The sequence below is a fragment of the Podarcis erhardii genome, assembly GCF_964252035.2.
Source record: "Podarcis erhardii genome assembly, chromosome: 6".
NCBI lineage: Eukaryota > Metazoa > Chordata > Lepidosauria > Squamata > Lacertidae > Podarcis > Podarcis erhardii.
Window position 1 is genome coordinate 7,238,464 of NC_138510.1, and position 71,810 is coordinate 7,310,273.

General features: G+C 45.9%; 2 protein-coding genes across 3 annotated transcripts in view; one reads left to right on the top strand and one right to left on the bottom strand.

Moving 5' to 3' along the window:
- The first annotated feature begins 14,022 nt into the window (after window positions 1-14,022).
- OPRL1 (opioid related nociceptin receptor 1) lies at window positions 14,023-40,787 on the top strand. The gene is made up of 4 exons (XM_081868014.1): window positions 14,023-14,481; window positions 15,064-15,316; window positions 30,361-30,716; window positions 37,403-40,787. The coding sequence occupies exons 2-4, from the start codon at window positions 15,096-15,098 to the stop codon at window positions 37,924-37,926; spliced, it is 1,101 nt and encodes a 366-aa protein (XP_081724140.1). The 5' UTR covers window positions 14,023-14,481; window positions 15,064-15,095; the 3' UTR covers window positions 37,927-40,787.
- A 29,720-nt stretch (window positions 40,788-70,507) lies between these two features.
- The window catches only part of NPBWR2 (neuropeptides B and W receptor 2), a 3,262-nt gene continuing 1,959 nt past the window's right edge, over window positions 70,508-71,810 (bottom strand). For both annotated transcript variants that reach the window (XM_081866969.1, XM_081866968.1), the window contains one exon: window positions 70,508-71,810. This exon is cut by the window's right edge and continues 602 nt beyond it. In XM_081866969.1, the coding sequence (XP_081723095.1) occupies window positions 70,869-71,810 (942 nt within the window). In that variant the 3' untranslated portion in view covers window positions 70,508-70,868.

Sequence of the window (71,810 nt, forward strand, 5' to 3'; positions counted from 1 at the left end):
TGGGCACAAGATATAGGCCACAATATTATGTTGGAAGATTGGGAAAGGTTATGGAAAATTGACTTAAAATTTACAGCCTGTTCTTCACTGAAAGAAAACTACATGAAAATGATGTACAGATGGTACATAACACCAGTATAATTAGGGGAAATGTTCAAAACGGGTTCAAACTTATGTTGGAAATGCAAGGGAAAAGAAGGGACTTTTTATCACATGTGGTGGGATTGCAGTAAAATAAAAATGTTTTGGGAAATTATATATAATGAGTTAAAGAAAATGTTTTATTTAACATTTGTGAAAAACCCCAAAGCTTTCTTGTTAGGGACTATGGGGAAAGACCTGCCAAAGAAATTTAAAAACATTTTTATGTATGCGACAACGGCAGCAAGAGTCTTAATAGCACAAGGATGGAAGAACAAAGAAACCCTGACGAAAGAACTGTTGCAAGAAAAACTGATGGACTATGCGGAACTGGCAAAACTGACACACAAACTACATGACAAGGATAACTGTGACTTTAAATATGAATGGGAATCTTTTTTTAAATATTTGAAGAAACAAGAAAACATAACTGGACTCTTTGGCAGGTTTTGAAGAAACATTCACCAAATCTTTATTGGTAATATACAGACAGATAAATTGAGGATCTTTACAAATTCTCCCTTATAAAATAAATAAAAGTAAAGTCTGGTTTAGACAAAGGTGGGGTGATTTGCATGGGGCCATGATTGAGGGGGCAATCCTAACTCCTACCCCCTGCCAGTGTGTCCTTGCAGAGCAGTGCAGCCATTGCCGGGGGACAGGATGGTCAGGTCCGGATACAGCCTGACACAACCACACAATGACTGTGAGACGAGCTCGGGTTCAAGCAGATCTCAGGCCAGCTCAGCCTCACTCCCTCTCTGCCCTCTGAACACGCCATTTTGGGTCTTGTGTAAGGGGAGGTTTGTACTGCTTATATTTTATTTATTTATTGCCTTATTAGCTCACCTGTCCTCCAAGGGGCATGTGGAGTTCTCCCTTCTCACACTAACCCTGTGAGGTAGGTCAGGCTGAGAGCAAGTGGCTGGCCCAAGGTCACCCCATGAGCTTCACAGCTAAGCAGGAATTTGAACCTGGTCTCCCAGGTCCAAATCCAACTCTCTAACCATTGCACCACACTGCCTTAGCCTTGGTTCAGTGTGTGCTTTGCAAAATCAACACCCAGGATCCCTAGTTATAGGATTTCAGGCAGTAGGATGGTCTCAGCTGGGCTGCCATTGACAGCGGTAGATACCAAACTACCCACAAACTATGCACCAGATCATTTAGCAGGAGTAAGTATTGGAAGTTCTCATTCTATTCCTTGCGACTCTCACTCTGCTGGTCTAGACATGTTTTTTTTTTTTCTAAACTGCAGCTCCATATTTATTTATTTATTTCCTCAAAGGAGCAGAAAAAAAGTAAAGCCAAAATTGCAGGCAAGACATGTGCAAATGGCCAGGTTGATTTACTGCCCTGCAAAGGGGGCAGAACCAAGAATCAATTGAGGTTGAGCGTTGCTGTCAAGTCCTGCCTTGCTACCAGCTGGGGCTCTGTAATAAATTGTTTGATTGTCTAATAACTGTGGCTGCTTCTGCAAACCCGCAAGATGTTTGCACAAGGGGAGCAAGGAAGCAGGGCGGGTGGAGATGAGCACCCATCTGGCGGGGACATCTGAACATCCATCAGATTATTGCGTTTTCAACCTCTGGAGAGCAGGTGTGAGAAAAAGCTAATGAAGGTGTTGGAAAGGCAGTGGGTTGGAGGGGGAGTGTGGATAATTAATTTAGCCTCTCTCTTTTTTCCCCAGGCTCCTTTTCTTATCCTCTTCCCTGTTCCTTCTAGGCAGGTGGCAAGAGCCCCAGTTCCCATTTGCAGCCCCAGAAGGCTCCCTTTTGCCCATAGATTCATTCCCATTCAAGAGAATAATAATAATAATAAATAAATTTTATTTATACCCCGCCCTCCCCAGCCAAGACCGGGCTCAGGGGAGCTAACGCCAAATATAAAAACAATTGGTTGAAATACAGCTTAAAAAACAATATTAAAATACAACATTAAAACATTAAAATGCAGCTTCCTTTTAGTAGAAACTCAAATAAAAAACTTTTTTGGGGAGGAAAACGTCAAGTCTTCACCAAGGCCAACTATCCAGACTGGTCCTACGTGGGCCAGAAAAAAGCCAGGGAAGTCCCCAAATAGGAGTTCCAACACAGAAGGAGAAAGGAAAAAAAGAAAGAGGTGATGGGAATCAAATTGATTCCAAGCCAAAGGCCAGGTGGAACAACTCTGTCTTACGGGCCCTGCGGAAAGAAATCAGATCCTGCAGGGCCCTGGTCTCATGAGACAGAGCATTCCATCTCTATAGGGTTATTTTAGTCAGGGTAAGACTAATGAAATTAGTGGACCTAGCGTCATGACCATTAATGGGTCTACAGAAGTAATGTTTTGGGGGGACAAAGAGGGCAGGTGTGGAGGACTCCCTGGTCCTGAATGGGGTAACTGTGCCCCTGAAGGACCAGGCGAGCAGCCTGGGAGTCATTTTACACTCACAGCTGTCCATGGAGGCACAGGTCAATTCTGTGTCCAGGGCAGCTGTCTACCAGCTCCACCTGGAACACAGGATGAGACCCTACGAGCCCACTATCTTGCCAGAGTAAAAGAAAAAAAGCCCACATTGCTACTGCAAGCTCTTGCAGGAGGAAATGGAGTGTGTTGCTGCAAATATTTCTCACCTGCAAAAGCTCTGAATGGGTGATAATAATAATGATGATTAATAACACCCTTTATCAAGAGGCTATTACAGGAGTGCAGGATTCTTTAATTGCATGCCTCAAAAAGGATTGCGTCTGGCTGTCATCGTACCGGTGCTGCCTTTATGTCCTGACCTTTTCCTTGAAATGACTCTGGTGGCTGAGGAGCTGATTGGATTGCTCTTCTGCAAGACCAGCTTGGGGGGGGGGATGACCTATTGGAGATTAATTCTCCCCTCATGATCCCCTTGATTAAACATCTCAGCAAAGGATGCTAAATATGATGAGGAAGGCTGTGCTCTGGTGACATCTTTGCCTCTGTGGAAGAAAAACCAGACACAAGCCTGTAAAAAATGCTCGTCAGCTCAACACGCAAATGCGCAATGTGCCCAATTATTAGCCGCGTTCGTCCCACAGGGCAAGAAATGCCTTTCATCTGGAATGAAATATTTATTTCTTATAGGGCGCAAGCAATATACAGCTGCTAATATGGCTTATTACTTATACCATGCCATCAAAAGAGAAGAAACCCCACCAGCAAAAATTCAGCCCTGAAGCTTGATGGTGGAGGACAGAGAGGGATGCAAGGGGGGGGGGGGGCGTGAGAGTAAAAAGAGATAAATGTCAATATGAAGCCACATTGAGTTAGGCTGTCTATTTTTATTCTCCTTATTTATTTCTCATCATTTGTAGACCGCTTTCCATGCCAGCTGCCTCCAACGCGATAGATGAAATATGTAGCTCAGCAGTAGAGAATCTGCTTTCATAGAATTATAGAATCGTAGAGTTGGAAGGGACCACCAAAGGTCATCTACTCCAACCCTCTGCAATGCAGGAATCTCAGTGAAAGAATCTGTGACTGAGGGCCATCCAAGGAGGGAGAGTCTACCACCTCCCTAAGGAGACCGTTCCACTGTTGAACAGCTCTTACTGTCAGAAAGTTCTTGTTGCTCCATGCAAAAGGTAATGGGCTCTACCTTTCTTTCAAATCAGAACCAGTGAAGGTGGTGAAGGTCCTTTGTGAGTGTCTGGAGGCGGTTGGAGGTTGGATGGTGGCTAACAGATTGAGGTTGAATCCTGACAAGACAGAAGTACTGTTTTGGGGGGACAGGAGGCAGGCTGGTGTGGAGGACTCCCTGGTCCTGAATGGGGCAACTGTGCCCCTGAAGGACCAGGTGCGCAGCCTGAGAGTTGTTTTGGACTCACAGCTGTCCATGGAGGCACAGGTCAATTCTGTGTCCAGGGCAGCTGTTTACCAGCTCCATCTGGTACGCAGGCTGAGACCTTACCTGTGTCTCGCCATAGTGGTGCATGCTCTAGTTATCTCTCGCTTGGACTACTGCAATGCGCTCTACGTGGGGCTACCTTTGAAGGTGACCCAGAAACTACAACTAATCCTGAATGTGGCAGCCAGACTGGTGACTGGGAGCGGCAGCCGAGACCACATAGCACCAGTCTTGAAAGACCTACACTGGCTCCCAGTACGTTTCTGAGCACAATTCAAAGTGTTGGTGCTGACCTTTAAAGCCCTAAATGGCCTCGGTCCAGTATACCTGAAGGAGCGTCTCCACCCCCATTGTTCTGCCCGGACACTAAGGTCCAGCACTGAGGGCCTTCTGACGGTTCCCTCGCTGCGAGAAGCCAAGTTACAGGGAACCAGGCAGAGGGCCTTCTCGGTGGTGGCGCCTGCCCTGATGTTAAAGAGAAAAACAACTACCAAACTTTTAGAAGACATCTGAAGGAAGCTTTTAATGTTTAATAGACTATTGTATTTTAATATTCTGTTGGAAGCCGCCCAGAGTGGCTGAGGAAGCCCAGCCAGATGGGCGGGGTATAAGTAATAAATTATTATTATTATTATTATTATTATTATTATTATTATTATTATTATATCAGTCTCCAGTATCAGCAGGCAGGCCAGGAAGGATTTCTCTCCAGGACCCTGGAGCTCTGCTTCCAGTCAGTGTCTTCTTTGCTGGGCTTTGGGTCCTCAGCAGATCCCAGTGGTGCTGAGCCTTGGTGCTTGCTTTGGGTCCCCTACTTGATCATGGGCCTTGGCAGGTCACCATTGACTCTGGACCTGCTCTGAATTAACCTTGAGCTGCAGCAATTCTAGTTAAAAGCACATTTTATGTTGGCTTTCTCGGCATGAGAAAAAGAAATCACCTGCTGCAATCTAAGCTGGTTGGACTCCGCAGCAGGCAACGATTCCGCTTCTGCAATCATTGTCCTTGCAGGCATCTGTTCCTTATGCCTTCATTCTTTCCCAAAGCACCTTGGAAATAGGCAGATCGTTAGAAGTGCACTGTTGCGAACAATCCTGTTCTGTTACACAAGTGCTCTCTTTGAGGCTTTTGGTTGTTGGTTGCGGGCAGTGCTATTCATCTAGATTAAAAGAGGAGCCCGAACTCACCACGAATGCCTCCCTCGTTCTCTTAGCATGGCAATGGCGCCAACCTGAGAGCAGCTGGAACAGACTGCCGGCAGGTTCCCGCTGGAAAAAAAGCCCTGATTGCAGGGATGGCAGGAATTTGGGACTTTCTGCTGTTCTGAGCACCTGGAGTGTGAAACAAAGGTCCCAGAAATGTGCTACGCAGTAGCTCAGAGAAGGGCTTTTAGTGTGGCTGCGTCTGTTCTGTGGTATAGCCGTTGGGCCGAGATAGGACAGGTGCCCAGAAACAATTGAAGACATTTAAAAGTGAAAAAACAATGCACAGTATCTTTCAATATTGTCAGAATTAATCCACGTCCAACTAGCAATATTGTACAGTGGTACCTCGGGTTTAGAACTTAATTTGTTCTGGAGGTCCATTCTTAACCTGAAACTGTTCTTAACCTGAAGCACCACTTTAGCTAATGGGGCCACCATGCCGCCACTGCACGATTTCTGTTCTCATCCTGAAGCAAGGTTCTTAACCCGAGGTACTATTTGTGGGTTAACAGAGTCTGTAACCTGAAGTGTCTGTAATCTGAGGCATCTGTAACCCGATGTACCACTGTATAATGCATTCATCCATCCATCAATATATTTAATAACTACAAAGCATAATGCAATTTGCTCCAGCTGACCCAAGAGCTTTATTGCAGGAATGAAAAATATATCTAAACAATTCATATTGTTAGCTACTTTGATTTCTTTCCTACCTCTTCTGCATCCAGTAAATGAGTCTGACGGATTGACAGCACAATTCAGATCCAAGACCTGCTGAGAAAAGGGAGCTCACATACTCTGGTTTTCCCAGGACGTTCCCGGAATTGCAGAAGCCATCCCGGTTTCTGATTTAATCCTGGAATGTCCTGTTTCCTCGCTCCAGTGCTGCAAAGCTCAGGGAAGAAGATGAGCTAGCTCTTGCAGTGCTGCCATGCTCTCTTGTGAGTCACCTAACTCAAGCAACAACACAGCACTAAAATACATGTGTCCTGATTTTCATCAGAGGAATGTTGGAGGGTATGAGTATGGAACAGGTGGATCTTCAGCTGTTCCAAGCAGAATTTAAGCTGGCAGAATTTATGCTATCCTAATCCCCACCCTGGGATGCAGCTGGCGCTGTGGGTCAAACCACAGAGCCTAGGACTTGCCGATCCAAAGGTCGGCAGTTTGAATCCCCGCGATGGGGTGAGCTCCTGTTGCTCGGTCCCTGCTCCTGCCAACCTAGCAGTTTGAAAGTGCAAGTAGATAAATAAGTACCACTCCAGCAGGAAGGTAAACGGTGTTTCCGTGCGCTGCTCTGGTTCGCCAGAAGCGGCTTAGTCATGCTGGCCACATGACCCAGAAGCTGTATACCGGCTCCCTCGGCCAATAAAGCAGATGAGTGCTGCAACCCCAGAGTCGATCACAACTGGACCTAATGGTCAGGGGTCCTCTTTACCCTTTAATCCCACCCCCAAAATGGTTGTTTCAGGGGCGGGCCAGGGCAGGACAGGACAAGGAGTGCTGTGCACCTGTTCCAAACCAATTTCTGCTCAGTCATGTCACCTGGCGACCGGGCAGAATTTACGCTGACCAAAAGGGCTGTGCAAGTCAAACTCTGCTTTAAAGGTTTTGTTTGCTTCAAGTTACAGATAGGTAGCCGTGTTGGTCTGCCATAGTCAAAACAAAATAAAAAAATTCCTTCCAGTAGCACCTTAAAGACCAACTAAGTTAGTTCTTGGTATGAGCTTTCGTGTGCATGCACACTTCTTCAGATACCAGATACTTCTTCAGATGTTTGCTTCAAGTTTGTGTCTTCCTTTGGGAAAGGTGCATTAGGTAGTTTTGCATTAAAATGAAGCAATTTTTCATCCGTCGTCCCTCTCCTTTGGGCCTGGAAGCCCAAATTCGAATCTGGGGGAACCTCTTGCAGATCCCAGCTACAGTAGTTGCACCTTGCACCCAGCCCCTTCTTTTTGCACGACCCATTTGCAACCTTGTGTATCAGCGCAAGTCAGAACAGACAAGTGCCACAAAACAAATAGCCTCTGCAGCAGTGACTCTGCTGCATAAATTTGCATGCAATGAATATCCAAAAAGCTGGTGGTGTATGTCAGATCAGGAAGTGGCCAAGAAGTACAGAAATAACTATCAGTTAGCATTTTTCATCTTCTCCACTCAGCCTGTCACCATTATTGGTTCCCCCATCTTGCAATGCTCCTTTCTCTGCCCTGCCAATTCCTGTCCTCATCCTTCTTGGAGATGCAGCCTGCTGATAAAGAAAATCTTAGCCGACCTGCTTGTTACTTGACACATCGGCTTACGCAGAGCTTTGTGACACAACTCCAAGCTGAGTGCATTCAAAATAGGGCAGGTGGTGTGTGCTTTAGCATCATGAAACATTTCTTGGCTTTGATGGTCATTATTTGGTGGGGGGCAATCTCAAGACCGCTTGCTGCAAACTGCAGGTTGGCACTGGGTTGTGTGGACATACTAAAAGGGTCCCCTCTGCTGATCTTAACACCATCCAGACTTAATTTTGAGCTGTGTTTCTAGGCCCAGGAATGCACTTTAAAGCTCCATTTCCAAGAACTGTTTCCCTCGCCCCAGTGCTTTCCCCATGAAAACCTGCTCTTTAGTGCCAAATCGGAGCAGACAGCAATCCACAGAAAACCCAAAGTGCCATTTGTTCCGATTCAGCATGAAAGAGCGAGTTTTCCAAGCGGGAAAATGGAGCAAAAGGTAAGTGTGGATGAGCCCAGAATATCTCTCTCTCTCTCTCTCTGTGTATCCTTCAAGTGTTTGCTCCTTTTTTGCAGGGAGCTTCTCCTGTAGTATGATGTCATTCATGCATCATGGGTGATGGGGGAAATTCACCCCTGAAAGCACATTCTTCAATTGACTCCCAAAACCGAGGGATGCCAACCAGATAAGAAAGGAAAGGGAACTTGAGATAGTAGCAGTCTCTCCCCACCCTAAATATAGGATGTCTACCCCTTATGGGTGCATCTAAGGTCTAGGGAAAAAGCAGAGACATCACCTTGCCAACAAAGGTCCATATAGTTAGAGCCATGGTTTTCCCAGTAGTGGTGTATGGAAGTGAGAGGTGGACCATAAAGAAGGCTGATGGCCGAAGAATTGATGCTTTTGAATTATGGTGCTGGAGGAGACTCTTGAGAGTCCCATGGACTGCAAGAAGATCAAACCTATCCATTCTGAAGGAAATCAGCCCTGAGTGCTCACTGGAAGGACAGATCCTGAAGCTGAGGCTCCAATACTTTGGCCACCTGATGAGAAGAGAAGACTCCCTGGAAAAGACCCTGATGCTGGGAAAGATGGAGGGTACAAGGAGAAGGGAATGACAGAGGATGAGATGGTTGGACAGTGTTCTTGAAGCTACCAGCATGAGTTTGACCAAACTGTGGGAGTCAGTGGAAGACAGGAGGGCCTGGCGTGCTCTGGTCCATAGGGTCATGAAGAGTCGGACATGACTAAACGACTAAACAACAACAAGGTCTAGGGTCAAAGTGTGTGGGGTCTCCCCATACTTTGGACATCAAAGACAGTGTTTCATTTGTCTTGAAGGCCACAGAAGGTTTATCAGGCCTTGGAAGCTGCTGTACAGGTGCAGAGCACCTGCATGAGTTGAGAATCATGGGAAGCTGATTTCGCTTAACTCGATCCCGCTACTCCTGATTATTTCCATAGCAGATTTCTGTTATGTATGTAGGAAGCACACCTGGTCATCCCTGGTCAAAATAACATACACTTAGCCCAGTTAATGAGTTGTAGAGATGCCAACCGACCAGGAAAACTTATTTCATCTGCTCTTGTCCTTTAATGCCAGTTGATGTACAGCCAAAATCAAGTAGGCATTATCAGCTAATGTCTTTGTCTGAAGGCACTGGAGCAGGGACCAGTAAAAGGGAGAGGGGAGTTCTGGCATTATAAAAAGTTGGACCACTGCCACTGGATATCAGGGGCAGGCCAGGGCATTCTGATATTCCAGCTGGGGAAGGGGGGGAGTGAAGTGGAAACAAGCAGTCCAGCAGCAAACGTATCAGGTGGGATACAGAATAATAATAATAATAATTTATAATGCTAATTTATTATTTATACCCCACCCATCTGGCTGGGTTTCCCCAGCCACTCTGGGTGGCTCCCAACAGAATATTAAAAACATGATAAAACATCAAACATTAAAAACTTCGCTAAACAGGGCTGCCTTCAGATGTCTTCCAAAAAGTCAGATCATTGTTTATTTCCTTGACATCTGAAGGGAGGGCGTTCCACAGTGTGGGTGCCACTACTGAGAAGGCCCTCTGCCTGGTTCACTGTAACCTCGCTTCTTTCAGTGAGGGAACCGCCAGAAGGCCCTCGGAGCTGGACCTCAGTGTCCGGGCTGAATGATGGGGGTGGAGACCCTCCTTCAGGTATACTGAAGAGGCATGGAATCAAGAAGGCACCATTGGAAGTGGCTGGTGGGATGAGTTGAAGATGGAGTGCTAGCCCCTCAGCAGGTGGTAAAGGTAAAGGTACTCCTGACCATAGAATCATAGAGTTGGAAGAGACCACAAGGGCCATCGAGTCCAACCCCCTGCCAAGCAGGAAACACCATCAGAGCACTCCTGACATATGGTTGTCAAGCCTCTGCTTAAAGACCTCCAAAGAAGGAGACTCCACCACACTCCTTGGCAGCAAATTCCACTGTCGAATAGCTCTTACTGTCAGGAAGTTCTTCCTAATGTTTAGGTGGAATCTTCTTTCTTGTAGTTTGGAGCCATTGCTCCGTGTCCGCTTCTCTGGAGCAGCAGAAAACAACCTTTCTCCCTCCTCTATGTGACATCCTTTTATATATTTGAACATGGCTATCATATCACCCCTTAACCTCCTCTTCTCCAAGCTAAACATGCCCAGCTCCCTTAGCCGTTCCTCATAAGGCATCGTTTCCAGGCCTTTGACCATTTTGGTTGCCCTCCTCTGGACATGTTCCAGTTTGTCAGTGTCCTTCTTGAACTGTGGTGCCCAGAACTGGACACAGTACTCCAGGTGAGGTCTGACCAGAGCAGAATACAGTGGCACTATTACTTCCCTTGATCTAGATGCTATACTCCTATTGATGCAGCCCAGAATTGCATTGGCTTTTTTAGCTGCCGCGTCACACTGTTGGCTCATGTCAAGTTTGTGGTCAACCAAGACTCCTAGATCCTTTTCACATGTACTGCTCTCAAGCCAGGTGTCACCCATCTTGTATTTGTGCCTCTCATTTTTTTTGCCCAAGTGCAGTCGCGGACGACTCTGGGGTTGTGAGTTCATCTCACTCTATCGGCCAAGGGAGCTGGCTTTTGTCTGTGGACAGCTTCCGGGTCATGTGGCCAGCATGACTAAGCTGCTTCTGGCAAAACCAGAGCAGCACACGGGAATGCTGTTTACCTTCCCGCTGGAGCGGTACCTATTTACCTACTTGCACTTTGACATGCTTTTGAACTGCTAGGTGGGCAGGAGCTGGGACTGAACAACGGGAGCTCACCCCATCGTGGGGATTCGAACCACCGACCTTCTGATTGGCAAGTCCTAGGCTCTGTGGTTTAGACCACAGCACCACCAGGAAGGGGAGGAGCAAGATGGCAGGGAAGTTGGTACAGTACAAACACATGGGTGGAGCCAAGGTAGGGTTATCCAATAGGCAGACCACGGGTGCCAACTTGAATGAAATATGGTGGGGGCGCAGGTAAGCCCTGCCCCTATAAATCAATCACATGACACAGTGCACGCAAACCATTGCCTGTCAACTTTGCGGGGACATGGCCCCCTCTAATAGTTTATTGCAGGGGCTGGAGCTTCCATGGCCCCAAGGTAACTGTTAGGTGGATTTGTAGCTGTTTGACTAACCAAGCCTAAAGAGAGCTCACTAATGGTTTCTCATCATCCTGGAGAAATGTAGGGGTGCTGCAGAGTTCTGTCTTGGTTGCTCAATGCCTTTATAAACAACTTGGATGAAGGGACTGAGGGGATGCTCATCATAATTTGCAGATGGCACCAAGTTGAGAGAGGCAGCCAAGGCCATGTAAGACAGAATCAGGATCCGGGTTGACCTCAACAGATTGGAGAACTGGGCCCAAACTAACAGGGTGAATTTCAATGGGGACAAATGTAAGGTTCTTCACCCCCGGGGTCCCTTCTGTAAAATTCTATGGTTCTATAGAAAGAGCTTACTGAGCCAAGCAGGTAATGTCACTGAAGACAGTGGAGGTTGCCCTCTTGCATCATGGGTTTGAGCCCTGGGAAAAGCCATAGCTCACTGACAGAGCATCTCCAGGTATGGCTGGGAAAGATACCCCAGAGAGCCTGGCAGTGTACAGGCCACAGTGAAATTGCCAGATCCATGGCATGACTCAGTAGGAGGCAGCTACCTATGCGCATAGACAGCTCTCCTTCGTATGTGCATTTCCACCTGGTGGACTGAGGCATGCGCGTACACGCAGAAGACACCCACGCATAATGATCAGCGTGCGGCTGGTGCATAGCCTCCCGCACGCAGAGTTTTGTTATGCTTAGAGTGACCCTTGTGATAGGGGAGGGGAGAGAGCTCAGTGGGAAGGCACATGAAGAGCATTCCCAGGTTATCCAGGTAGACCTGAGAAAGATGGACAGACCCCCCCCCCAAAAAAAACCCCTGCTTCCAGTCATTCTGTGCTAAACTGGGTAGTGCGGCACCAGGCAGCTGCCTCTTTTATTTTGCCGGACTGTACTCAGAAGGCTCAAATTCTGCTGTAGTTCTTCCAAAGTGGTGATTTCACTCTGTTCTGCTTCGGCAGGGCTGCCTTTATGTGTCAAAAGAAAGAAAATACGTTTTTGTTTTTTATGTGGGAATGTTCTGGGGTGCAGGAGAGGATATATTGTGAGATTATATCCTAATCCAACTTGTCCTAACAAGTTCCCAAAATATCAGCAGAGTTTATGACATTCCCCTTTTTGTTCGCAACGGTAACGTCTGCACAGGTTCGCTAGAACCTCTATAATAATTACTCTGGTAATTTCCCCTTTTGTTCCCTCTTAAAATACAAGACACGACACAGTCTTTATAAAAGTATAAAAGAGTTTACTCACGTTCTGTTCACAATATGATCCCAGAAGGTAGGCAGGCTTAAAAAGGTTACATGCACTTAGAAACTATCTTATAGGAAGATAGTACTGTCCTCTCTTGGCTGAGAGCCAAGAGGGCATCCTTAGATGGTTCCTCATCGAAGGAAGATGGCAGAGAGAGAGGCAAGAGGCAAGAGAGAGAATGGCTGCCTGCCCTGTGCTTTTATCATTACCTGCACAGGTGAGGCCACACCCACCTCTGGTCACATGCGGAGGAAGTCCGTCCCCAGGAAGTTTACCTGTTTGCTGGACAGACATCCGTCCCCATGTTCTAACATGTACACTCTAGGAATGTTGTCATTGACTGCTCCTGTGTTTACATCCCACATTTTAGAGGTTCCTAGTTTTCGGTGCATCTTCCTAACACTTCCAATATTGGAATGTGTAGATATTTCCATTTCTTTGCTATGCATTTTCTTGCACCTTTTTGTATCCACATTTCCTGTCGTCCCATAACGCAGGTGATCGTGTATTTGGAAGAGCCAGCGTGGTGTAGTGGTTAAGAGCGGTAGTCTCGTAATCCGGGGAACCGGGTTCGCGTCTCTGCTCCTCCACATGCTGGGTGACCTTGGGCCAGTCACACTTCTCTGAAGTCTCTCAGCCCCACTCACCTCACAGAGTGTTTGTTGTGGGGGAGGAAGGGAAAGGAGAATGTTAGCCGCTTGGAGACTCCTTAAAGGGAGTGAAAGGCGGGATATCAAATTTAAACTCTTCTTCTTCTTCTTCTTGTCTGGTCCAGACAACTGTAGCTTGGAGATCTGTGCCTTCCTGGGACACTCAGCTGAATACTGGATTACACAATGGGCAGACATGCTTAAGGCTCCAGAAAAGCAGGGGGGGCACCACCAAAAGAGAGGGGTTTGGGTTTTTTTTTGAAAGAATTTGACATTTGATATTTCAGGGAAAGCATCAAAGTAGTAATCAGGACTTCGTTAGGCTTCTTACACTCCACTACATATTCTTCCCTGATTCCCCAGGTAATGCGGAGCAGTGGTTAGAGTGTTGGACTACAACCTGGGAGACCAGGGTTCGAATCCCCACTCAGCCATGAAGCTGGCTGGGAGACCTTGGACCAGTCACTGCCTCTCAACCTAACCTACCTCACAGGGGGAGATGCGACCAACCTGAGCTCCTGGGGATAGAAATGTAATAAAATGGCATATTTCTCTTCTCTTTTTATTACTTAACCCCACCTAAACCAGGGGCTAATCCTGCTGACGCAGATCAAAATAATGCAAGGGAATCAGATCTTGACGTGTGTTGCAATCTATCTATTTTATATTTCTTATTTAAAAAAAATAGTTTGTGGTTTAGCATTGTTCTTTTTTTAAAAAAAATACATAATTTTTTGGGGGGAGGTGTGTGTGCTCAGGGCCTCTAAAGGTCTCCATTATCCAGCCCTGCCCTGAGGCACTGCCAAGCAGGTGTGCAGCAGGTTACCTGCACGACTTGGCAAAAGGAGATCACGTCCTCTGCCTCCACCATCGCTGCTCCCCCAACTTTGCTGGGCGAGACTGGTCCAGAGATACGACGGGTGATGCCACAGCAGCCGGGAGAGAAGAGGGGAAGGAGAAAGCAGCAGATAAATGACCCCCCCCCCGCGCGCGCGCCCCGCTCCCCTTCCCCGCCACCCTCCACAGGTGTTTCACGCTTTGATCGAAGCCTCTCCGATTCTCCTGTCTCCAACAGCAAGGTCTGCGTTGGAACGAGCTTCTCGCCCGCCCCAGTGGCTGGACCAGCCTTCCCTCCTGACGACTAGCAAAAGCAAGTCTGCTCTCTCCCCGCCTCGCCAGCTCCCTTCCTCCACTCCCACTTAGGTTAGAAACCTCTGAGTGTGTGTGTGTGTGTGTTGCGCTTCTTGGCATAACCCGCTTCCTTTCCCCACCCCCTCTCCAAGTTGGATTTTTCTTCCGCATCTCATCCAGATCGCTGCTGAAGCCTCAGCTCCTCGGAGCTGTGGGGGGAAAGCAGCCTGCGAGAAAGAGAGGAAGGAGAGAGAGAGAGAGAGAGGGAGTTCTCTCTTTTAGGTCGGCTTTGTCTCGCTCATCTCCTTTCTAGGGGACGTCATGCCTGGGCCACGGCGCTGCTGAAAAGCAAAGACCACCCATCCCCGAAGACCTGCGTTCCAGGAAAGAAGACGTCTTCCCTAAGGTCAGCGGGATGGTGTCCTTTGAAGTTAACCTGGTGTTGGGTTCTTTTTTCTTGGGGTTCAGGGGACCGGACTTGATGCAGCTTTCGCAACAAAATCGTGCATGATGATGCTTTCTCCCAGATAATTGCTTTCAAGAAAAGCCGCCCCCTTTCCAGCCCTACAGCCTTGCATTCTGCGATCATTCACCTGCCAGCGTTGCGAGGTGCACTTTGAAGGGAAGGTCTCTCTGCAGCAGAAAGCAAGTGCAGGCGATGGATTATTCCCTGCATGCACGGAAAGGGGGGGTGGTGGTGGTGGCGGGTGTCTTGCCGATCTGCAGCCTCTTTCTTTGTGCAAAGGGGCGTGCGGCGGCGGCGGCGGCTGTCTTAAATCCAGCTGCAAGTCCCTTTCAAAGTCTCCCTGGCAGACCTCCATCTTCAAGCGGGTTAGAAAGGCATGATGTGATTAGCACGCATGCAGCGCCTTTGCAGGGATGCTGCATTCCCTCCTGACGCCAAAATAATCTTGCCCCCTGTGCCAGAAATCTGGGTTATCCTGCTTAAGCCTGTGTCCTCTCCTCCCCACCCTCTCTGCATCTCCAGAGCTTCTCTGCTCCCACCTTGCTGCATCCAGCATGGACCCCCTCCTGCACATCCAAGCGGAGGATGTCTACTATATGAGGAAGCTGGTCAACGACTCGTCCCTCTGGAACCTCAGCTTGGGCGAGTGGTTCCACAATGGGACAGCAGATGGCTTCCTGCCCATGGGCATCAAGGTCACAATTGTCATCGTCTACTCCATCGTCTGCATCGTGGGGCTGGTGGGGAATTGCTCCGTCATGTATGTGATCATCAGGTAAGCCAAGCATGCAGGTGGGTTAACCCAGGAATGCGCAGCCTTCTGTGCAGAGAAGGGCTCTCTTTGACGGAGAGATCACCGCTGCTTGCCTCTCTTCTCTGGCCTTCGAGAAACGACAATAAAGGCAAGGGTTTCTCTGAGCATGTGCTAGATTTCTTTCCCTCGTTGTCTCGTAGCAGAGAATGGAGGTGTTTCTGGGCTACCAACTTAAAGCAGTTGCTTTTATGAGGTGTGTGCAGACTGTTCAGAACCTACCCAGTAGACCTAATCCTTACAGCAACCTTGCAAAGTAGGCCAGCGTTATTAAATCCATAATCCATAGGCTAGCTGAAGCCCTTCTCGTAAGCAAATGGGTTCTTCATTTATTAGGATGCTTGCTAGGGTTTTGAACTGAGGACTAAGTCACAAGTGGCTTAGATCTGCAAAACAGGGCAGAAGGTCGAGGCAGGTTGGAGTAACTTTCTGGAAGGCCAATTTGTCTGCATTGGAATGGCTTGGAATGATCCAATGTGGGATCCCCAATAGTGTGATCATTGTGGGGAGATGGGGTGCTTTGTTTGAACATGGGAAACTCGGGTACCAATCCCTGCTTAGGCATGTGCGTCATAGGCTGGCCCTGGATATGATAGTCTTGTCTCAGGGCTCAACCACACTTCCGCCTGCTCCAGAACCTGCCCCCCAGGAAAACTCCCTGTTTACTGCTGGATCAGAGCAAACACCCACCAGGTTTTCTCTGGATTGATGCTTGCTCTCATTTAATACTAAAGAGTGGGATTTCTAGGGGGTGGGTGGGTGGGTGGGGGACACAGTGGGGCAAAGGCAAAACCACTCGGACTCGGACTCATGCCTAGAAAACCCAAGACAAGTGGGAAACTGCTTGGACCCATGTTTTCACATTGCCATCACTGCTACAATCATATACAAGAGAATGAACTTGGATTTGCTTTCTTATTCCATGTACACGGCTGCATTTTCAAATACTCTTGTTGCTATTTTCAATTATGTATTTTTAAGTACTATCAACATATGGTCACCCTCATGTAACAGGTTAGTTTTCCCCCCTTAATAATGATATGTTGCCACAACAGTCCACAGCCCATTACAAAAACCTTTAGGAAGAAAATTCTTAAATTAATTCCAGAACTGGAGTTTGCTGCAGGTGTCCATTCCATCATTTCAATTGCATCAAATTTTCATTACTGATGCAGTCATAAAACACTGCAAAAAAGAAAAGAAAAGGAACTCTTGATGCAACTATTCACACCGTTGCCTCAAAATTCTTGCTGTGGGGTGTTTGATATATATACAATGATGTCCTGTGCATGGGTAAAACACAGAGTGCAAAATGGAACATGATGCAAAGATATATACACAGTCAGTTCAAGACTGGGTTTTCTGTGGGGTGTTGGTGGTTGACAGTGGTTTTTTTTTTCATGTTGGGGACAGGGGAAGCATAAATGTACTCAAGGAACTGAAAATGAATTCTTTATTTGAGTTTTTTAATCACTGTTTATATGCCACCTGATTAAAAAATGGTCTCTGGGCAGCTTGCATACCATAAAACATTACAATTCTAGATAACCCCAGTACAATAAAATAGTACGCAAATCCAGGGGAAACTTTAAACGTAAACATTTTACAGCAAGGCGTAAGACGGTATAGAGAAATGCACAGCATCTTCGAAAGCAGGCACCAGATCTAAACGTCTGTGGTTCACAATCCAAAAAGGCCACAAAGAAGGTGGCAGGAGAGACTCTTTGGGGAGGGCATCCTATAACCGAGGGGCCACCACTTAGGAGCCCTTTCTCCTGTAGACACCTGTTGTACCTCACTTGGTGGGGAGCCTGGAAAAGGGCCTTTGAAGTTAATCCAGACAGCTACTTGTGGGAGGAGATGATCCTTCAGGTCACCTGGTCCCAAGTCATTTAGGGCTTTCCTTTGAATTAGGCCCAGAAGTGTGCTGGACGTCAGTGTGTATGTAAGTCATAGAATCAAAGAACTGAAGAGTTAGAAGGGACCATGAGGGTCTTTGAGTTTGACCTCCTGCAATGCAGGGATCTTTTGCCCAACGTGGGGCTCAACCCCACGACCCCACGCCCCTGAGATTAAGAGTCTCATGGTCTGCTGACTGAGCTTTCTCAACAGAGTTATGAAGACAAGTTCAAAGTGTTACTGTTAGCAAAGAAAGTGCATAACCACTTCAGACCAGCTTGTTTGAAGGATCTCAACCACTTTTATCTGTGGAAGTGGCACTGTTTCAGGTGTTACTTTAGAACTCCCTGATTATTGAATCAGGTGCGTGTACTCATTATACACCTGCTGAAAAGGTAAGCCCATGGGTAGGCGAACTAAGGCCCGGGGGCGGGGGCGGGGATCTGGCCCAATCACCTTCTAAATCCGGCCCGCAGATGGTCTGGGAATCAGCGTGTTTTTACATGAGTAAAATGTGTGCTTTTATTTAAAATGCATCTCTGGGTTATTTGTGGGGCAAAGGAATTCGTTCATTCCCCCCACAAGGTCTGAGGGCCAGTGGACTAGCCTCCTGCTGCTGACCCCTGGGTAAGCCTATACAATCATGTAGAAGTTGAGATTAAAACACTTAAAAAATAATAATACCTGTTGTTGACTTTAATTGTCTTTTGGATGATTTAAAAATACCTAATAAAACAAGTTACAGATAGGTAGCCGTGTTGGTCTGCCATGGTCAAAACAAAATAAAAAAATTCCTTCCAGTAGCACCTTAGAGGTATCTGAAGAAGTGTGCATGCACACGAAAGCTCATACCTAGAACTAACTCAGTTGGTCTTTAAGGTGCTACTGGAACTAATAAAACAAATTCCTTCCAGTAGCACCTTAGAGACCAGCTAAGTTTGTTATTGGTATGAGCTCATACCAATAACAAACTTAGTTGGTCTCTAAGGTGCCACTGGAAGGATTTTTTTAATTTTGTTTCGATTATGGCAGACCAACACGGCTACCTACATGTATTTAAAATACCTGTTTTTAAACTGTGTTTTATTGATCATTTCATTTTTTCATTTTGGTAACCTGCTTAGGAGTTTCATTACAATCAGGTAGTATATAAATTCTGTAAAATAATAATATGATCATGTCACCCATACCTTATTTACAGTTTTTCCCATTCTGTTTTAGGCCAACTGGATTTTCCAATTCAGTATTCAGTTTTTCTACACCTTGTGGAATTAGAATTTCATGAGTAGGAAAGGAAGCCTCATCTACCCCATTGCTGCCCATCTGACAGAGAAGAAGTAGGAAATAGAAGCACAGTCTCTGAGTGGTAGGGCTGACATATGTCTAGATTTTTTTTGGAGTTTTGAGGTATTCCTGGGGGGGGGGGAGCTCAACAATTTTTTGAAATATATATGGCAACTCTACTGAGAGGTCCTAGGTCACCTGCAAATGGACTCAGCCCTCTCTTAAATTCAGTCCACTAGGGCCACAACTATTGGGCAGTTAAGTTAGATGATTAAAATCATAGAATCATAGAATTGTAGAGTTAGAAGGGAACTCAAATGTCATCTGGTCTAACCCGCTGCAATGCAAGAATCACAATCCTTAACAGAAGACCAGCCAACCTTCAATGAAGGAGAGTCCACCAAGGGAGTCTATTCCATTGGTTCTTACCAGAAAAAACGTTATTCCTAATGTTTAGTTGGAATCTCCTTTCTTGCAATTTGAATCCATTAGTTTGGGTCCCGCCCTCTGGAGCAGCAGGAAAACATACTTGCTCCATCTTCTTCATGGTTTGGAACCAGGCGCAATCAACATGCATGGACTCTCCTTAGCTAGAGCAGATCTTCTCCTCAGTTGTGTGGATGCTGGTGGGGCTGGGTAACAGGAACGTATCAGCAGGGGTAATGAACTGACCAGGCCATCCTAGGGACGGGTATGTCTGTCAACATTGGTTTCCTCTCCGGGATGCGGGTGGTGCTGTGGTCTAAACCACTGAGCCTCTTGGGCTTGCCGATCAGAAGGTCGGTGGTTTGAATCCCCGCGATGGGGTGAGCTCCCGTTGCTTGGTCCCTGCTCCTGCCAACCTAGCAGTTCGAGAGCACACGAGTGCAAGTAAATAGGTACCACTGTGGCGGGAAGGTAAACGGTGTTTCTGTGCGCTCATGGCCCTCCGTGCACCAGTAGTGGTTTAGTCCTGCTGGCCACATGACCCGGAAGACTGTCTGTGGACAAACACCGGCTCCTTTGGCCTGAAAGCGAGATGACCCCAGAGTCGCCTTTGACTGGACTTAACCATCCAGGGTTCTTTTATCTTTACCTTTACCCCTCTCAGTTTCTCCTTTTTCCAGTTAAATTCGGTTCTCCACATTTCTGCATCAGTTTGTGATCATTATTTTTAAACGCTTTTCTTGCAAAGGGGCTGATTAGGTTATTGATAATTTATCATGTATTTACAGTGGTACCTCGGGTTAAGTACTTAATTCATTCCGAAGGTCTATTCTTAACCTGAAACTGTTCTTAACCTGAAGCACCACATTAGCTAATGGGGCCTACCACTGCCGCCACGCCGCTGCTGCATGATTTCTGTTCTCATCCTGAAGCAAAGTCCTTAACCCAAGGTATTATTTCTGGGTTAGCGGAGTCTGTAACCTGAAGCGTATGTAACCTGAAGCGTATGTAACTCGAGGTACCACTGTATTTACTTGTTGAAATTCTCATTGCTGTTTTACGACAGCCAACGAATGGCAGAGTCATCCTCTGAATACCCGTTGCTAGACAGTGCTGCTGGGGAGAAAGCGGTTGTGTTCAGGTCTTTCTTGTGTGCTTCCCACACATACCTGGTTGGCCACTGTGAGAACAGGATGCTGGACCAGGTGGCCCTTTGGGCTGATGTAGCTGGAATTGTCTTCTAAGGCAGGGGGTGGGGCTGGTTCTATAGGCATTGGAGAGGACAGTTGAGAAGTGATTTATAGAAAGAGGATTAGCACTTAAGATAGTGTTCCACTGTCAAATGGCTCTTACCGTCAGAAAATTCCTCCAGATGTTTAGTCGGAAACACCTATCTTCTAACCTTTGGAGCAGGAGAAACGAGCTTGCTCCATCTTCCATGTGACAGCCTTCTACATATTGGAAGATGGCTGTCATATCTCTTCTCCATCTCATCTTTTCGAATGCTATTTTTTAAAAATTAAAGCTTTAAAAAAAATGTAACAAAAAGTGATATACACGAGTTAACATAAAAACTGAAGAAAAGAAAAGAAAGAAAAAGAAAGAAAAGAAAAAGAAAATACTTCCAATTGTCTGTCTATCAGCTTTCTGAACTTATGCAAACTCCTTGCTCCTTTTTTCAGTCTTCAAACCCAGATATCAGAAGCTCATTATCCTTTTTTTGCACAAAAAGTCCATAAGCAGTTTCCAATCATTAATAAAAGTCAACAATGATTTTTCTCTAATTAAACACATCAATTTTGCTATCTCAGCCAAATCCATTAATTTCAGTAACCATTGTTCCACAGTAGCTATCAGATCTCCTCTCAGTCTCCTCTTTTCCAGCCTAAACATACCCAGCTCCTTCAATCATTCCTCATAAGTCTTGGTTTCCAGACCTTTGATCATCTTGGTTGCCCTCCTCTGCACACATTCCAGATTGTCAAAATCCTTCTTAAATTGTGGTCCCCAGGACTGGACACAGTATTCCAGGTGTGGTCTGACCAAGACAGAATAGAGTGGTACTGTTACTTCCCTTGATCGTGAATACTATACTGCTGTTAATGCAGCCTAGAATAGCATTACAGTGGTACCTTGGGTTACATACGCTTCAGGTTACATCCGCTTCAGGTTACAGACTCTGCTAACCCAGAAATAGAGAACAGAAATTGTGCTCCAGCGGCGTGGCAGCAGCGGGAGGCCCAATTAGCTAAAGTGGTGCTTCAGGTTAAGAACAGTTTCAAGTTAAGTGCGGACCTCCGGAACGAATTAAGTACCGTATTTTTTGCTCTATAACACGCACCCAACCATAACACGCACATAGTTTTTAGAGGAGGAAAATCCGTAGGCATGCCACCCGTAGGCATTCCCTCCATAACACGCACAGACATTTCCGCTTACTTTCTAGGAGGAAAAAAGTGAGTGTTATGGTGCAAAAAATACGGTACTTAACCCAACGTACCGCTGTAGCTTCTTTTTGCTCCTGCATCACATTGTTGACTCAAGTTCAGCTTGTTGTCCACCAAGACCCCATGATCCTTTTCACATGTACTGCTAGTAAGCCTGGTGTCTTATATTTGTGCAGAACCTTACACTTGTCCCTATTGAAATTAATTTTGTTAGCTTGGGCCCAGTTCTCCAATCTGTTAAACTCGTCTTAACTCCCAATTTTATCTTCTGTGGCACTAGCTACCACTCCCAGTTTGATGTCCTGAGGTCACTCAATGAGCTTCATGGCCAAATCGGGTTTTGAACTCTGGTCTCCCAGGTTGTCGTCCGACGCTCTAACCACTATCTATGCTAAACCAGTTCACTGCAGCGTTGGGTTCCATCAATTCATTTGTGTCTTTCCTCCTCTCTTATCTTACCACTGTGCTTGCGTGCACTGACAAAACACTGCAAGAAAAGCAACCTTTGGTGCAATCAGTTGAATGAGTGATTACTAGGTCTGTGCACAGCTCCTTTCCATCCATCCCATAGCCTCAATATGGTGCTCCTGAATCCGGCTAACTTTCTCTGGGCCCACCCAGGGACCCCCTGACCCACCCCAGATTTAGCGCCAAAGCCATTTGGGAGGGGGGTATTTTAGAGGTTTTTTTTTTTTAAAAAATAAAGAAAATAAAAAATATTAAAAATATCCATGCGGAACCCTAATCCTGCAGAAAGCCATCTAATTAGATTTTAATTTGATCCTGACTTGTTTTTAGGAGGTAATTTAATTATTGTTTCATTTTATACCAATGTTATATATTTGATGTTAGTCGCCCTGAACCCAGTTTTGGCTGGGGAGGGCAGGATACAAATAAAAGTTTATTACTATTATTGTTATTATTATTATTAAAATAAAATAAACATACAATCAGGATGAGTGAAGGAGACTTTGCAAAATGTATTTGAAGGCAAATTGGCTGCAAGAGAAAAGTGCATTCATATGCCGGCAAATTTCTGAGAGGATTTTTTCACCTTTCCAATCTCAAACTGATGCGGAGGTGTGATGGAACTGAATTTAAGATGGAGAAAATGTGAAATTGAAACTGACAGTTCTGCCCATTCCTTCATAGTAGTTCTTCTTCTTCTTCTTCTTCTTCTTTGGCTAAGAAGATGTCTATTTTTAATAGCCCAGTCAATCATCCACACAATTCATACTTCTGAGAAGTAATTAAATGGAAGCACTCAGGGAGTCTTGATCCCTGCTCACTACCTGTTAATCTTCCTTTGGTAGCAGGTAGCAGGCAGTTCTACCAGTCTTCTGTCTTTCCTTCTTCTCATCATTTAGCCTCCTGGGGGGGGGGGGGGCGGTTCTTAAAAATAAAAAAAATCCTGAGACTTGTCTGTAGTTATGCACTGTGGGGGGTTACATTCTCCAAGAACCTTACGTGCTTTCTTAAACCGAGAGGGTAAATTTCAGATGTGTGTATGTGTGTGCATTTTATCTCCAAATCAACCCGTCCATCCATTCGTCTGCATTTCCAAATCTGTTGGCTTCGTTCTCCTCTCCCTGCCTTCCATTTAATATCCTTATTTGAGAGCAGCAATAAAAGCAGCTCGCCGGCTGATGAATCCTCCTGCTGAGAAGCATTGCTCAAAATTATTCTGCAATGACGTGCTGGGTAGCTGTGTGATTGTTTGCGTCTCTCTCGCCACTCGCCTTTCTCAGCCCTGCGTGCATTCAGAATCAAACGGAACACATTCGTGAAAGGTTTTCTCGCTTCAGCCTCAGTGGAGATACTTAGGCTCATGTACTCCTGGTCCGACTCAAAGCACACCAGACTGAAAAACAATAGGGTATCTTTAAATATCCAGTGCTCCTGCCAACCTAGCAGTTCGAAAGCACGTCAAAGTGCAAGTAGATAAACAGGTACTGCTTCGGTGGGAAGGTAAACGGCGTTTCCGTGCGCTGCTCTGGTTCGCCAGAAGCGGCTTAGTCATGCTGGCCACATGACCCGGAAGCTGTACGCCGGCTCCCTCGGCCAGTGTCGCGAGATGAGCGCCGCAACCCCAGAGTTGGCCACGACTGGACCTAATGGTCAGGGGTCCCTTTACCTTTGCCTAAATATCCAGTGGGGTTCTCTCTGAGGTTTCTTCAGAGAACGGCAGTACCGCCAAGGCTTGTTGGACTTCTGTGCTAACCCTCCCCACTAATTTCCCTGAATTTGCCAGGGCAAAGAAGAGGGACTGCAGCAGGGAGGATTGAAAAAAAGAGCAATGAGCCCCATCTTTAGCGCCTGGGTGCAATGGGAAGTGTGAGAAATGGAGTTTCCCATGCCTCCCAACCATAGCTGTCAACTTTCCCTTTTTTTAAAGGGAAACTCCCTTATTTCAAATAGGATTCTTCACAAGAAAAGGGAAAAGTTGACATCTATGCTCCCAACAGAGGCGGATTTAGGGCAGCACGTCTGGATCCGTCGCACTGGGCATCAATTTTTTTTGGGGGGGGGGCGCTGCAGGGTGTCATAACTATGACATAGTGAATTGAATTGAATAGAAGGCGAAAGCCGGGGTGACAGTGATCAGATTCTGGCCAGGCTGCCACGGAAATTTGAAAGGCCAAAGTCCTCCCCTGTTCCCAACCCTTTCATTGCAACATTCATTTATTTATTTTTTGCCTGCCCTTCACCCGAAGGTCCCAAGATGGATTACAACATTAGAACACAATACCTTGGTTCTCAAATGTCTTGGTACTCAAACAACTTGGAACCCAAACACTGCAGATCCGGAAGTAAGTGTTCCGGTTTGCGAACTTTTTTCAGAAGCTGAACATGCTCCGTTTTGAGCATTACGCTTCCGGTTTGAGTGCCCCACTTCTGTTTTGAGTGTTACGCTGAGGTCTGGCAGTTTTTGCTATTTAATTTGCTTTTCTTGCGGCTTTTTTGTTTTGTTTTTGTGACTCTGTGGAACCCAGTTTAGCTACTGATTGATTGATTGTGTGACTGCAGTACGTTGTTTATTGCTTTCATTTTATGGATCAATGTTCTCGTTAGATAGTAAAATTCGTGTTAAATTGCTGGAATGGATTAATCCCCTTTGCATTACTTTCTATGGGAAAGCGCGCCTTGGTTTTGGAATGCTTTGGTTTTGGAATGGACTTCTGGAACAGATTAAGTTTGAGAACCAAGGCACCACTGTATTGAAACAGTTGAAAACAACCTAACAATCACAAAAGCAGGGTGGGTCCTGTAAATATGTATCTACCCCACTGGGGTATCTCACTGAAATCTCACCAGAACCACTGCCTCCACTGCTTCATGGGCCCCACCACATGACACGGGCAAGGGAAGCATCCATTGGGATGAGGGTAAAGGTAAAGGTAAAGGTAAAGGGACCCCTGACCATTAGGTCCACTTGTGGCCGACTCTGGGGTTGTGGCACTCATCTCGCTTTATTGGCTGAGGGAGCTGGCGTACAGCTTCCAGGTCCTGTAGCCAGCATGACTAAGCCGCTTCTGGCAAACTAGAGCAGCGCATGGTAACGCCATTTACCTTCCCGCCAGAGTGGTACCTATTTATCTACTTGCTCTTTGACGTGCTTTTGAACTGCTAGGTGGGCAGTTTCAGGGACCGAGCAACGGGAGCTCACCCCGTCGCAAGGATTCGAACCGCCGACCTTCTGATCGGCAAGTCCTAGGCTCTGTAGTTTAACCCACCTTTCTATTTCATCTCAGGTGGCAAACTGGGACGTGCTGCCCCTGGTGTGGGGTTTCTGGTCTACAAAATGTTTAGTGTAATCATGATTGTGTTCATGCCCCACCAAGGCAGCAGAGAACACTGGGCCATGGCCTCGTTCCTCTTTAGGAAGAATGGTTTTCTTGCCTCCATATTAACTGAACTCCAAGGAAAACAGGCAGCCTAGGAGGGAAGTGGGCAGCAGGAAAACAGAGACAAATGAAGTTAATATTCTTCCAATAATCTGATCTCTAATGATGACCAAAAAGAAATTCACTGCACATAGGAGGGATAAAATTAAATTTAATTTGAGTCCAAGGCAAGGCAAATACATTATCAGAAGCCCATCAAAGCGCTCCCATGCCTTTCATTTTCCTTTGGATCTCACTCTTTATGCACAGACACATAGTTGCAACAGGCAACTGGAGCAAGTCAAATGCAAATGTAATTAGCACTGAGTCAATGTCTTCGTGCAGAGTAATCAAAAGCCATGCTATATATAGGAGTATCGACAGGGCAGTGAAGCAGACATCCACAAGTCAGGGAAGAGGCAAACTCCTTCTGCAAAAGTTACAGATAGGTAGCCGTGTTGGTCTGCCATAGTCAAAACAAAATAAAAAAATTCCTTCCAGTAGCACCTTAAAGACCAACTAAGTTAGTTCTAGGTATGAGCTTTCGTGTGCATGAGTGTATTTGAAGAAGTGTGCATGCACACGAAAGCTCATACCTAGAACTAACTTAGTTGGTCTTTAAGGTGCTACTAGAAGGAATTTTTTTATTTTCTTCCTTCTGCAAAAGACGTCCAACGGTGGATTCAGGTGGGAATGCCAGATTTAGGGTGGTACGGGCAGTTCCCCCACTCAGGGTGCCGAGCCAAGGGGGTGCAAAATTGAGCAGATCCATTCTCAAACGCACAACATGTGTTGGAACATTCTTAATGCAGCCTAAGCAGATTCTTCTAACCAGTGCTTTTTTTCTCTAAAAAAATGTTTAGGGGTACTCTCATTTTGACTCAAGAAAATCACCATTTTATAGTTCAAATCGGGGAAAAAAATAAATACAGTAACTGGACAAAAGTACAAAGATTCACAAAATGTTTGAGGGTATGTGTACCCCTGTATCCCCCCCAGAAAAAGCACGGCTTCTAACAATATCCTTTCACATTTATATTCAGTTTTTACATCTCTTCGCATTTCTAGCTATCAAAGCCTATACTATAATTTCTACTGCATGAGCCACTTTTTGTTGTTGGTGGTGTTATGTATTTTTTGTTTCTATACTGTAAACCACCCTGTGATCTTCAGATGAAGGGCTGTACATACATTTAATAAAAAAATAATAAAACTACTCACCAATTGTCCTAAAACTTCACAGTCTCCTTCACCACCGGGGGGAAAAAATCCCTTCCATTCTGCTTTGCAATTAAGAGAGAGCTGCCTTATGACACCCAAACCGATGTTGAGACATGTCAAACCATTTAGCTCTGTGAGCCATTACAGGTCAGCCTATCCAGCTTTCGAATATGTGTTGATGGCTGGTGATAAAGCGAGAGAATCCTAGATTAGCTTGCCCATATCTGGACGGACTGGTGCAAAAAGCCTTGCTTGTTTATTTAGATCAAGCACAGACAACATGTTCTGCAATGAACGGCGCATCTAAAGAATATCAGAAGCAAGCAAGCCAATGCTAATTGGCATATTTTAGCTGCATGTAATCAATTTGCATATCGGTTACATGGATAGGGTGACAGATGCTGGATAAAGTTGGACTTCTCAGTTCTTGGCCTCTGGGATTTTGCTGCAACAAGATTCAGTGCTGGTGCAGTGATTCTCATTTTTTTTTTATTTTGCTGTCTGGTCACAGGGCTCACATGCAAAAGAAGACGCAGAAGATGGCATTTCAGCAAGTGCAGGTTGTCATGAAAGCAACACCTGCTGAAATCCTTGCTGTATTTTTCACACCTACTCTGGCTTCGTGTCACACTTATACAGAGGCTATGCAAATGTCAGGATAATCAAGGATAATTATGCATCCTCATCATTAAGAGAGCAGTGGTGGGGAGTTCAGGTGCATGGCCTGGATCCCCAGTGAGCCATGCCATCGATGGGTCACCCCACTGAGCCACTTTCTGCTGTGGGCAGTCAGTCAGTGGGCCTGCACACCTAGCAGCGGTGATGTGGTAGTTTGGCAGTATCACTGATTCCAGCACCAGGCAGTGTGCCTGACCTTACTGGCCCAACTGCTTCAAATATGCTGGACCTGATGCACACAGGGCTGGAGTAATTAGGAACCTAGGGGTCCATTAGGAACATGGGGTACACCTAGCTCAGTCGTCAAGAAGCTGTCAGGTAAGCGCAGGCCATCCACAGGGCAGGAAAGAACACGAGGCACAAAAAGCAATTAGCTTCTATTCACAGAAAGTAACGACACAGCAGAGTTCCTCTGGCTCATTTTATTCAACTGGAGACATTGCTGAGACTGCCCACTGGGCCTGTCTTCTCCTTCTAGGCTCTCACTCTGGATCCGTCCCAAGCAGAAAATGCTGCCTCAAGGGGGGGGGGGGCTCCTCCTCTGGGCCTGTCTGGCCCATTGCTCAGCAACGTGCAGGACTCTCCTTGAGCAAAGTGTCAAAGGGCGAGGAAAACCAGCAGGACTGGGACTCTGAGAGCCAGCGTGGTGTAGTGATTAAGAGCAGTAGTCTCGTAATCTGGTGAACTGGGTTCGCGTCTCCGCTCCTCCACATGCAGCTGCTGGGTGACCTTGGGCCAGTCACACTTCTCTGAAGTCTCTCACCCTCACTCACCTCACAGAGTGTTTGTTGTGGGGGAGGAAGAGAAAGGAGAATGTTAGCCGCTTTGAGACTCCTTCTGGTAGTGATAAAGCAGGATATCAAATCCAAACTCCTCCTCCTCCTCCTCCTCCTCCTCCTCCTCCTCTTCTGCTGGGTAGCAATGACAACCTCTGACTCCTCTCTGTCTGAGTCTGCACTCACACTGTGACTCTTTGCCTCTACACCTGTCCTGGAAGGGCCTCCTTCACCTGACCCACCTTGAACGCTCAACCCCCCAGCTTCTATTACCTCCCTGCTCATCCTTTCCCCAGACTGCTCCCCAGTGTCCCACTGTCAGGAATGAGCCAGTTGCAAGCAAAAGTTTGAAGCCAACTGCAGAAAGCAGCTAGGAACAGAGAGACTTAGATGTTAGTCAGGCAAGGGAGAGCCGGCAGCTGCAGACTTCGGCTCTTCCTAACCTTGACAGGCAGGCTGATAAGGCAGTAGCTGAAAGCAGGCTAGAACACAGAAGAAGCTCACAGGAAGCACAAAAAGGCACAAATAGACTCAGCCTCTCAGAACAGGAAGAGGTTGGAGCTGACCCACTAAGTCCAAAGAGTCAGTGAATGGGAGGGCTGCTAGATAGGAAGCAAAACAAGAGACGTAAGGGTCATAAATTCAATATCTTCTGTGGACACCGGAAGGAGTCTTCAGAAGTGTCATCTTGAGTAGTGATGCTGGAGGCTTTGTCAGAGCCATCTGGAGCCATCTGTTTATTTTTGCAATAAATCCGCCTTTTTAATTACCTACGCTTACTGTGTTATGAAGCTGGGAACCTGGACCCCTGACACCCACCACCACAACTCGGGGTCTAAGCCATCGTCTTCTGTGTCATCTGTGGGGGGCTCTTGGGAAGGCGTTACCCAGTACTCTTCCTCATCCAGCCAGTCCCTAACATCAGTATTGCCTACCCTGATTGGCAGAAGCTCTCCCGGGTTTCTGGCAGAGCTTGTTCCTCACTTGACCTGGGGGTGCTGGGGACTGAACCCAGAACCTGCTGCATGCAAAGCAGATGCTGCACCACTGAGCTATGGCTTTCCCCTGAATTAAAATGGCAAAGCCAGCTGGTTTAGGCATGGAGTCCGCAACTCCAGTCCCTGTTGGCTGTTGCTTTAGCAGCAGCAATGGTACCCAATGGTGCAGGATTTGGTTCTGGCAGCAGGGGGGCACTTCTCGCAGTCTCCGTACGTCATGCGGTGGCGGCAGAACTACCGTGGTGACTCAGCCCAGTTGGCTCAACCCTGCCACACGAAATCTTCTTAATTGGAGTTGCTGGGGATTGTATTTGGAACCTTCTACGTGCAAAACATGTCCTCTGTCACTGAAATATATACATGCTCTTTTCTCTGGACCAACACATCTACTGAGTGAGTTTTTTTGCCTGATGACTCATGCAGTCCTCTGTGCTTAAATATATGGATGCAGTGATCGGCCCTTATTCTGGAATCAATGAGTCCTTTCCCTTCACACACGCACACACACCTGGAAATATTTTTAGCTGTTTTCCCCAACAATGGTAAAGATTAACTTAATAGTAAATAACTGGCTGTGTGCTTGTATTATTTTAGCAACATGCACACCTAGATCCATCTGGTAGCTTCACGCATAAACTGCCATCAGGAAGCTGAAGAGGAACGAGAGCATTTGCAATCGTAGACAGGATGGTGCAATCCTGAAATCCCTGCATCTTAAAATAAATAAAGAAATCTTTAAATACTGAAGCTTGAAAAACATTTTTCAGATATCGTCGAACAATGGCAAATTAGCACAGTTGGGGAGAATACCTAAAAGGAAATTATAATATTTTAAAATCAGGACACGGACATGGTTAAGTATAATTATTTAATTGTACATTGAAATGGAAAATGGCTCTGCGTGTGTGAAAGGAACATGGAAATTTCCACTGGAGCTAAGTAAGATCTCTCTGGGTGTCTAATAGGTTGATAATGAACTGAGAATGTGTCTCTGCTGCTCTCCCAACCCATCCTAGTTGGAATCTGTTTGCCACAATCTGAAACAGATTTTGATTCCAACATTCCTAATTGTGGAGACTGTTGGATTTTGAAAGGCGGCGAGAGCTTAGCAAATTACTCTCCAGGTGGTGCAGTGGGTCAGTGTATCTGGCTGTTAACCAGTGGTCAGTGGTTCAAAGCCTTGGGCCAGGATTCCTGCATTGAAGGGGGTTGGACTAGATGACTCTACAATTCCATGATTCTATGTATTGAACTTGGCCAATACATAATGCAATGGTTTTGCAATTCCTAGAAACAAGATTATTATTTTTTTAAAAAAAGAAAGTAGAGTTTTAAAATGTCGCACTGAAAATCAGACCCGTTCAGCTGTTCATTTTTGTGTCTTCCTTGCACTAGGTTCACCAAGATGAAGACAGCGACCAACATCTACATCTTTAACCTGGCCCTGGCTGATACCCTGTGTCTGATAACTTTGCCTTTCCAAGGCACCGATACCTTCCTAGGTTCCTGGCCGTTTGGAAATGCTCTCTGCAAGATTGCCATCTCCATCGACTACTACAACATGTTCACCAGTACCTTCACGCTGACGATGATGAGTGTGGACCGATATATTGCCATCTGCCACCCCATCAAGGCCCTGGATATCCGCACACCCCACAAGGCGAAAGTTGTCAATGTCTGCATCTGGGCTTTGGCCTCTGTCTTTGGTATTCCTGTGATGGTGATGGGATCAACCGAGAATGAAAACGACGGTGAGTGAAATGAAATATGTTAAGAATGCAAGATGGGCTGTCTGTTTTAAAAGGTAATTATTAAAATCTATGGGGTGGCGGGTGGCGCTGTGGTCTAAAACGCTGAGCCTCTTGGGCTTGCTGATCGGAAGGTTGGTGGTTCAAATCCCCGCGATGGGGTGAGCTCCTGTTGCTCAGTCCCAGTTCCTGCCAACTTAGCAGTTCGAAAGCACGCCAAAAAGTGCAAGTAGATAAATAGGTACCATTCCGGCGGGAAGGTAAACAGCGTTTCCGTGTGCTGCTCTGGTTTCGGTGTTCCATTGTGCCAGAAGTGGCTTAGTCATACTGGCTGCATGACCCAGAAACCTGTCTGCGGACAAACGCTGGCTCCCTTGGCCTGTAAAGCGAGATGAGCACCGCAACCCCAGAGTCGTCTGTGACTGGACTTCAGGGGTCCTTTACCTTTTCCTTTTTATTAAAATCTATAAACTTGCTTCTTCATTCAGGCTGCAACCTAAACACCACTTTCCCCAGGAGTAAGCCTCGTTGAATTCAAGGGGACTTACGCATGAGTAGACATGGCTAGGATTCCACTGGTAGCAAAACGAGTTGGATTCAATCCAACTTTGGTTCATCAGTTTCAACAGCTCTACTCTGAGTAAAATGCAGTTGAATGCTCCCCAATGTTTTCCTAAACTTCATAACTGCCACATGGACCTTTAACTTATGCCAGCCTTTGCCAACCTGGTAAAAATATAAACCCAGCGTGCAGCAGGTTTGAAAAAGGTACGTTTTCATGTTAGGCATCATTAGGAAATGCAAGGAGGTACAAACCACTCAATATTGGGCTGGAAAAAAAGACTAGAACATCACTTCCAGATGATCTGGACTACAATACCCATCATCCTTGACCATTGGCCATGTTGACTAGGCTGATGGGAATTAAAATCCAGAACATCCAGAAGGTACCAAATAGCCAAAAACTGTTGGCAGCAAGGCCTTCAGCTGTGGTTCAAAGACAAATTCTCATGACCTGGATATTCCCTTATTTATTGGTGATTGAGCTAAATGAATGACTTCCTACCCAAGGAATGAGAAATCTACCAGAAATAATAAAAGATGATGCACTCATAGGGATATAGGTACTTTCTGGATTGCTTTGAAGATAAGAAAGTAACAAGAAAGGGCATTCCTTTCTTTCATTGTTTCCTCAACCTTCTGTGACTTTCAGCTTTGCTTTTCAGACTATACAAACAATTCAAATTTATCTATCTGTAGATAAATATTGCTTTGTTGTAAAATGGTTCTGCTGGGGTTGGCTGGTAAGCTTAGGTGCAGCAATATATTTTTGTAGTGATTCACTATGTAGAATCAGCTACCGGCAATATATATATACCACTCACTATAGACACACACACACACACACACACACCCACACACCCACACACACCCACACACCCCAAAATGCCTCCATCCAATTTTGCAATGCATATCACTCAGAAGGTGTGTGTATGTGTGTATTTGGATCAAATGCCCCCTCTCCCATTTTGCAATCTTCAAAGGTGTGTGTGATGGTAGTGGGGCGTTTGGGCAATTTTTTGAGGGCCAACTCCTGCCACCCCACTGCCATACATAAATAGCATGGCCTCGATCTAAGGGGCATTTGGGGAAAATAAAAATCTCAGCTGCCAGCCTTTGGCAAGAGTCCTGGCACAACTGCAAATCACACTGGATTTACAGAGATCGACTTAGTTGGGACTGAACCCTTGAATACCACAAACCAAATTCAAAAAATTATGTTAACTTTTTCCTCTACTAGACTGCCCTCACTGATTCACAAGCTGAAATTCAGATTGTCAAGCAGAGGAGTTTTTCCAACCTGGGTATTTTGCAGTTCTATTGTTGCACCCTTATGTAAGATGAGGACTGGTGCTTCAGAGGGGCCCACAAAACCAAAGCCTGGATCCCCAATAGAAGTAATTACATCGCAAAAAAAACTTGACAGGTGGGGAGGAAACAGACATGCCTGAGTTGAATTCACAGGATCATGCCCAGCATCAAAATAACCAGGTGATCCAAAAGGAACAGCTGATTCCTCTAGACAATCATCTTCAGGAATCTGAGCACTCTTTAAATCATTTGGAAGAGGATTTTCTCAGCTCCTTTAGGAATCTCCCTCAGGAAGACCAACAAACAGTCATCAAGAGGCTTGATCTTATGAGCCAGACATTGAAAGAGATTAAAGAATCGGAGGCAGAGACTGACAGTAGACCCAATGGCCACAACAGAATGATAACAGTGAGCCAACAGTGTGACGCGGCAGCTAAAAAAGCCAATGCAATTCTGGGCTGCAGCAATAGGAGTATAGCATCTAGATCAAGGGAAGTAATAGTGCCACTGTATTCTGCTCTGGTCAGACCTCACCTGGAGTACTGTGTCCAGTTCTGGGCACCACAGTTCAAGAAGGACACTGACAAACTGGAACATGTCCAGAGGAGGGCAACCAAAATGGTCAAAGGCCTGGAAACGATGCCTTATGAGGAACGGCTAAGGGAGCTGGGCATGTTTAGCCTGGAGAAGAGGAGGTTAAGGGGTGATATGATAGCCATGTTCAAATATATAAAAGGATGTCACATAGAGGAGGGAGAAAGGTTGTTTTCTGCTGCTCCAGAGAAGCGGACACGGAGCAATGGTTCCAAACTACAAGAAAGAAGATTCCACCTAAACATTAGGAAGAACTTCCTGACAGTAAGAGCTGTTTGACAGTGGAATTTGCTGCCAAGGAGTGTGGTGGAGTCTCCTTCTTTGGAGGTCTTTAAGCAGAGGCTTGACAACCATATGTCAGGAGTGCTCTGATGGTGTTTCCTGCTTGGCAGGGGGTTGGACTCGATGGCCCTTGTGGTCTCTTCCAACTCTATGATTCTTTGATTCTAACAATAGAACTGCAAATCAGGGAATGAAAGCAGCATCAGGTAAACTTGGGGGAAGCCTTGGCACCCTCTAATTTTTCAAGCTGAAATGTCTTAGCAGAGAACTTCCACAGTCTTCCAATGTTCTCATGCAGTGTTAGGGTTTTTGTTTGTTTTTGTTTGCCTCAATTGAATTTTGGATCAATTCCCCCACCGTATAATAAATTTTGTGTTTTGTTTTAAATGGCGATGCTTAAAAGCAATGTCTAACAGGCTGGAAGGGAAAGGTCAGGAAAGACTATGGATGTCTAGGGATGAGCAACAACCACCTGTTCATCTATGATGATGGATGAATCATTTTCTCTCAGTTTATCATTTTCCCAGTCTTAAACAATTCCATTTCAGCTTGCATCTAGGGTGAGTTATCATGAAAACCCATCAGCATTTCCATGTGAATTTCTGTGGATATACACCTTTTGTTTGCAAACACGTTTCCCTAGAAAGCATTTTTCTTCGTATTTTCCATAAATATAGGCACATTTCAGTTCGTGTTATTCAGCTGGAGAACTGAATCTCATTATTTCGAAAAGGGCTAATTTTGAAAGATAAATGTGTTCCAGCTCATGTGTTTGTTTTGGGAACTGCAAAATAGGGGGTTTGGCAAACCAAACTGAATTTCTCCCCCACCTGGTACTTTCATCTCAACTTCCCATGTACATTTCCATACATCAGTCTCCTCCAACCTGGTCCCTTCCAGATGTTTTGGACTACAACTCCCATCATCTCCAGTCAGTGCAGCTGACTGGAACTGCTGGGACCTGTAGTCCTGAAATTCTGGAGGGCATCAGGTTGGGGATGGCTGCCCCACACCTTGGCTTTGTCTGGGGGCCATTTTGCTTGGAGATGGTAAAAATCCATTTCAGCTTTGCTTCAGATGCATGGCGCTGGAATCGCTCTCTAAATGCAGCAGTGGAAATCTCTATGCAAAGCACGACATCTTCAGAAGAACCCTGAAGCAGAGCGCCGTGAAGTTATTAGTCCACCTGTCAGCAAATTTAGCAAAGAGACATAACTCCAACCCAGCCAGCCAGCACCCCCTCCCAATTCTGGGCATGACAAGAAGTTACAAAACCAAAAGAATCTTCCGGGCTCACTAGTAAGACTCGAGGGGCCCATCGTTCCTTTCCTGACTGCTTGCCAAGTGTGAAATAACTCTGAGTAATCTTGAGCTTACATGGGTTTGGCTGGGGTTTTAATGCCGCCCATGACATATCGCCTGAGCTCCCAGAACAATTTGGGGAATTAGGTGGAAGGGAAGACTTGTTCAAGCGCTTTCGAAGCCCAAAACATCAGATGTTCCACTTGCCTGTGGATTAGTCCTCTTTCTGCTCATCGGCTAAATTTCATCCCTGGGTGTGCCTGTGTGTCTACCTAGCTCCCTAAAAATTATTGATAACATTCATATCCTTCCACAGACATCTGAAGGCAGCCCTGCATCAAGATGATTTTAATGTGTGGCGTTCAATTGTGTTGTTGTTGTTGTTGTGTTATTGTATACTGTACTATGTTGGAAGCTGCCCAGAGTAACTGGGGCAACCCAGTCGGATGGGTGGGGTATTATTATTGTTATTGGTATTGGTATTATTGCTATTGTTATTGTTATATCCCAGCACTCCTCTATGGAGCTCAGCGTGGAATATGTAGCTTTCTTTCCCTCTTCCCTTTTGTTCTCTCAACAACCCTGCGAAGTAAGTTAAAGTGAGAGAAAGTGGCTAGCCAAGAACCACTACAACACAGTGATTATCCAGTGTCTTTTATGGCAAATGTTCCAGATTTGGTGGATGTCAGTCATATTATGGAACTGCTGAGAGTCGCTTGGGGTTGGGGGGAAGACAATAGTTCAAAGGAAGAGGTTCTGCTTTGCAAGCAGAAGGTCCCAGTTTCAATCCCCGGCATCTTCAGGTAGGACTGGAAGAGACTTCTGCCTGAAACCCTGGAGAACTGTCACCAGTCAGTGTGAGGAATACTGAGCTAGATGGACCAATGGCTTAACTTGGTATAAGGCAACTTCAAGGGGGAGTTGGGGATTTTCAACACTGGTCTCCTATATACAGGTCCAGCACTCTAACCACTGTACAACACTGGCTGTCAGGCATTAGAATAATAGAATTGTAGAGTTGGAAGGGATGCCAAGGGTCATCTAGTCCAACGCCCTGCAGGAATAACAATAACAATGACAATGACAATGACAATGACAATGACAATGACAATGACAATGACAATATATTTATACCCCACCCATCTGGCTGGGTTTCTCCAGCCACTCGGGGCGGCTTCCAACAGACTATTAAAATACAATAACCTATTAAACATTAAAAGATTCCCTAAATAGGGCTGCCTTCAGATGTCTTCTAAAACTCTGGTAGTTGTTTTTCTCTTTGACATCTGCTGGGAGGGCGTTCCACAGGGCGGGTGCCACTACCGAGAAGGCCCTCTGCCTGGTTCCCTGTAACTTGGCTTCTTGCAGTGAGGGAAATGCCAGAAGGCCCTCGGCGCTGGACCTCAGTGTCTGGGCAGAACGATGGGGGTAGAGACGCTCCTTCAGGTATACTGAACCAAGGCCGTTTAGGGCTTTAAAGGTCAGCACCAACACTTTGAATTGTGCTCGGAAATGTACTGGGAATCTCGGCTAAAGCATCTGTGACAGATGCCCATCCAACCTCTGCTTAAAAACCTCCAAGGAAGGAGAGTCCATTACCTTCTGAGGGAGTCTGTTTCACTGTTGAATAGCTCTTCCTGTCAGAAAGTTCTTCCTGATGTTTAGTCAGAATCTCCTTTCTGACTAAATCTATTGATTTGGGTGAATTCTCCAGAGCAGGAGGAAACAAGCTTGCTCCATCTTCCACGTGATAGCCCTTGAGGTATTTGAAGATGGCTATCATATCTCCTCTCAGTCTCCTCTTTTCCAGGCCAAACATACCCAACTCCCTCAACCATTCCTCATAAGGCTTGATCATCTTGGTCACCCTCCTCTGCACACATTCTAGCTTGTCAATATCCTTCTTAAATTGTGGTGTCCAAAAAATGGCCACAGGACTCCATGTATGGTCTGACCAAGGCAGAAGAGAGGTGTAATATTACTTCCCTTTATCTGGAGAGACATCCTCACACTGAAAGCTGATACCCCAAAGAATTCCTAGTAGATTCAGTTCTTTACACTCAGATGGTATCATTGCACATTGTAATACTCATCCACCACAAGATTATACCATATTTTTCGCCCTATAGGATGCACCGTCCCATAAGGCGCACCTAGTTTTTTGGGGGGGAAATAAAGGGGGAAAAAATATTTCCCCCCCCCAGCTTCCCCCGACCCCAGTCCCCAAACAGGCAGCTCTCTGCTAGCCGTGGGAGCCCAGGGCTGGCTCCCGCAGCTTGCGGAGAGGTCCGCAAAGCCTGGACGCGCTGATCTCAGCGGGCGCAGGCTTCGGCATGCAGGCACCTCTTCGCAAGCAGCGGGAGCGCTCCGCTGCTTGCGGAGAGGTCCGCGAAGCCTGCAGAGCAAGAGGGGTCGGTGCGCACCGACCCCTCTCGCTCTCCAGGCTTCAGCGAAAGCCTGCATTCGCCCCATAGGACGAACGCACATTTCCCCTTCATTTTTTGAGGGGAAAAAGTGCGTCCTATAGGGCGAAAAATACGGTAAATGCCCCCATTGTCACAGTGTGTTTTGAATCTCTCTCCCTATAACAAATTTTCTTTTCATGGCCAAACCCTTTCTTTCCTTTTTTGCCTCCGCAGAGATCGACTGCCTGATCAGACTCCCCGAACCTGTGAATTATTGGGATCCAATATTTGGGATCTGCATATTCCTCTTCTCCTTTATGATCCCCGTCATGGTGATCACCATTTGCTACAGCCTCATGATCCGGCGCCTGAAGAACGTCCGCGTTCTCTCCGGATCAAAGGAGAAGGACAGGAACCTCCGTCGCATCGCTCGTCTGGTCCTGGTGGTGGTGGCCGTTTTCATCATCTGCTGGACCCCCGTCCACATCTTCGTCCTGGTCCGGTGCCTTGGGGCCAAGGCTGACAACGAGTTCAAGCTGGCCATCTTGTACTTTTGCACCGCCCTGGGCTACACCAACAGCTGCCTGAACCCAGTGCTCTACGCATTCTTGGACGAGAACTTTAAGACTTGCTTCAAGAAGTTCTGCTTCCCGTCTGCCTTCAGAAAGGAGTTGCAGATGTCCAACCGCATGTGCAGTATTGCCAAGGATGTGGCTTATGCCTGCAAGAACTCAGATGGGACTAACAACCCCGCATGACTAGGCGTGGAAATCCCCATGGTACCTGTCAGCCAGCAAAGCCCGACGACCCCCACGTCGGAGTTGACTCAGATAACAGCTCTTTGAAGTCCAAGTGTTTTGGCCCACAGGCAGCCAGGAGGAGGAACGTATGAGAGCACCAATTTCACCATGATATAGAAAAGTGACCTCAGATTGACACTCTTCTTTCTCTCTAAAGGCTGCATTTGGTTATGCCTCTTGGATTCTGTAAGGCTACAGGTCCTGTAGACTTCGCTTGCTTGCACGCACAGAGAGAGAGAGACAATTTGTTTTGAAACGAAGGAGGCAATGCCGAAACATGGGCAAGGAACATTTCACCACTATGTACAGCTTGAGTGACTTCAACAGATCATCAGGCAGGGAATCAATTGAGAAAGCGTTGCCTGGGGATTTCCTATGTGCTCTAAAAATCAAGCTTCATTGGAGCTACAGGCCAGAATGGCGTTGAGAGGGAACAATTTCCCCAAAATGTTCATGAGAACACGATGGTGCACCTTGCACCGTTCATTTCTGCCTCGAGCAAGGAGATCCAGAAGGATCTCTTCATGCAGCCTTCAGTGGATGGGTGCATGGATACAGGATAAAGACCTACTTGGTGTTGGAGAATGCAATCTCTTTTGCGTTTGTTTGTTTTTAATATATATATAAAGTGCTCCCTCACTTCATCTGCAAAATCTCTCTAGTGAGCAACCTGAGAGGCTGCGGTGATAAATATTAATCACTTTGATTAATGTACCCAGGGAGGTTTTTTCGCAATGCAGCAGCAGCAGAAGCCACGGACGGGCATGGCTAGAATGAAATCAAGGGACATCATTGAGATGCAAAGCATCCGTTTGATCAGTGACGACTGAAGGGATGAAAAATGAAGAGATGAGCTCACTCCCCTCCCTACGACTGCTCCATGTACTCCCTGTACAATAAACTGCAGCAGCTGCTGTGCTTATGCCTAGCGAGTACCTAAGGACAAGCATACAGCCGAGGGCTGCTTAAATCTAATTATCCTTTCATATTGCAATGTGGATTCCAGGCAGGTTTCCTGATGGAAACCCGAGATGAAGCATTTAGTCAATTAAACCAATTCAAGTGTCTTAATGTGGAAAGAACAAATGTTTCAGGTTCATTATGGGCGTGAAAACAGGGAATCCAAAGCGCTGCGTTGTCGACTCATAGGAACTCGTGGCGATCGCTGTCTTGGTGGATCACAGCCAACTAACTGTTGGATCCCTTGGAAAGCCCGATCAAGGCTATGATGGCTGTATTGCCAGTGGCAGAGGCAGCATGCCTCTAACTAACAGTTGCTGGGAGAGTGTCATTGCACCTGTAGCCTGTTTGTGGACTTCCCATAGGCATCTAGTTGGCCACTGTGGGAAAAGAATATTGGATCTGATCCATAATGCTGCTCTCATTTTCCCCCAAGTAGATGGCTCGTGGTGGACTTGCCCAGTAATTTATTCCTAGTATTTGGTAATCAGAGACATAATGGGTGGTTGATCAACCAGCTTTTACGCTGAGTAGATCTATTGAAATTAATGGAGCTAATTTAGTCATGTTCATTCATTCCAACTGGATTTACTCTGAGTGATTGCTGAGGTTGAATACCACCCTAGAGGTGTCCCCCCCCCCAATGCAAATATCTCCATGGCTTCCTGTTAGAAAAAGGACCCATTCTGCAAAAGGAACAGTGAGGGGAGGAGTTTGCTTTCCCCCTGAAATGCTCAGGGAACAATCTGACCAACAAAGAGCCACAAACGCTCTGCAGATATATATCGATTTAGCATTTGCAGAGGCTCCAAAGAACCTCAAGAACATCGTTTAGAACTAGAAAACATAAGAGTTTCATTTGACCCTCTTTATTCCCTCTTTATTGACCTTTGGGGCAGGCTACATGCAAAATCTCATGGTGGAGTTTTGTTGTTGTTTTTTTTGCCTGGAGAAAAGCAGGTTCGGAAGGAGGAAGCTTTGAGCAGAGACGTGAGGAGGTGGGGTTGCACTTTGTAGAGGCCAGAACGAGGGAGAGCTGTCAGAAAGCGATAAACAGCTGCTGAGCAGGAAGAGAGAGGAGAGCCCACCACCCTCACCAGGTGATGGCTTGCACAGGTGTGCTGCACCTGTGCAGATGTAGGCTGGTGCTGATGACGTCCTCCAGGAACTCACCTTTACCTGCTGGTGTGAGATGGCAGGCTCTGGGGAAATGCTAAAAAATAATAATAATGGAAGTACTTTTGGCTTGGAATTGGCTGATCAATGCAGAGAGCTGGTTGGCTTCAGAATGGGAAATTGACAGAAATGTCTGCAGGATGTGAGAATTGGGGGGAGAGATAGGTATGGGTGTAGCTGTGTGGTTTTGGGAACAAATTTAGCATTTTTTGCTTGAAATTCGTCTTTCCTAGTAGCCCTATCGCACCAGCCTCCTCTGAGCCAACCCATGCCCTGCCTGCCCCCAGCAGATCCCCATGCATTCCTGCTCAGCAGCAAGGCCATCTGAAGCATATCTGGCACCGTGGTGCAAAGATCCCCTCTGGCGTGGCCTCCTGTTTCCCAGAATTACCCACCTTTTTTAGGGAGGACGGCGCTGCCAGCGACGCGCCCAGCTTTGCGGGGCTGGAGGAGGCGGGCAGTGGCTGGAGGGCAGCTCCTCCGGCGGGGAAGAGGCAGAGGCTGGACGCAGTGTCTCCCGGCTCAGCTGGACGCTTCGTGCTACGGTGGCCACGACAGGCAGAGGCTCCGGGCGTGGTGCTGCTTCGGCGTGGCATGGCGGAGACAGGCGAGGACGGCGAGCTGATGCTGGGAGGCGCCGCGTCCAGCCTCCGCCTCTTCCCTGGCGCCTTCCAGAACTTGGTGCCCTGGTGCCCTGCGCCACTAGCCTCTATGGGTAAGACACCCCTGCTCAGCAGCCTGATACATTTACTGCGTTCTATCCAATCCCCACTGTGCTTGATCCTACATTGACCACCAGTACGTTTCCAAGCACAATTCAAAGTGTTGGTGCTGACTTTTAAAGCCCTAAACGGCCTCGGTCCAGTATATCTGAAGGAGTGTCTCCTCCCCCATCGTTCTGCCCAGACACTGAGGTCCAGCTCCGAGGGCCTTCTGGTGGTTCCCTCACTGCGAGAGGCCAAGTTACAGGGAACCAGGCAGAGGGCCTTCTCGGTGGTGGCGCCCGCCCTGTGGAACGCCCTCCCATCAGATGTCAAAGCGATAAACAACTACCTGACATTCAGAAGACATCTGAAGGCAGCCCTGTTCAGGGAAGTTTTTAATATGTGACATTTTAGTGTATTTTTCATCTTTGTTGGAAGCCGCCCAGAGTGGCTGGGGAAACCCAGCCAGATGGGCGGGGTACAAATTATTGTTGTTGTTGTTGTTGTTGTTGTTGTTGTTGTTGTTGTTGTTGTTGTTATCCTTCCCCCACCACTTGTTGTTCCACCCCCAAACACCCCACCTGTTAATTCCCCAGGGTGCTTCACATTTTTATTTTTATTTTGCAATGAAATACACGTAGAATTCTGTGGGGAGGGGAAATCAGCTCAGGGGGAGACTGAGGTGGAAGGCAGAAGGTAGGGAAAGGGTGAAGCTCTCCCCTCTTGCATCTCTGCTCAGAGCTGTCCCCTCTCCTTGTTGCTTTGCTTTACCAAAACTGCCCATCAAGGCACCATTGACGCATGTAGTGTGTTGGGAAAGAAATGGAATCTTTCCTTGCTGTGCCTGAGAAAAACGATTTCTATTTTTATTTTTGCAAAAGCATAAAAAGGAGACATTGGAGAAGCACTAACCCCACCAGAACCCTGCAGAAATTTACCAGAACAGAAGGAAATGTGTGATAATTTTCCTCTTACCATTGACTGTACAGACTCCTTGTGGAAATACTTCTTTGTAACTGGTTTGATGAGATGATGTATTTTTTCACGTGTTGGTTTGCTGGATGTTTGAAACGCTTCCTATGTATGCTCTATATGCTGCTGTGCTTCTATGTTTTGTAGATTCTGGCTGCAGTTCTAACCCCACTTACCTGGGAGTAAGCCCTGCTGGAATCCACAGAGCTTACTTCAGAGTAGACACGGTTTAGGATTGCACTGTTTGTCTCTCACAGTGGGGTTTCAGAAACCCGGTGAGTAACTACTTGACATTCCTGTGAAATATGACCAGAGAATCAGGAGGGCGAAGAGGCTCCAGGAACTCATTTTTTGGGAATGGCTGGAAACAACCGTTTGGCAAACAGCTAGGAAGCTGCTCACATTTCTTGTCAATGTTTTAAAGCAAAAGGTGGGCGTAGCAAGCATGTTGCAATGAAGAGCGATTCCGATTCTGAATCTCCACCGGAGGGCAAATGCCGCAAATGATAACTGTGCATGCCGTAACCCCCCACCCCACCCCGACTAAGTTAGTTGATATTTCGGTCCTATTGAAACCAATTGGTCACCATTTATTTATTTATTTATTTATTTATTTATTTAGTTTCGTAACGTTTTCGCACCGCTTGCTTCTGTCAAACAGAAACAACAAAAACCCGAAACCCTGTAAGAAGTATTACAAAGAGAAGAAAGCAATGAAATGATCAGTAAAGACAGTTAAGAAAAAACAAGTATTTGAAGCATTTTATTTTTTAAAAAAAGAAAATAGAAAAAAAAAATCAGCTAAACTAAAAACAGTTTGAGAACACATAGGTCAACATTCTGCATGCCTTGGTTTGGCTTGTCTAAACAGAAACATTCTTAGCGGACACCGAAAAGTACAGTGATGGCATCTGCCTGATGTGAACAGGCAGGGTGTTTCAAAGTTCCAGTGGGACTGAAGTTCAGCTACCTTAGTCTGGAATTTGAATCCAGCCTGATATCTGTATTTTTTAAAAAAATAATATTATGTTTGTGTATCACTGTTGCACCAAGGACCTAAAGGATCAACATTATTAATTTCTTCTTTTTCTTCTTCTTCTACTGCTACTATGCCTAAAACAACTAAGCATTCTACAAAGATTTAAAAAACAAAACTGGCTTTGCAGTCTAATCAGCATTTAGCATAGCTTGGGCTTTCATAACCACCCTGACTGGTAGCTTTGGCTGAGAGATGGTGGCTAGCTCCCAGGCATTTATTTAGCTTTGTGGTTGAGCCTTCATTTGAGCTCATCTCCCCAGGCCTATGCTTCAGGGCTGCACCACATTGACTTATTATTATTAACTTTATCTCATTCATCTTCCTGAAAACCATGTGAACCAGGTCATTGATTCAGGTAATTCACAAGTATACTCCTTCAAGTCTAACGCCCCCTTTAGCATACTTAAAACTGTTGGTGCAAGTTTAAAAAATGGGTATATTACAAGAAGAATTCCTGGATGCCAAGATCCAAGTTTGGGGCAAGTACTCTTTGGTGAGAGAACCCCATCAGAGATTTAAAATCACGGCAATGTAAAGCATGGAAATATAGGCCCCTGTGAGTTCCCAAACTCCTCTCATCCCTTGCCTTAGAAAAAGACCACGTTTTGTAAGTTTAAAATGGTTTACTTACAAACTCTCCAAAGGTCAGATTCATGTGCCTTTCCATACAGCATTCAGAAAAAGTTGCACAGGCAGTAAAATGTGGCTCTGTTACAGTGGTGAAAGTCTCCAAATTATTGGTATAGAAACTCAAGAGTGGCTTTTAAGAGCCATGTGGTCTGAGCTGCACAAGTTGAGCTCCTCTAGTAGACTAAGAAAGAATGATTACCTAGTTCCTCCCAAGACTTCCTTCCTGGTAGGGTTCACATGCTGGAATGAAAAGAACAAAAGCTTGATAACCCTTCTTCCTCAGGTGAGGAGGAGAGACCCAGATAAGCCTGGCAGGACAGCTTTCTCTATGGTCTTAACCCCTTCATGCATTAATTAGACTTAAGCATGTTGGTTATATGAGGTTAGTTATCCCATAAAAACATTGAAAATAAATAGGCAAAACCTCTCCCCTTACTTTAAAGTTCTCTGGACTGGTACACAGAAGTTTGCATTAAGTGTTTTGATCTGTCAGAGGAAGACATAATGAATGCTTGCAGAATCACCCACTAGCCAAGGTTAGAGATATTTTCCTAAGAACCTGACAGTTTTCTGCTGGGCTGGTGGGCGGAAAGATGGGCATCTAATCTTGCTCCATTAAGAACACCATTTCACAGCAATGGCAACAAATTCTAACTGTCTTTCAAGCAGATAGAGCAAAGACCCATCAAAATTATCCACCCACCAGCACACTTGGCAGATTATTAAAAAAATTACTATTATTATATCAATCAGGTTGTTACCCACCAGCCTAGCAATGTCTTGAGGAATTTTAAGTGTAAGTAGGATCTGCAACAGAATTTTACAGTGTACCAATTTGGTGTTCTAGCCATGGTCTCCAGGATACTTAAACCCATTCCCCTTCTCCCCTCCATTTTCTAATATACCCAGCAATCCATCAGTATTCTATGGGCACTCTCTGTTCCCACTGGGATGCCCACCCCCCTTTTAGAGTTTTGTTTCCACCGGACGTTTTACACTTTGGGGAGTCTGATAAATCTGTTTCTACCTCCCTTGTGCATGTGGGTACTGGCTGTTTTGGCTACATAAGCATTCACAGGCGCACACATGCAAATATATATCCTCTCTTCATTATTTATTGCCAAAATGTCTATAGCCCCATAGTGATAAGCTGAAATAAATCACTGATTATAACAGAAGAAAGCAATATGCAAATTTTAAATTCCTGTGTACAGATCTAGGCTGCTTCCAGATTGTTGCTAATTTGTGGGTGGGATTCGGTCCCCTACCAGCCAATTAAATAGGCTTTGGTGGGTTTGCACAACAAGTCCGCTTTTTGCAGGAAGGAAAGTGATGGGGAGAGGCAAAGAAAAGTGTGGTAGAATAATTGCTTGGTGCAAATGGATCAGAACAAGTGCTCAATATAAACAGTAGTTGTCGGGGAACTGAAAATAAATCAAGATGAAAGCTCAGTAAAAGGGTCATCTGGAAGTAACTCTGAGCATTCTCATTTTCAATATGATTCCTGTGCACTGTTCTAATTAGCATTCTCATTTTCAGTATGAAGGTCAAAGGAATCGAGATCGGAGGCTTAGACATAAGGTCATGTCTGAGAGAACAAGGCTGCTTAGGAGCAGGGCTTTTCAACCTGTCTCTAGTAGCAAAGCAAACCTGTAATGTATGAACACAAAGAAAGGGGCTAGCTAGGTGCTGGCAGGGAGAAAGTTTAATGTTAACTCTGGAGGTGCAACATAATCAAAATGGTGGCTGCTGTAGGTTCCACCCAGCCCTTACAAGGTATCCTCAAAAACTGCTTCCCCAAACAGAAATAACCAGTGGAAAACTTGGGGAATATACATTCACAATCCCTTCAGTCTCAGTATTCCTGGTAGACTGCACTGAAGTCTTTTGTGCCGCAGAATTATAAGCTCAAGGATTAAATAACCCCCTCCTCCTAATAGCAAACTCAGGGGTGAGTGTTGATGGGAATGGACCCACAATGTGTCCTGTTTTGTGTTTCTGTTCTGTTCCAAGCATTTAGATAGCTGTTTCAGGCTTTCAGAGGGTTGGGCCGGAAACAAGGTTAGGTTTTTTTGAACAATGAAGATCCAGTTTTTCCGATTCTTTTTCCAGCCTGTGAAACTCACTTGTTGAGCTTAGAGTGGTCCCCATCTCTCAGCCTCACCTACTTTGCAGGGGTGTTGTGAAAGTAAACTCACATGCTCTTCCCTGAGCCCTTTGAGAAGAACAGGGTGCAAATCTGGTACAAATGAAAAATAATAATCATTAATGTATATTTGCTGAATGCACTTATCATGGAACTCAAGGTGGCATACATTTTGATTCCAGACCAGACCCAGACCTGCTTAGCAAGGTGGCGGCAATATGTATCCCTGGACCACATTGAGGAAAGCTGAAATTCAAAATTAAACAAAGGCAGAGGGCATTTTTTTTTGGGGGGGGGGTTAACTATGATGCTCCAACATTTAAGCATTCCATTTTAATCTCAGTCTGTAAACCTCTGCCAAGCTGGTGTCCTTCCAGATGTTCTGGACTACAACTCCCATCATCCTCAGTAAACCTCAGTAGCACTTGTTATTCACAGAGATTATGATTTCTGAAGAAGATCCTCTTTTAATTTAAAGAAGAATTAAGAATATAGCTTTATTGCTCTGTGCCTATGGAATTATATGGACCGTGATTGGCTGACTGGCTGGTTGAAATGCAGTCTTCTTAATTATCTGCAGAACTATCTTAATTGTCTGCTGTTGATATGAGTGAGCTTTGTAACTATTGCTGTGCAAATGACCATTTTTCTAGGCAGCTACGTGTGCTTGAAGAGAAACTAATAAAACAACCCAGCACTTGGAAATCTGTGGCAGTGATTATCATCACCATCATCATCCGGCTATCAAAGCCATGATGGAAAGGTTCCCATGCCATTATGCCTCTGAATACCTGTTGCTAGAAACCCCAGGTGGGGAGGGTTTTTGGTTGGCCACTGGGAGAAAAGGATAAGACCAGTCAAATTGGGGCCCCAAATCTCATTGTGGGAAAGGGGCATGCACAACCTTATTTGAGATTCATTTCTGCAATCAACATTTTATAGGTAAACCATTCAACACATACATACATGCAGTGCTGGATTTATGTACAGAGATACCTCTGGTTGCGAACGGGACCATTCCAGAGGCCCGTTCGCAACATGAAAAGAGTGCAACCTGCAGCAGCTTGTCTGTGCATGCGTGGGTTGCGATTCACCACTTCTGCGCATGCGCCTGGCATCATTTTGTGCTTCTGCGCATGCGCGAGTGACAATACCAAGAAGTAACCCTTTCTGGTATTTCCGAGTCGCCATGGGACGTAACCCGAAAGAACGTAACATGAAGCGGATGTAACATGAGGTGTGACTGTATAAGCTAAACAAGCTATAGCTTAGGGCCCCACTCTCTTGGGTGCCCCCAAAAAATTTAAAGGAAAAGAAAACCTGGATGTACATTTCCAAAATAGAAACTAAAAAACAAATAAAACAAAACCTACATACAGCAACAGTGTTTGTGTTGTGTAGGCTCCTGTGATGTAAGTAATGGGCCCCGCCTGCTAGCCTGCTCCCTAAAGTATCACTGGTTTGCTCATTTCTCTATCAATTACTTTGATAAAGTACATATTTTGTTATGTGCAAATGGCTTTAGATACCTATTAGGTCCATAAATTACCGTAATTTTTGCTCTATAAGACTCACTTTTTCCCTCCTAAAAAGTAAGGGGAAATGTGTGTGCGTCTTATGGAGCGAATGCCGGCTGCGCAGCTATCCCAGAAGCCAGAACAGCAAGAGGGATTGCTGTTTTCACTGCGCAGCGATCCCTCTTGCTGTTCTGGCTTCTGAGATTCAGAATATTTTTTTCTTGTTTTCCTCCTCCAAAAACTAGGTGCGTCTTGTGGTCTGGTCCGTCTTATAGAGCGGAAAATACGGTACCATATAGCATATATTCAACATAAAAAACAGTGACAATTTGTTGTTGACAAAGGGCAGCTGGACATATAAAGGGCCCCATTAGCTTCAGTAGCTGAGGGCCTCATCAAACCTAAATCCGGCCCTGCATACATGATACACTTGGCCAAAGCAAGCTGCTGCTGCTGCTTCTTTACATTTTCAGCTCCACCAAACAAAGCACAAATCCTGGGTGGCAACATGATTCCTGTACTTCCATGTGTATTATCAAATGGCGAGCTTTATATTAAAGCCAGCACCTCCCAGGGTTTTAGTAGAGCCTATTTGTCTCGCATTTTGAATAGCCTATAATCTTGCCTTTTCAAGCATATTTTCTTTGGCAAAATGCATAGCGGATTGAGAGAGATAATCACCTTCCCTTGGGGATTAAGAGAAAAAGAAAGTGAACGACCTGACCCCGAGGGTTTGGCCATACCGCCGCATATCCGTGTTGGAGAAAAAACACAGATGCTCAGCTTTATTTATGATATTTAGGGCCTGTACATACCACAGATTCATGAGGATTGTGACCCCTTTGTGCCTCCTTCAACGGTGGCTTTGCTCTGCAATGTTTCCACTGTCATGGGGGCTGCCTCCATTAAGGGAGATGGGACCGGAAGCCAAAACATAATTAACTAACTGTATTATTTGCATAAGTACAAAAGAGCTGAACTGCATAGCCCCGTGTAACCTCTCCCATTACACAGAGAGTTGGCCTTATTAATTAGCAACCAGCGTTTTCTGTAGTTAATTACAAAATGCACACACACACCGGTGTGCATGATTAAATCCTTCTCTGTCTGTATTTTAGGTATCCTTGCCCAAGTTGTTGGAAACTGTTACGGAAAAATCTAGGTGCGAGGCTGCTCAGTCACCCAGCTTGTTGGACAGAGCCCCCGGGTCCCTGCGGAATAAAGGAAGGAGTCCAGCCACCAGCTGGAGCAAATAGCTGTAGACCAAAGTTTATTGCGCAACAGGTTCAAAGAGGAATTTTGAACCCTGAGGATGGGGTGACAAGGACTTTTAAAACTTTCCCACCATATCCCAGAATACAGTTCATAATAATAATAATAATTTTTATTTATACCCCGCCCTCCCCAGCCAAGGCCGGGCTCAGAGCGGCTTACAAGCAATAATAAAAACAAGTTGAATGATTACAACTTAAAAACAAAATTAAAATACAACATTAAAATATTGAAACGTTAAAATATTAAAATGTAGCCTCATCGCAGGAGGAGAAGGAAAGGAAAAAAGAAAGAGAGGGAGGGAATCAAATTGGCTCCAAGCCAAAGGCCAGGCGGAACAACTCTGTCTTACAGGCCCTGCGGAAAGAAATCAGATCCTGAAGGGCCCTGGTCTCATGAGACAGAGCATTCCACCAGGCCAGGGCCAGTGTTGAAAAGGCCCTGGCTCTGGTTGGAGCCAATCCAACTTCTTTAGGGCCCGGGACCACTAGGGTGTTGCTATTTATGGACCTCGAGGCTCTCCGTGGGGCATACCGGGAGAGGCGGCCCTGTAGGTATGAGGGTCCTAGGCCATGAAGGACTTTAAAGGTCAAAAGCAGCACCTTAAATCTGACCCTGTACTCTACCGGGAGCCAGTGCAGTTTGAAAAGCACTGGGTGAATATGCTCCCATGGCAGAGACCCAGTGAGGAGCCTCGCTGCAGCATTCTGCACCCTCTGGAGTTTCTGGGTCAGCTTCAAGGGCAGCCCCACGTAGAGCAAATTACAGTAGTCAAGCCTGGAGATGACCGTCGCATGGATCACTGTGGCCAAGTCAGGGCGGGAAAGGTAAGGGACCAACTGCTTGATGCGGCAAAGGTGGAAAAATGTTGCCTTGGCTGTTGCTGTAACTTGCGCCTCCATGGAAAGGGAGGCGTCAAGGATTACACCCAAACTCTTAACGGAAGACAATGGCACTAATTGGGCCCCCGCAAGAGAAGGGAGTTGAGTCCCTCATTCCCATGCCATCCCGACCCAGCCATAGGACCTCTGTCTTCGAAGGGTTTAGTTTCAATCGGCTCCCATGAAACCATCCAGCCACAGCTTCCAAGCATCTGGTCAGTGTGTTTGGGGCCGAGTCGGTGTGGCCATCCATCTGCAGATAGAGCTGAGTGTCATCAGCATATTGGTGACAGCCCAGCCCAAAGCTCCGGATAATCTGGGCAAGGGGGCGCATAAAGATGTTAAAAAGCATCGGGGAGAGAATTGCGCCCTGCGGCACTCCACACACCAAGGAATGGTGCGACGACATTTCCCTCCCTAGTGCCACCCTCTGTCCCTGACCAGAGATGACAGAGCACAGCCAGTTACGGGCTATGCCCTGTATCCCCACGTCTGCGAGGCGGTGGTCCAGAAGATCATGATCGACCATGTCAAAGACTGCTGACAAATCTAAAAGGATCAGCAGTCCTGACCCGCCTCGATCCAGTTGTCTACGGAGATCATCTGTTAGGGCAACCAGAGCCGTCTCCGTCCCAAAACCAGGACGGAAACCGGACTGAAATGGATCTAAAGCTGATGTTTCCTCCAGAAACCTACCAAGCTGTTCAGCAACAGCTCTCTCAATTACCTTACCCAGATATGGAAGATTTGAAACTGGGCGGTAATTGGATAGGTCTAAGGGATCTAATGAAGTTTTCTTTAAGAGTGGACACACTACTGCTTCCTTCAGTTCCCCTGGGAATGTCCCCGTGTCAAGGGACAAATTTATAATTTTAACCAGGGGGGTCCGCGCAACATCTGGACACTCCCTAATCAGCCAAGATGGGCACGGATCAAGGAGGCAGGTGGTGGGCCTACCAACTTGGAGGAATCTATCCACATCAGCAGGGAGTATTCGTACAGCATCATTGCTACACCATTGCTACACAAAAGGGGAGGGTTACACATGATTAGCATAGACAGATGTGTCAGGGCAATACAGAAGTATAAAATTAGAATAGACAAATATGTCTTAAGTACCCACCACCCAAAAGTACAACAGAACTTCCTTTTCATGTCTGGAGCCTGAGGCAAGTCAGGTGATGAGATGTGGCTTCCCTTGGCTAACAATGAGCCCAGCAATTGCCACCTCTGGGAACTTCCTAGAGTCCTTTTTCAAGGGGAAAATAGCTTTGGAATGGAGGAAACTGGCAAAGGAGTTGATTTTATATTATTTTTAAAGCTAGGTAACTTCCCTGAGCTGTCAAGTTGAAAGGGTACATTCAGGCATAATATTTGTAACATTTGACAACTTTAAAGATGTGCCCCCACCCTCGTAATTTCCGTAACAGAAACTAACTTGAGATGTCATAAAACAGCAGTGAGTTGGGCTGGTCTTGCCTTTATTAACATTCATCCTGCAGTGATTAACAGTCAGAACATTTCCCCCTGCTAGTGTTCCCAGGGCTGATGATAAAATATGAGACATACTCTAGATTTTAAAGTCTCAGATTTGCCTAAAGGGGTATCCTCAAGGAAGCACAGCAGCTAAGTTTCCATTATTAGGCAATTGCAGCTGGGAAATGCAGTTCTCCTTATTGATGTGCAAAGGAGATTCTCGGATAAGGAACATTACACTAGAACAGGGGTCAGCAAACCTTTTCAGCTGGGACAGGTCCACTGTCCCTCAGACCTTGTGGGGGGCCGGGCTATAATTTTTTTGGAGGGGGGAGTGATGCAAGAGCACCATGAGCCCTGGTGGCTGCTTATCTGTGTCTTGCGAGTGGCAGGGGCTGGCGGTGGCGACAGAGGAGGGATGGTGGACGGTGTGTGAAAGGTCTCCGGACAGGGGCTGCTAAAAATGGCGGCCGCTCAAGTGCTGCTGCTGGCACCAACAAAGCCCAGACCCCTTCCTCCTCTAGGCAGGGCGGGGAGAAGACAAGAGGAGGGAGGGAGGAGGTGTGGGAGAGAGAGGGCGGGAGAGGGAAAGAATGCGCATACTGGCGATCCACGTGGCGATTCCCAGACCGTCCGTGGGCCGGATCCAGAAGGCAATTGGGCCTGATGCGGCCCGCAGACCTTAGTTTGCCGACCCATGCACTAGAACAGGAATGTCCAACATATTGATTGTGATCTACTGGTTGATCCCTGCAAGGTTTTGGTAGATCGTGGTTGATCGCTGGCCCCCTTCCGTCCTCGCCCCCCTCTCCCTGTGCCAGCCTCTATTGTTACAGAAGGGAAGCGGGAGTTTAGAAATGGAGGCTGTTATCTGGCCAGCGATCGTAAGGTGATTAGTGGCTGCATCTGTTCCTCCCCCAGAAGAGCTGCAAAATAGTCCCCCCCCCCAATGGGACATTTCCCCTTCCCAACAGCATAGCTTCTTATCTTATACAGTGTTTTAGACTTCCGTCAACACCTCTGATGCTTTTTTTGTTCTTTATCACTTATTCTGCATTTCTTAATTTCTCTATTACTCTTAATTATCATTAACTAATAGTTCTCCTCATAGTCTTTCTTGCAATATTTCAATATATATATATGTATGTATCAGCCTTTGGTGTATCAAAACAACATCTTTACCACCTGATTGCTTGCGTTTAGAGGATGGGGACTGGTTGACTTTTGGCAATGGCTGCCAAATCAATTTCATTTTAGTATACATAACAGATTTACTTCTGCAGATTAATCTGCTTTCCCCAGGACAGAAGTAAATTTAATGCAGAAAGTGGGAGGGGGCAGGGAGAATATTTAAATTTATGCAGTACGACAGGCCTCTTGGTGAGCATTTTGAATTCCAAGAGGCTTCTGATTCAGGACAAAGTCTTCTCTTGCATAAAATGGCAACTGAATCATGCGATATGGTTGGCTGATGGAGGGGAGATTATGGGAGATGCTTCCTGCATGCCTTTGAAATACAAAACTGCTCAGCAAGGGATGCCTTAGCAACAAAGACTTAAGCGATGAAGCATTCTTAGCAATGGTGTTTGTTAAGTCGTGGGTGAACATATCAGACGACACAGCGTTTCTTCAAACAGCTCTTGTTTATTCACAGGCCAGAACAAAACTGAACTGAAGGGTTCAGCCAGCCTGCTTATATAGAGCTCCACTAGAACGCTACAGTAACCACTTTCTGTAACTATCCAATCACTGAACATCACTTTCAATCCCTTATTTGCATACGTGGACCTGAGTGAAAACTATCTACAGTATCCCCCTGCTGGCCCAGGGTGAGAACTTCAGTACATAACAGTGTTGCTTTTTGCGTGCTGCGGTCTTAGTGCTGCTGTCTCAAGGCGAGAATCGGGCTCAGGTCAGCAATAACTCACAAGGTGCCAGTCAAGTTAACTCTTTAGTCAAAGAAACAAAACAGCTTGGGTCTAGTGGGCACAGCAAATCTTCCCAGTAGGTCTTGTCCCACAGCTCTCCAAGCTTCGTCCTCCCCAGAGGCCTCACCAAGCAACCTGAGGCTTCTTTGCCTTGTCTATCTTTGCTCTGCGCTCTTCATACCTCTCTGGGAGACCAGGAGGAAGGTGAGCTGGTCACAGCAGGAGGGGGAGACTCCCTGGCTTCTTCGGCAACCTGCCTCATCTCTGCCTCTTGACTCCTCCCCTCTCCAGCCTCTGCTTCTGCCCTTGAGTCTGGACTGCTTTCTGCCACAGCCTCTCCCTGCTCACTAAACCTTGTTCCCTCTTAATCAATCAGGCATTTTCTAGTGTGCAATTTGTTCATGATCAGTTTCAGCTGCATTTATTTTGTATCACATCATCTTATTTTCCACCAAAACTTTTTTTTATTGATTTTCCACATTTATCACAAAATGGCATAACAAAAAACACAACAAAGAAAAACACACTACAATACAATGAAATTAAACACAGAAAAAAATTATTTCTTCAAATACCTAATTCTCATAACATTGATAACCGACTTCCTCGAATCCCCTCTAACTTAATTTCATTATATCACCTTTATAACAGTTCTCAAAGTTCATATTTCTAATAATATTAACACCTTTCATTTACTAACCTCTTCTCCTTTATTAATATTCTAATCCTTAATATTTTCTACCATGTATCCTTATTCTACCCCTAAGCCTATTCGTTATTTCGAAGGATTTTCTATTTATCTTATATTACAATATTTAGCTAAATATTCTTTGAATTTCTTCCAATCCTCTTGTGTCTCCTCTTCTTTCTGGTTGCGGATTCTTCCAGTCAGGTCGGCCAGCTCCAAAAAAGTCCAACATCTTCATCTGCCATTCTTCTATTGTTGGTATTTCTTGTGGTTTCCAATTTTTGGCGTATCACATTATCTTCTTGCGCTTATGTCAGGTTTTCATTTTTTCTTCACTTTCCCCCCCTAAGCGGCCTCAAGACTGATGGTGACATAAAAATATCTTAATAAAGAAAAGACATAAATTGTAAGAAAGCTCTCTGTTGTGGCTGTTATAATCACAAGAACAGGTCCAGAATAGGGAAGATCTGTTTGGTGGCAGCAAACCTCCATACTTTGCATACACAATAACATTTTGCACACCCGGAAAAATTTACTAGGGAATTTCAGTGAGGTAGAAATTCTACAAAACCGATTACCAGCATAACCATTGTCACATATGCGAGAGTGTTGCCTGACCACAAAACTGGTAAGAACCAGTTAAGAGAAAATCTAACGTTGACTGTTCGAGTGGAAAACAACTCTGCATAAGTCAATATATAATATCTCCAGTGGCACCTTAGAGACCAACTAAGTTTGTTCTGGGTATAAGCTTTCGTGTGCATGCATACTTCTTCAGATACCATGCACTTCTTTGTGCATTCACACAGACGCTTATACCCAGAACAAACTTAGTTGGTCTCTAAGGTGCTACTGGACAAATTTATTATTATTATTACAGATAGGTAGCCGTGTTGGTCTGCCATAGTCAAAACAAAAAAAATTCCTTCCAGTAGCACCTTAAAGACCAACTAAGTCAGTTCTTGGTATGAGCTTTCGTGTGCATGCACACTTCTTCAGATACACTGAAACAGAAGTTTCCAGACCCTTCTATATAGTGAGAAGGTGGGGAGGGGTATTACTCAGAAGGGTGGTGGGAATGGGTGATTGGCAGATAGCTGTGATGAGCCTGTTGACGACTCTTAACGACTGCAATAGGTCTTACAGGAAAAAGCAAGGGGTGAGAAGGTGAAAAATGGCTTTGTCATGTATAATGAGATAAGAATCCAATGTCTTTGTTCAGACCAGGTTTCTCCATGGTTTTGAGTTTGGTGATAAGCTCTGGGAGGAAGAGATCTAGGTGGAGAGATCTCGAAGGGCCAGAAGAAATTGTTCATGTATGTGACCACAGCTGCCCAAACTTTCTTAGCCCAGAGATGGAAACAATATATCGTTCCGACCAAGGAAGAGAGGCAGGTAAAATTAATGAACTATGCTGAATTGGCAAAACTTACAGGAAGAATCAAGAGCCAGGAAGAACCAAATTTTAATAAAGAATGGGGAAAATTTTGTATGCATTTGAAAAATTATTGTAAACAACTACATTCATTAGTAGGCTTGACCTGTAGTAAGAATTTAAATTATGGCTTGATTAAGGATTTACAGTAATTGGAGTTAGTGAGGAGATGCAGAATGAAAATTATAACATAAGGATGCAAAAAGGGCGGGGGGGCGCAGAGGAAAGACAATGGAGATAGGATGTTTGTATTTTGTTGTTGTTGTTGTTTGTAAAATTTAAAATGCAAAAATATTTTTTTGAAAAAAGAAACAACAACAACAACCCTCTGAACTTTGAGCTGACACTCTTGTGGTGATCCTAAGGCTGGTGGAGGCCGCTGATGGAGGTTGGGAAAATCTGGTACTTGATAAACTGCTAGAATAGTTTTTTGATCAAATTATTATTATTATTATTATTATTATTATTATTATTATTATTATTATTACCCTGCCCATCTGGCTGGGTTTCCCCAGCCACTCTGGGCGGCTCCCAACAAGTTGTTTATAAATTTACAAATTTTCTAAATAGAATGAATGAATGATTGAATACTGCCTGATTTGTTTCTATCTCCAAGTTGCAACCTTGTAAGGAAATTTCAAAGAGGCAAGAGCTCTTTCCAAAACCCTAGCGAGCTAATAAACACTAAATTCCAGAGGGCATTTTTGAGGGTGGTATTTTCCTCCAAGGCCTTTACATGCCCCAAATGCTGATATTTAAAAGATGTTCAAAGATGTTCACATACATCTTTGATCTTTTCCTCTTCAGGGTTGCAGCAAACGCTAGAAAGATGCAGCCTTGATTTTCATCCAACTTGAAATGTGGATTTACAATTAAGATTAACTTCTCCTTTACTCTTCAGGTTGGGAAAGATGGGGGGGGGGGAAGGGAGCAGTGAAATAGCTCTCGCCTTCTCATAAACATTCATTAATGCAGGTTCCAATAGAAACCTTGTTCCTCACCCAAAAGAAATAGGGCTTATCGGCAGATCCAACTAACAATGTTGCACAGGGAGAAAATGGTTCGTATAAGCAACCTTGCATCCCTCCGGCCAGTAGAGGGCAGGGTTGGCACTAACAGATAGGGAAAATACACTTTGTGGTTTCCCGTTGTTGTTGTTTAGTCGTTTAGTCATGTCCGACTCTTCATGACCCCGTGGACCAGAGCACGCCAGGCACTCCTGTCTTCCACTGCCTCCCGCAGTTTGGTCAAACTCATGCTGGTAGCTTCGAGAAGAAGAAGAAGAAGAAGAAGAAGAAGAAGAAGAAGAAGAAGAAGAGGAGTTTGGTTTTGATATCCCGCTTTATCACTATGCTAAGGAGTCTCAAAGTGGCTAACATTCTCCTTTCCCTTCCTCCCCCACAACAAACTCTCTGTGAGGTGAGTGGGGCTGAGAGACTTCAGAGAAGTGTGACTAGCCCAAGGTCACCCAGCAGCTGCATGTGGAGGATCAGGGAATCGAACACGGTTCACCAGATTATGAGAACACTGTCCAACCATCTCGTCTTCTCTCGTCCCCTTCTCCTTGTGCCCTCCATCTTCTCCAACATCAGGGTCTTTTCCAGGGAGTCTTCTCTTCTCATGAGGTAACCAAATTCTTGGAGCCTCAGCTTCAGGATCTGTCCTTCCAGTGAGCACTCAGGGGTGATTTCCTTCAGAATGGATGGGTTTGATCTTCTTGCAGTCCATGGCACTCACAAGAGTCTCTTCCAGCACCAGAATTCAAAAGCATCAATTCTTTGGCGATCAGCCTTCTTTATGGTCCAGCTCTCACTTCCATACATCACTACTGGGAAAACCATTGCTTTTACTATACGGGCCTTTGTTGGCAAGGTGATGTCTCTGCTTTTTAAGATGCTGTCTAGGTTTGTCATTATGTGGTTTCCTACTAAACATCTAAGCCCCACACAGTAGGTCCCAAGTTCAATCCTTGGTGTCTCCAGGTAGCGATGGGAAAGATTCCTTGCTTGAAACCCTGGAGCGCCGCTGCTAGTCAGTGTAGACAGTATTGAACAAGACAAGTCAATGGTCAGGCTCAGCAGAAGACTGCTTCCCAGGTTCCTATGTAATGAGTGAATGAAGGGAAACAGTCAATGGTGAGCTACAGGGAACCAGGCAGAGGGCCTTCTCGGTAGTAGCACCCGCCTTGTGGAACGCCCTCCCATCAGATGTCAAAGCGATAAATAACTACCTGACATTCAGAAGACATCTTAAGGCAGCCCTGTTCAGGGAAGTTTTTAATCTGTGATATTTTAGTGTATTTCTGGTTTTTATGGAAGCCGCCCAGAGTGGCTGGGGAAACCCAGCCAGATGGGCGGGGTACAAATAATAAATTATTATATTATTATTATTTGTTGCAATGCATACACAGGCCCGCCTCTATTTCTCCTCCCAATTAAAGAAAAGCAAAATGATTAATTTTAAAAAGAGATATTTGTTGTAAAAAAAGAGTCACGTTGCTAGCTCTCTAGCAAGGTAGCAAAAGAAAGGCCACACAGCACTAAACAAAATGAATAACAATATTCCCTTCATGAGCTGGCTAATGGGAAGAATGAAAGGCAAAATGCAAGTAGCTGAGGGGGTGAGATTCTCCGAAAATCTCAATGTTGAGTTTATCAACCCAGACCCTCCCCCCATTTCTAGGTCACTCTTTAATCTCAACGAAAAGCGAGCCTCACACCCACCCCAATTCCACTAAAAAGGCAGACAATTCTTGCATGTCATATGCATGATTATACATATAATATTAAATATATTATATATAATATTAAAATATCCAGTACCTAAATAGAGTGTTCATATAACTCTACAAAAATGTGCGTGCATGAATTTAAAATTATGACACAGAAACACAGCATGTATAGGTATCTATTTAGTCAGGAGGGGGAGTCAGGCATAGGTAAATGTAAAGGTTCCCCTGACAATTAGGTCCAGTCGTGACCGACTCTGGGGTTGCGGCCCTCATCTCGCTTTATTGGCCAAGGGAGCTGGTGTACAGCTTCCGGGTCATGTGGCCAGCATGACTAAGCCGCTTCTGGCGAACCAGAGCAGAGCACGGAAACGCCGTTTACCTTCTCGCCGGAGTGGTACCTATTTATCTACTTGCACTTTGACATGCTTTTGAACTGCTAGATTGGCAGCAGCAGGGACCGAGCAACAGGAGCTCACCCCGTCACAAGATTTGAACTGCCGACCTTCTGATCGGCAAGTCCTAGGCTCTGTGGTTTAACCCACAGCACCACCCATGTCCCTGGAGTCAGGCATAGGTCAGCAATAAAACCACCAAGCACCTGATGTCAAAGAAGTTAGCTCTTTATTCCAAGAAACAAAACAGCGCAGGCCTAGTGAGCACAGCAATCTTTCCCAGTAGGTCTTGCCCGAATGAGGCAGTTGCGAGGACCGAAGGTCTGTGTCTTCCCACTGCTCCCTAAGACTCCCCCCCCAAGTCCATCCCAAGCAATCTCAGCTCCTTCATCTAGTCCCTCATTGCTATGCTCTCTTCATTCCCCTACTTGTTCTGGGAGACCCGGGGAGAGGAGCTGGTTGCAGCAGGAGGGGGAGATTCCCTGGATTCTTCAGCATCCTGTCTCATCTCTATCTCCTGAGCTTTCTCCTCTCCTGCCTCTGGGTCTACACTACCCTCTGGCACAGCCGCCTCCTGTTCCCTAAACCCTATTACCTTTTCAGCTTCTGACGCTTCCTCCTCCAAGTCTGCTCCCTCTTCTCCCTTTGACCGCTCAATGTATGTCGTCCCACCACCACCAGTCCCCTGGCTTTGAGCCTTCTTCCCTTGGGGATTGGGTTCCCCAGCTCCCACTATTCCTCTGCAGCCAGCCGATCCATGACAAGAGAGAGAAAGAGAGAGAGAGTTGGGCTTTCATTTTTTTTAAAAAAGAAGACAATGCACAAGTGGCTTTGGCATAAGCTTGATTGGATCAGAAACACCAGATTCTGTGCATACAGGGGTTCAAACTCTTTATCTGAAGGCATGCCTGGTTTTAATACAGTGGACACTCGGGTTGCGAATGTGATCCGTGCGGGATGCATGTTCACAACCCTCAGCATTCGCAAACTGCAGCAGCGGGTCGGCGCACACGCGGGTCGCGATTCGGCGCTTCTGTGCATATGCAAAGCATGGTTTAGCGCTCCTCTGCATGCGTGACCGCCGAAACCTGGAAGTAACACATTCCGGTACTTCCAGGTTTCAGTGGATCCGTAATCCGAAAAAACGCAACTTGAAGTGTCTGTAACCCGAGGTATGACTGTAATCATTTTAGCCATGTGATATACTTCACTCTGTTTTATGTATTTTGGTTTTTTCCACTGGCTTCTGCTACACACAGATAAATAATATTCATACTCATGTGTACACAAACAGCCATAGAAATAAGCAAATGTGCAAGTCACTTTGCAGTCATTGATTCAGACTGACACCCCTCTGCAACACACACACACACACACACACACACACACACACACACACACTTGTTGAAGCAACTACTGTAAATCTTTAGCTGATTACTCTATAACGCCTATAGCCAGATTAGCAGCTGTCGTTATTCCCTTAAAAAAACAAAAAACTATTGCCCAAGGTAGCATTTGAAAACTGGGATAAGAGCACTCTCTGGTGTACAAAGAAGGTCATCACAACACATTTGGACTATGCTACGTACAGTACATGAAAAAGTTGCAGTTGTTCTTTGCCCTAAGAGAAGTGCTCCTGTTCACAGTTGCAAATTAAATTCTATGCTCTGCGAATAACCTTTGCAGGAGGTCCTTAAAACGTTAAGGGGAAGCAAAACGCCACTTGCACCGACGTTCCTTCCTGGAATGATCCCTGTAGTTATTTACTTATTTATCTATATCCTACCTTTCCTCCAAACAGCTCAAGATGGTTATACGGTTTTCGGCCTCCCTGTTTAATCCTCACAAGAACCCTGTGAGGTAGGCTGAGAGACGGAAACTAGTTCAAGGTCACCCAGTGAGCTTCATGCCTGAGTGGGAATTTGAACGCTGGTTTCCCAGCTCCTAGTTTAGCACCCTAAACCATGCGTAGGCAAACTAAGGCCAGGGGGCTGGATCCGGCCAGATCGCCTTCTAAAACCAGATCGCCCACGGATGGTCCAGGAATCAGCATGTTTTTACATGAGTAGAATGTGTCCTTTTATTTAAAGTGCATCTCTGGTTTATTTGTGGGGCATAGGAATATGTTCATTATTTTTTTTCAAAATATAGTCCAGCCCCCCACAAAGTCTGAGGGACAGTGGACCAGCCTGCTGAAAATGTTTGCTGACCCCTGCCCTAAACAATGCCATTTTATCTCCAACCAAGGCCTACTCAGAGTTGACACACTCAAGTTAATGAGACTATGTTAGTCATGACCATTCATTTCAATGGGTCTACTTTGAGTAGAACTAGCATTGAATGCAACCCAATGCTTATTAACCTTTGCCTTTACGCATTTCATAAAATGTGCTTTGGTGTGACATCTGCGCCCTCAAATTGCTTTCAAAGAGCAGGGTTTGCCTAACTCGCTTCGTCACCAGAAGTCTATGCAAGGACTTCTGCTCTTTCAACAGGGCTCCCCCCCTCTTCTTTCCCTGTGCTCCTCAAAATTGGTTGGGAGAACCCCCAGAACAGGGCGGGAGGGAGGAGGCATCGCTTTGTCTGGCAAGAACTTTGCTCCCCACCAGTGCTTTTTTTCTAAAAAATATATAGGGGTACTCTCATTTTCCTACTCATATTGAAATACTGCCCCTGAATGAGGCCAAGCTTAGATTCACAAAATATTTAGGAATATGTGTACTCCCCCCGAAAAAGCATTGCTCCCCACCATCATCTATGTGTGTCTGGCGTTGTGGGGGACTTAATCTGAAATACAGAATCCCTTTTGCCGTGTACTCTGAGTCCAATTCCTCCTTCCTCCCTTCCCCAACAATGACCCTGTTGAGGCACTGAGCCCCCAGGTCTTTCCTAAGGGGGCCCAGAGCCATCGTGTGCCTGCTCAGCCTTCTTCCATCAATTAAGGCAACACTAGGTGGTGCTGGAGGATTTTGCTCTAAGACCTGGTGGCTGACAAAAACCCCAACATGCATCATCAACATTAAATAAAACTGCAAAAGAGGATGGAGTTTTGCATAAAAACAGTGTATACTAATTCATATGAATGCAACAGTTTAGAGAATTAAAGAGAAACACAATTGATCTCGCCATAGTGGTAATAGATTTGCCTGCTCAACTTTCCTGGACAACTTCAAGGCTTCCTCCTTCCCTATCTTAGGGTTCTAAGACTGGACAGCCCTTCAGATAGAGGTCTCTTTCAAATGGAGGTCTATTCTCTGACAGTCATTCAGGCAGAGGACCACCCTCTGTAAAGTAGGATGCATCCCCCCCCCACATGATGAATGGTCTTTTGCTGTCCTCCTCCCTCCCTCCCTCAGTTTCATAGGAGTTATCACTTCTTAGGAATGTAGCACTCCGCTCTGAGCACAATTCAGAGTGCTGACCTTTAAAGCCCTAAATGGCTTTGGCCCTGTATATCTGAACAAGTATCTCCACCCACATCGTCAAGCTCAAACAATGAGGTCCTCTTCTGAGGGTCTTCTGGCAGTTCCCTCACTGTGAGAAGTGAAGCTACAGGGAATCAGGTGGAGGGCCTTCTCGGTAGCGGCGCCCTCCCTGTGGAATGCCCTCCCATCAGATGTCAAGGAAATAAACAACTACCTAACTTTTAGAAGACATCTGAAGGCAGCCCTGTTTAGGGAAGCTTTTAATATTTGATGAATTATTCTATTTTAATATTTTGCTGGAAGCCGCCTAGAGTGGCTGGGGAAACCCAGGCAGATGGGTGGGATAATAATAATAATAATAATAATAATAATAATAATAATAATATGCATCTGAAGCAGCAATGTTCCATTTTCAAGATGAATTTGCTTGCCATGCCTACAACCTTAGGCAGTTTTTACTCTCCTGGTGCTGTTTTATTTCTCTTTTTCTTAATCTCCTGAAGCCCTTTCTTCACAAAACACTTTTTTTATATATAAACAAAGGCAGGATTCATTAGCTAGAGTTCATTTCTCCTTCCTTTGCAGATTAAAGCACCTCCCTTGAACAGCTTTCAATGCCTGCTAAATGCATGAAAATAGGCCTTTTGGTAGGATTGTAAATGAAATCTGCTATGTGGGATTTCTCAAACCTATGGGTAGAGTGGCTGGTCTAGAATCTTGCAGGGACATGTTGTGTGCAGGAAGGCAAAGGGCAGCAGTTATATAGCACTGGTTAGAAGCCCCTACTGACTTCTTAGGACACCTGGTATCTTCTGAGATAGGATGCTAGAAGCTGCTGCTGGCTTCTCAGTGGAGATCCAATACTGGCTACGATTGACACAATGAATGAGAAAGGGGTAGCTAACAGGGTCTACCCAGCTGTTGTGAACTATCCAGTATATCTACATTACATGTTTATTCTTATTTTATTTTTTGTTGAATTGATATCCTGCCCTTCATCCTCCAGGAGCCCCGGGCAGCAAACAGACATACAATTTAAAAACAAAATCATAGTAGAAATAGATTAAGACATTCTAAAAACAATTATAATTAAAAAGCATTGTACATAGCTTTTCCCATAGTATCCTGGGAACTGCAGTCTGTTAAGGGCTCAGAGAATTGCAGTTCTGCGAGTTGGAAACTATAGTTCTAGTGATTCTTTATGGAAAGTGGTGTGCTTTGAATGTGCATTGTGCATTGGATGGGCTTTAAAGATATGGAACTGCCTTATATCTCCCATCAGCCCAACAGCCAGCGATTAGAGAGGCATACCACAGTATCACAGAACTGGAGAGTTAAAATCATAGAATCATAGAACTGGAAGGGACACCAAAGGCCATCTAGTCCAACCCCCTGCAATACAGGAATCTCAGCTAAAGCATCCATGACAGATGGCCACCCAATCTCTGTGTTAGGTACTAACCTTGGATCCTAGAACAATAGGCAAGTAGGATCCCAGAATGCAACAACTGATTGACTTGCAGGAGAAGACCAATCAGGCTCCAGGAAGAAGTTAATCAGTCTGGTAGGATTGTAGAATGCAACAACTGATTGGCCTGCAAGAAAAGACCAGTCAGGCTGCAGGAGGGAAGTAGAAACAGCCAATCAGATGGGGCTCATTGTGTAAATAATGTATATAAAAGCCTGAGGTTTGGGGGGCAATTCAGTCACTTTTTTACAAGCTGCAATAAAGAGCATGAAATCACTATAGGACTCCAAATATATTTCACTCTGCTTAATAGCTTCCAAGGAAGGAGAGTCCACAACCTCCCAAGGGAGACCGTTCCACTGTCCAACAGCTCTTACTGTCAGAAAGTTCTTCCTGATGTTGAGTTGGAATCTCCTTTCTTGTAACTTGAAGCCATGGGTTCGAGTTCTACCCTCCAGAGCAGGGGAAAACAAGCTTAGGAAGAGCTTTGTTTAAAGGCAGATTTGGTGGCAGTGATGGGTGATGCAAGGGTTATGCCACCGAGCAGGCAGCCACATCATTGACACATCCAACCATCCAAATCTCCAATTTAGATTTGGATGTAATGCTATGCAAACTCTCTGGCTCAAGGCAGCTAAGCGACATGCTTAGTAAGCCTGGCACATGCTCAAGCTCTGATGATTTATGGACTGTCCGTGCTACTCTCCAGCTATGTGAGTTTATGCAATGGGTGTCTGATAATGAAGATATGGTTCTGTAGCTTACGTGGTTTGGAGCTTTGCTTGCTATAGAAGGTGTTTAACAGGGCATGCCACACGACATCTGGGGCAAACACGGAGGGGAATATCACCTCTCAAGTCTCCTCTTTTGCAGGCTAAATATACCAAGCTCCTTCAACCTTTCCTCATAAGGCTTGGTTTCCAGATCCTTGATATGGCCAGTCAAACTTACATCTCAGTGGAACTTAAGTCCTGTTTAAACCATTAAGAAGAAACTGTAATGACGTGAAGTCTCATTCGTTTCGTTGGAAATGGTACAACTAATTTTGTTTGGATCCAAGCCATCGGTCAGAAATCTGATGTCACTATGACATCAAGTGATTGACAGGCGGGGTGCCCCACTCACCTGTGAAAGTTGGCATATGGGGGGTGGGAACAGTTAGCTATCCAGCCTGGGGGCCAAAAACATTCCCTAGACAAGGGAAACCACAGAGCCTAGGACTTGCCGATCAGAAGGTCGGCGGTTCGAATCCCCATGACGGGGTGAGCTTCCGTTGCTCGGTCCCTGCTCCTGCCAACCTAGCAGTTCGAAAGCACCTCACAGTGCAAGTAGATAAAATAGGTACCGCTCTGGCGGGAAGGTAAACGGCGTTTCCATGAGCTGCTCTGGTTCTCCAGAAGCGGCTTCGTCATGCTAGCCACATGACCCGGAAGCTGTACGCTGGCTCCCTCAGCCAATAAAGCAAGATGAGCGCCACAACCCCAGAGTCGGTCACGGCTGGACCTTATGGTCAGGAGTCCCTTTACCTTTACACACACACACACACACACACACACACACACACACACACACACCCAGCTGGTTTCCACCAACCTCTTCCCCCATTCCTTGCTCCAAGTGGGATAGCGTCCAGTTGATTGGAGTAAGCAAGCCAAGCTCTAGGAAGTTTTATCCCTTCTCAAATGTCTGCCTCCGTCTCCAGAAAGAGGCTGCAGAGGGGGAACACAGTGACTGTGATAAAAGAGAGCCAGTGTGTTATAGTGGTCAGGGTGTCAGACTAGGGCCTGGGAGGTAAAGGTAAAGGTACCCCTGACCATCAGGTCCAGTCGTGACCAAATCTAGGGTTGCGCACTCATCTCGCTCTATAGGCTGGGCGCCAGCGCTTGTCCGCAGACAGCTTCTGGGTCACATGGCCAGTGTGACTAAGCCGCTTCTGGCAAACCAGAGCAGCACACGGAAATGCCGTTTGCCTTCCCGCTGGAGAGCGGTCCCTATTTATCTACTTTGCTTTCGAACTCTTAGGTTGACAGGAGCTGGGACCGAGCAACGGGAGCTCACCCCGTCGCAGGGATTCGAACCGCCGACCTTCCGATCGGCAAGTCCTAGGCTCCATGGTTTAACCCACAGCACCACCCACGTCCCTTAGGGCCTGGGAGACCAGGGTTCAAATGGCATTTGGCCATGAAGCTCAGCCTAGGCTGTCTCTCTCAGCCTAACCTACCTCACAGGGTCGTAGTGGAGATTCAGTGAGGAGGGTGGGGAACCATGTGTACCATCCTGAGCTCCTTGGAGAAAACAGTGGCCTATAAATGCAGGAGAGACGCAAGAAATAAATAAAGTGTGGATTGCCTGAAGCTCGGCTCTGCCCTCGCCGTTCTTGGAAGGATCCTTTAAAAAAGTCCCATATGACCAGAGAATTTGCACCTGTCCATTGGGGGATATAGGAAGCCCCAAACACATATTTTCTAGATGTCCCTTTTACAATAAGGCATGTAGAGAAACCATTGACCACTTGCTGGTGAGGCTTGCTGACCTCTCGGTAAAGCAAAAATTCAGTCTTCTCCTGTTAGGCAAAGACCACAAGACGACCCGGATTGTACCCAGATTCTGCGCACAGATCTGTAGGCGCTGACCACCCCCCGATTCAATCTAGTTTCTTAAGAAAATTCTCAAACTCAGATCCACGGGTGACTCTGGGTCATTTCTCTAAGGTAGTTTATCTTAAAGTTTTTAAGTGTTTATATGCCTATCACATTTTAAAACTTAAAATCCATTGTTTTAAATGTTTGTTTTGCTACTGGGATTGTAGTTCCATTTGTGTTTCACAAGCTGGTCTCTGACTGTAATAAATTTCAGGTTCATGTTCCATAAAGTGTGGAATTGTGGGGATGGGGCATTTTCATCTAGCTCCAAAAGCAATAAATCTGTTAACAAGGCAGATAGGAGCACAATAACAGCTGCCTCTTAGAAATCAAAGAGACTTCCCATAGAAACCATTTGCCAGTATCCTTGGGATTCTGGGATGAGAAACAGAACCATCACATGAATCACTGGCCATAGAGTTTATTTGCATTTACTTACCTTTGTAGTAAAAGGGATGTGGGTGGTGCTGTGGGTTAAACCACAGAGCCTAGGACTTGCCAATCAGAAGGTCGGCAGTTCAAATCCCCGTGACAGGGTGAGCTCCCGTTGCTCGGTCCCAGCTCCTGCCAACCTAGCAGTTTGAAAGCATGTCAAAGTGCAAGTAGATAAATAGGCACCGCTCCAGTGGGAAGGTAAACGGCATCTCCGTGCGCTGCTCTGGTTCACTTAGTCATGCTGGCCACATGGAAGCTGTACGCCGGCTCCCTCAGCCAATGAAGCGAGATGAGCGCCACAACCCCAGAGTCAGTCATGACTGGACCTAATGGTCAGGGGTCCCTTTACCTTTACCTTAGAAATCAAAGAGACCTCCCATAGGAACCATTTGCCAGTATCCTTGGGGTTCTATGCTGTACTTACCTTTGTAGTAAGGGGAAGGGAATTTTCTTGCTTTTGTTATTATGGTTGGTATCCTCATCTTAAAAAAAATATATATATGCAAAAAAGGAAGACAGCCTGCACTTGAGATACTTTCTCAGTGCAATTAGTTCTATTTATCCCTCCACTGCCATCCTTGCCTGTGGTTGTCATCACAAAGGACCCAAAGGGCCTGCTAATGTGTTCAAATGGCTTTGGCACGTCATTCAAGAGAGGAGTTAAGCTCGGAGATTAATGACTCTAAAGAAGGAGGACTGTGTTGAGTCGCCTAATAAATTCGTCTTGGCAAAATCTTGACCATGTGCACATTGATTTTTACCTTGCTGTAGGCTCCCTAGTCAGAATTTTGGACATCTAATACCTTATTGATTCATCTTTAGGCTGGCTTCCATCAATTACAGTCCCATATTAATAACGCTTAAATTGCAATGCACAGGGTTTGTTTATGAAATGAATGCGAGTGTTGGAAATGGAGGTGGAAGGGAAGGTTTTTTTGAACCCTTTCCAAAGTGTGGATCAGGGCTGGAGAACCTCCACATGTTGCTGGACATCAGAGAATAAGAAGAATCTGCAGGATCAGGCCAAAGGCCCACCTACTCCACTATCCTGTTCTCACAGTGGCCGCTCAAATGCCTGTAGAAGGCCTAAACACTAGATTCAGGAATAAGAGCCCTCTCTCCCCTGTGGCTTCCAGCTGTGGAGGCAGAACATAGCCATCAGGGGTAGGACCCATTGATTGCAGGGGTGTCCTAGCTACTTCTACTTGTCCTAGCTACTTCTCCTAGCTGGTGCCATCCAATGTGCAGACCCAGATCCCACCATCTGCCACCAAGATTCACCCCCCTTTCATGATTTCATTGATATCTCCAAGCAAAGATTGTCCAGCAAGGCAACTGAGGTCGAATATTTTCACAGGGATTTTGAGACACAGGCTGTGAGACTTCTTAAATTCCCCAGAGAGCTGCCATCAATCTCTTTGCATGTTTGAAACAAGGTCAGAGAAGCAGACGACATGTAGCATGGAAAATGCAATTTGTTTGGCAGCGATGCAATCACACTCACACACAGAACGCCAAGTTCCCTATGAGAGTCCCTGAGTGCCAAATACTTTTACACATGATTTATTTTGGAGACAGAAGGGTGTTGCTGTTTTTTAAGCACTTATTAAAAAATAAAGGGAAAGAAATATTCATGGCTTTCAGAACTGTACCAAGGCGCAGATTCAGTGAAGTGCTTTGAGGACGCTGTGCCCTGATGCTGGATGTTTGATAAACCCCTTTTGTGCTGTGTTCAAATGTGTGAATCATGCCATCACAGCAAAGGGAGCAGAGGAAAGGAACAAAATTAGGATCCATTTAAAAGCCAGAACAAACTGCTATTTCCCAAATGGAAAGGGAAGGGGAAATATGACTCAGAGCGCCTGTTTTCTGTGATGCCTTCCCTTCCTGATCTCAGATTTTAGGCATTTTATTAAATGTCCACAAACACTCTGACTTCTCAAGGGGAAGCAGTTCCAGGAAATGAAACATTAAGGTGGAAGAATAGTCTCTTATCAGAGTCTAGAGACAGGTAGAGTTGGGTGTCAGGAACGTGGAACAAGACGTGGTTTCTTGGCAGGCATTTAGGCCAGGCTGCATTTCCATCTAGCTCACTGCTGCCTAGTCTGACTGAAGTAACACATGCAAATTTTATATTTGTAGAGTAGGCTAGTTTCCACCCATATCCACCCACCCCTCTCCATCCAGGCATGCAAGAAGAATTATTCGCACTCAAGGGCAAATTCCAGCCAGGCAAAATCCCTTGTGGGGTGATGCAGAGCCAGTGAAGAGTGTGGTCTGGAGACACTCCTGAGGGCCATAAAAACAAACCAGGAAGGCTGCATTTGGCCCCCAGGCTTGAGATTTCTCTCACTTGGTATTTAAGTGCACTTGGATCCAGGCCTGGATCCTGCCAGGGAGGCCAGGAGCTGTCCAGCAGGTCAGTGCTGAAGATGCTCAGGAGAACAGCTGATTGGCGCAGGGACTGGCTGGAGACTGAGGAGTGCTGGCCGGATACTGATAAGAGGGCACCGGCAGAAGGGGGTTTGGACGCTGACTTTAAATAAGGGATCAGGGAGGACCTGTAGCAGCCGGGAGATGAGAGTCAGAGAGAGGAGAAGCTGCAGGTTTGGAGAGTGAAGAGCAGGTGCAGAAAGGAGAGATAGGTCAGGCAGGTGTCAAGTCAAGGGCTTCTACACTTCCTCTTCCTGTCCCCCCCCTCTCCTGCTCCACTGTCTCCCAGGACCAGAAGAGGGTTGAAGAGGGAGGAGCAGAAGGTTACACACTGGCCAAGTCTTTGCCTGCTTGCATGCAGCTTGGGAGGGGGAGATACAGAAGCTGGGACAGGGACAGACCCTCTCTGTTGTGGCAACTGCCTTATTGGGTGCACACCTAGAAGTAGTTGGGAGGACTCCTTCAAGCAACCAATAGTTAAAACTGCACATAGCTAGTGTTCCAATTTACCAGCACATGACGTAGGTTTGGCCACCAACTTGGATGGCTTTCAAACAGGATCAAACAAATGCATAAGAGCCAGTGTGGTGTGGCAGATAGAACGTCAGACTGGGAGACCTGGGTTCAAGTCATCACTCAGCCATGGAGCTTGCTGGGCAACCTGGGGCCAGTCACTGCCTCTCAGAATAGCCTACCTCATAGGGTCGTTGTGAGATAAAAATTAAGAGGGAAGAACCATCTCTACTGCCTTGAACTTGTAGGAAATGTAATGTAATGCAAATTCATGGAGGATATTCATGGATATCAGTGACTACTACTGGAGAGCCAGTGTGGTGTAGTGGTTAAGAGTGGTAGACTCGCAATCTGGGGAACCGGGTTCACGTCTCTGCTCCTCCACATGCAGCTGCTGGGTGACCTTGGGCTAGTTACACTTCTTTGAAGTCTCTCAGCCCCACTCACCTCACAGAGTGTTTGTTGTGGGGGAGGAAGGGAAAGGAGAATGTTAGCCGCTTTGAGACTCCTTCGGGTAGTGATAGAGCGGGATATCAAATCCAAACTCTTCTCTTCTTCTACTAGCCATGATGGCTATGTTGCATGTCCACTGTCAGAGGCATACAGCCTCTGAGCGTTGGCTGCTAGCGATCACAATTAGGGAGAGTTGCTATTTCACTCAAGCTTCCCAGGAGAGGCATCTCATTGACCACTTCTGAGGACAGGATAATGAACTAGCTAGACCTCTAGCCCAATCTAGCAGGGCTTTCGTATGCATTAGAGTCGAGTCTGCTTCTGGTTACAATTTACAATGATTATTGTTTTCCAGAAATCTCTATAAACTTATTTCCCCCGATCCCCTGAGCACATCATCTGACACCCTGTCTTGCGCCCCATTGCCATCAGAAATGTGGTTTGCTAGTATGCAAGGCAGAGCCTTTTCCGTTGTGGCACCCATGTTGTAGAACTTCCTTTCCAGAGAGGTTCACCTGGCTCCCTCTTTTGTGCCATTTAGGTGGGCCAGGTGTAAACAATTATTTCTATTACATCAAGGGAGCGTCCTTGTTTTCTCCTGCTCTGGAGGGTAGGACTCGAACCCATGGATTCAAGTTACAAGAAAGGAGATTGTGACTAAACGTCAGAAAAAAACTTTCTGACAGTAAGAGCTGTTCACCACTGGAACGGTCTCCCTCAGGAGGGGTGGACTTTCCTTCCTTGGAGGTTTTTAAGCAGAGGTTGGGTGGCCATCTGTCATGGATGTTTTAGCTGAGATCCCTGCATTTGCAGGGGGTGGGACTAGATGATCCTTGGGGTCCCTTCCAACTCTAAGATTCTATTATTCTTAGTGTTTGATTTGACTTGCTCATCTGCCCCGTTGGTTAGAGTGTGGTGCTGATGATGCCAAAGTTTGCAGGTTCAATCCCCATATGGGACAGCTGTGTGTTCCTGCATTGGAGGGGATGGAGCAGACAGTCCTCAGGGTTTCTTTCAACTCTATAATTCTATGATTCTATTACCTGCTGTACAATTGTGTTTTTAATCCAGCCCTTTAAACAAAGCATTGTATTGAAATGTATATTTTAGCTACCTGTGAGCTGCTTTGGGGGGGCTGTTTCTGGGGTGACGGGCAGGGTACGAATATTTTACCAATAAATAAAAATAACCACCCAAGCTCATCCACACAGAGACCCCCAACCTCTCATTTTCATGCTGTTTATTTAATTAGGATTTTCTCCCCCTGTTATTGTCCACCAGGGGGCAGACACAGACTAAGGACACACAAAAAGGACATTTCTACAAGTTCAAGATCTCTTTTCCTTCCCCTTTCTGACAATATATATATATTATAGGCATTCTAACAAAGCAAAATCGAAAAGCAACGAAAGCGCAGCAGGAGGGCCCTTACAGAGAAGACACAAGCAGCATCCGAATGAATGTGTAACACTGCTGCAAAGTTCTTCGGAGACACGTGTTGCAAAGTTTGCAGGAGTTGCCGTCGACAGCCATGATGAATACGAAAGGGGCCTTGGTGAGGCTCCAGGAGGCACGGCTGATATTTCAAGCAGCCCTGCATTCCAGCATCTTCCTGAAACTCTTCTGAAAGCTGTCGTCCAGGAAGGCGTACAAGAAGGGGTTCAGGCAAGAGTTGGCGTAGCTCAGGCTGGTGATGAAGTAGGAGGCGCCGATGACCACAGGGGTCTGGGGCAAGTCAGTAGTCAAGGCCACGATGGTGGCCAGGTGAAACGGTGTCCAGCAGAAGAGACACACGGCCATGACGATGAAGACCATGATGGTGACTTTCTTCTTGGCTTTGTCCAGCGCTTTGGCGTTTGAGTTCAAGCGCATGTTCCTCAGTTTGTACAGCATCATGGAGTAAAGGATGCAGATGGTGGAGACGGGGATGGCGAAGGCCAGGATGAGTGTGTAGATCCTACTGGCTTTGAACCAAAATTGTTCAGGCCGGGGAAAGTTGAGGCCGCAGCTCTTGATGCCCAGACCATCTTCATAGACGTTGGCGAAGATGAAGAAAGGGGACACGATAAGGGTGACTAGGAACCAGATGCCGAAGCTGATGATACGGGCTGCCCGGTAGGTGCGATGGGGCATCCGTTTGGAGCTGACGGTAGCTAGGACCACCAGGTACCTGTCTATGCTCATGACGGTGAGGAAATAGATGCTGGAGAAGATGTTGTAGTGGTCTATGGAGAGGATGACTTTGCAGAGGACCTCACCGAAAGGCCAGTAGTGCAAGAGATGCTCAGCGATGTTGATGGGTAGGACCAGAGTGAACAGGTCGTCGGCGATGGCTAAGTTGAGGATGAACATGTTGGTCACCGTCTTCATCTTAGGGGCTTTGAGGATCACGTAGATGACGGCCGTGTTGCCCGTCAGACCCACAGCACAGATCACGGAGTAGATGACAGGGAGGACGACATAGAAGTCGGGGGACTGTTCGTGAGAAGTGAGGTTGTAGCTTGTAATATTGCCTGTGCCGCAGGG

Excerpts from the sequence above, each read along its gene's own strand:
- OPRL1 (XM_081868014.1), top strand. The coding sequence starts at position 15,096 with ATGGACCCCCTCCTGCACATCCAAGCGGAGGATGTCTACTATATGAGG. Across the intron at positions 15,317-30,360 it reads GTCATGTATGTGATCATCAG|GTTCACCAAGATGAAGACAG; the intron begins GTAAGCCAAGCA and ends TCCTTGCACTAG. Across the intron at positions 30,717-37,402 it reads AACCGAGAATGAAAACGACG|AGATCGACTGCCTGATCAGA; the intron begins GTGAGTGAAATG and ends TTGCCTCCGCAG.